Here is a 60,948-nt window from a genome sequence, read left to right as displayed (position 1 = left end):
ATGGAAATGGGATAGCATCTCCATGGACTTTGTAACGAGTTTACCAAACACTCAAAGAGAGCATGATGCCATTTGGGTTGTTGTCGATAGATTGACGAAGTCGGCACATTTTCTTCCGATTAATATCACTTATTCAGTAGCTCAGCTGGCGGAGATTTATATTTATAATATTGTGAAGTTGCATGGTGTCCTGTCGAATATTGTGTCAGATAGGGATCCGAGGTTCACTTCGAGATTTTGGAAGAGCTTGCAAGAAGCTTTGGGCTCTCAGTTGAAGTTGAGTTCGGCTTATCATCCGCAAACAGATGGTCAGTCAGAAAGAATGATTCAATCCTTAGAAGATTTGTTGAGGGTGTGTGTACTTGAGCAAGGTGGAGCTTGGGATAGTCATCTACCGTTGATAGAGTTCACGTACAACAATAGTTACCATTCGAGTATTGGTATGGCACCTTTCGAAGCTTTATATGGTCGAAGGTGTAGAACCCCTTTATGTTGGTTTGAGTCGGGTGAAAGTGTTGTGTTGGGACCTGAAATAGTTCAGCAGACTACGGAGAAGGTCAAGATGATAAGAGAGCACATGAAAGCGTCGCAGAGTCGGCAGAAGAGTTATCATGACAAGCGTAGAAAAGACCTTGAATTTCAAGAGGGTGACCATGTGTTCTTGAGAGTCACTCCTATGACCGGTGTGGGTCGTGCATTGAAGTCCAAGAAGTTGACTCCAAAGTTTATTGGTCCTTAGCAGATATCTGAGAGAATTGGCACGGTGGCTTATAGAGTTGGGTTGCGCCCACATCTTTCGAACTTGCATGATGTGTTTCATGTGTCGCAACTTCGGAAGTATGTAGCGGATCCTTCACATGTTATTCCTAGAGATGATGTGCAAGTTAGAGACAATCTTACGGTGGAGACTTTACCTTTGAGGATTGATGATCGCAAGGTGAAGACGTTGAAAGGCAAATATATACCTCTAGTGAGAGTTGTTTGGGGAGGAGCAACTGGTGAAAGTCTTACTTGGGAGTTGGAGAGTAAGATGCAGGAATCATATCCTGAGTTGTTTGCTTGAGGTAATATTTCGAGGACGAAATTCTATAAGTTGGGGAGAGTTGTAACACCCCATTTTTATTCTGTTATTTTTAATAGATGTGTGAATATTTTTATGTGACTTTATTTGTTATATATATGTGATTTTATGTGAAATATATATATTATATGATTTTTATGTGATATATGGTGAGATGCTATTTTATTATATGATTTATGGAGTTGTGTATTATTTAAATGAATATTGTTATTGTTTGATAGAAATAATATGAGAAATAGAAAATAATATAGAAATAGTATTTATTTTTGGTTAATGGGAATTAAGTAGAAATTAATAGAAATTAAGGGAGTTAAGTCAGAAAAGAAAGGAGTGATATTTTTGGGAGTAAAAGAAGGAAAATCAAAAACAAAAACTGTTTTCACGTAAAAACAAGAGAAACTGAGTTTTTGGAGAAAAAGAGGAGAAGAACCAAGAGAGAGCTAGGAAGGAATCAATTGCTGTAACTTTTCGTTTCGTTTTGCTGAATTAAGGTAAGGGTGGGATTCCTTTCAATAATCATGATATATAATTTTGAAAATTGATGAATTGTTGTTCTTGATTTTAGGGTTAGATGAGTTATGATAAATGATGAATTATGATGAATTATGTTGTTGAATTGCATGATTATATGTTGTTTTGCTTCCCATGTTGTCTACTGAACCTATAAACATGTTTGTGAAACCATTTGGGTGATTAAGGGATAAAAGATGAGATTTTTGGGTGAAACCATGTTGAAATGGCAACAATTTTTCTGAAATCTGAAGCAGGACGCGAAAGCGTCCCATTAGCGTCCAGAAAGCGTCCTCACCATATAGTTGCCCAGAATTTTATGAACAGGACGCGAAAGCGTCCTCATCATGTAGTTTCCCATAATGTTTATGAACAGGACGCGAAAGCGTCCCAAAAGCATCCTATTAGCGTCCCTGGTCCTGTACTGCCATTTTCTGAATTTTGTTTCGTGCACTAGGAGTCTATTCTAAGCAGTTTAATAAGTTTCCTTGATTTATTAAGCCATGTTTATGAAGTGAATATTATTATTGAAGATTGTACTATATGAAATGTATGTGTTAATACTTTTGTATAATAAAAGTTGTTGTTTCATTGTTGATGAGTATTGTGTCGTTGAAAGTTTTGAAGTTGCATGAGTCGGTCTAAATTGCAAGAATTTAAGAAGTTGTCCTTGACTATGGTATTGTATAAGATGTTCCCGTTGTTGTCTAAGTTGTAGGAAGATTGAGTCCATTGCATACTCATTAAAGATAGGGGCTTTAGGCCCGGCAGCTTTATGCTCAAACTACGTTGGGGGCTTTAGGCCCGGCAGCTTTATGCTCACATGTTGAAGAGCCTAATTACGCTCATATATGTTGCTGAAATGGTACCACATGCATTTGCATATCAAGAAGTTTCATGTTGGTTTAAGTTGTTAAGTTGTTAAGAGTTGCATTGTCGCATTGTCGAGTTGTTGTTGTCGTTGTCGCATTGTCGAGTTGTCGGTGTCGTTGATAACGATGTTGTTGTTGTTGCTGTTCCTTGTTGCTGAAGATGATTATATTGTTGCTATATGTATTCTTTTATATACACTATTGATGATGCATGTTGTGATATGTTGTATTTTCATTAATTTGATGAATTATATATTATTATTATTGGATAAGTTTCTCACCCCTTCTGTTGTAATGTTGCCCTTACGTTGGTAACGCACAGGTTCAGAAGGATAGTAGGATTGTCTGGCTCAAGTGTCTAGGGCTCTGATACATATTAGGATGGGAATCGTCACGAATGTTTCTTTCATTCTTTTATGTATCATGTTTTAAAAAGACTTGTTGTTAGCGTTTATTATTGATGAGAATAATGTTTAACTGTTGAGGCCTATGTGCCAAGAATTTCATTGATGTTGAATTTGGATAATGTTGAATTATGTTTTCTAAAAGAATTATTCCGCTGCAGTTTATTGAGATATTCTTAATGTTGGTTTTAAATAAATAGTTATTTTCTATTTATGAATTTTTGAAAAGCAGTGTGACACTCCGTTGTATGATTTACTCTGATTATCCTAATTAATATTACGACTGTTGGGAGAACGGGGTGTTACAAATCAAGCATTGAGGCCTTGGGTAACAGAGGTAGATTTTTGTCGGGCGAGGTTGAACTTTGAAGGATGGTCTGGAGGATTTTGAGTTGTCAGACTTTGATTTTCCAGTAGAACTCAAAATCTGTTGCCAAGCAGAACACTTGCCTTCGATTTTATTGCATTGTAAAATTAACATAATGCTCAATAAAAGGTTAGGCAAATACAGATAACAACTTAAGTTTTTAATTTTTTGTCAAGAAAACTTAATTCTTAATTCATAAACTTTGAAATTCTGCAAACAAGCACTTTGGATGCATCGTCAAAAGATTATGCCACTTCAATATAAAATTTGAATGAAATTGGAAGAAGAACTATCAACTCACAACAGGAGAAAAATATAAGGGATCAAAATCGGTTAAAAAAAGAGTAGGGGAATACATGAACACGGAGAAAACTTACATAACACTTAATATACTAACATTTGTTATTAAAAGAAAAATTTACGGAAGTTTAGTTACACATGATTACGGTAACAAACAACATATTCAAAAGTTAAAAGAAAGATACATGCACAACGATGTAGATCTTCGAACTTGTTTCCAAGCATGCTCTTCTTCGATATGTCTTGTGACTCGGGACAAAATTCTCCTAAATAAAGTCTGGTCTGCAACTCTTCAATGTAATAGTCTCGTATCTCTGTAACCTCTACCAAGCATAGTCTAAACAGATCAACCTGTCGGAAAACACCAATAAGACAATGACAAATATAGAGTTGTCTGGTTAGGGAAATGAAATGACCGACGAAGACTATTTTCAATATAAGACCGACTTTTTTCCAAAACCATGAGTAAATCACTTTAAAATTCTCTAAAATCTTGAAACAAAGTATAAAAAAGACTCAATAAAATACCGAAATACATGATATGATGAGAATTCATTAGATACCTTCAAGGTACAAGTGATTATGGTGTTCTATATCCAAAACATGATGGCCAAAGAGGAAAACTAATCGGTTTTTGTGACTCAGACTCGTGTGGCGATAAAGTGCAGAAAGGAGCACAATGGGATATGTGTTATAAATCTTCAACTCTCCAATTACATGGAGTTAAAGAAAAATTTGTTGTTGCCTTGTCAACCAATGAAGCTGAATACATTTCTGCTTGCAATGTAGCATGCCAGGGCATTTGGTTGCAATGAAGGTACCTTTTATTGGGAAAAAACCCATGTCCTACATCGGATAGATAAGACTCTTGATAAGAGTTTATATAGAGGAGACAATCCTCACCTTATGAACCGATTTTTAAGGATGAATTAGGCCTCCAATTTCTTTATGGTATCAGAGTCTGTCGAATTCAAGGGCCACCTACCGATTCACGCACCAAGCCCAAATAATGCTACTGGACGTGAAGGTGTGACGGTCGATTCACGCACCAAGCCCAAAGAGTACCTGTCGTGACGGGGGTGTATTGGGAAAAACCCATGTCCCGCATGCAATCCTCACCTTATGAACCGGTTTTTAAGTATGAGTTAGGCCTCCAATTTCTTTACCTTTATACATTCAATGATGGCGTCGTCAACATTCTTGGCATTTCTACATTTCTCAAGAATTAGCTTGCAAAAATAATTTGACCAAGCCTATTTGAAGATTTTCTGAGTGTGGATGTTCTATGTTTTGCTATTTCTTTGTTAAACAAGTTTCTCGCTACATTCGTTTTCCATTTTTATATATGGTGACATTCTTCTTTGTTTCTATATGGTGACATTCTTCTTTGTTTCTTTAGCCATTATTTCTATGAGTATGAGTGTTCTATATGGTGGCATTTAATTCTTTGTTTCCATCTTATCATAGATTTTTGTTCAGTTGCTGTATCAAATGCTTTTACTTTTTTGTTGATTTAATTACTATGAATTGACAATATAAAAGAATTTCATGCAGACATGCACTCATATTTAACATATATATAAATTCTTGCATAAGTATTTTAGAAAATAACATTATGACATAACACTCTAAATAACTTTGACACAAATATTATTAGGGAGCTTCTACGGTCCCTGATCAACTTTGAAGAACAAGACAAAAACATAATACACCACATGCACATACCATATATGTATGCACAAAATTATAGAAACTCTTCAATATTTTCCAAGCTTATATTTAGAATGAGCTAGCCATTCCATCTTCTTTGGCGACTACAGTGGCCAATCCAGAAGAATTACCATTCACAGCATTACACTGTGTTCTAATTTCACCTTGAGATCCAGTTAAAACTCCAATATTTCCCATTTTTATCATTGAAGCAACAAAATTTTCAAAGAAGAGAGTTTGATTATTGGCGAAACTATTGACAATAGAAATAGTGTCAGAACCATTTGTGGAAAAAAGTTCTTGGTCACTCTGAAACAAGCCATTTCCAATTTGGAGATTGGAGTAGTAGTTGGAGTCAAATGTGTCTGGTGTGGTTGGGTCCAAATCGGTTAGGTTTGTACCAGGTCCACCATTAGGACATAGTGCTTGCAATGTTTGTAAATAGGTCGTGTTAAGAGTTGGATCGGGATTGCCTGTGTTGCTGAAATTGTATAATCGATCAACGAAAAATCTGCATTGACCTCTTCCGATTGTATGACCACCTAAAAAATGATTGAAACATGTTAATGCAATCATATCATTAGTAAAAAAAAAATTAAACGTGGGGGTTCTTAATATGAGTCATTTTTACACTATATGTACATACATTCATGTTACATATTTTGAGGAAACAAAAAATTTATACCTGAGAGTGCAACTAGATCAGTAGTACTGAGGTTTTGATTATCAAAGTTAGATTTTAGTCGAGTAAGGTTGAAAGTGGGGGCAGGAAGGTTTTGAGCTGCAAGGGAATTATTTGCTGTCAAACTATCCCTTCTTCCTAATTGAACTTGCCAAGTAGGACCATTTGCCTGCAATTTTTGTTGCATTGTAGGATAAATAAAATATATATTATGGTTTATGATGTTAATTAATAAAATTGAAAAACGTACATTGTCACATATCCTTGATAATGATTTGTTTGAACTATTTAAACTAGTCAAATTTTTAGGCAAATAACTAATTCATTTTTATTAAACTATTTTAACTATTTATTTTTACTGTTAGTATTTTTTATTTATTTTTTGGTTGACAGACGAGATGGCAAAGCCATCATAAACTCACACATACAAAGTGGAGGCATCGGGGTTCGAACCCCGATCATAACGTCCAACCTAACAATTTCGGCATTTTTGCCGGTTGAGTTAGGACTTATGAGACACGATTGGTATTTAAATTTATTTTTACGGTTAGTATTTCTTTAACAATGTATTAAAACATCATAAAACAACATGAAAAGGAAAGTACAACTTTAGAGCATAAGATATGATAATTTTGCTGTTCCTACTTCATCATTCGCTTTGAAACACCAAAAAATTACATCTTTACCCCATCGACAATTAACTGTCGCCGAATTTAGTCATAAAAAAAATGCTACTAATTAACTGTTGCGGAACAATGAATTTCGACAGTTAACTACAGCCGGATAAATTTTTTAACAATCTCAAAAGTGGGAACATCAATGTTCATGATATGATCATGTAAAATTAAAGGCTTAGGCTCTGTTTGGTAAAAATAGCGGATAGCTTATAAGCTAGCTGATAGCTTTTAGCTGATAAGCTAGCTGATAGCTTTTAGCTGATAGCTTATAGCTGATAAGCTAATTAAAGTGTTTGATAAAATTAGCGGTTCAACTAGCTGATAGTTGTAAATTGACATAAAAGGACATGTTTTATTCATAATAATGTTTTTAAGAGTTTATAATACAATCTATACCAATTAATATTTAAGATGTTTAGTCATTTAAATTTATTAATATAATCAACATATATTTTTCATTAAGAAATTATTTTAAGTTTATTTCATTCAATTTTTATACTTTATGAATGATTAAAGTATAAAATTTTATCCTATAAACAAAGTTAAAAATAATCATCGATAAGATTAGAAGAAAAAAGTGTTAAAAGAATAACACAAAAAAAAAAAAATTGGTAGTCAGTATATACCCAGGAAAATTAAACTTTTTTTTATTAGTTGGGAAATATAAAAAATTGCATGTGTCATTACATGAAACGAAATGGTGTCATTTGCATTGTAATACACTGAAAGAGTGCTAAATAAAAGCATGCATACTTTGTAGTATAAAAAATACGTCGCACAATAACGTTATATTATTAGTTTTCAAGTATAATAAATTATAAAGGGTAAATATGGATTTTAGTTAAAATAATAAGGGTAAAAATGGAATAAATGATAATAAGCTATAAGCTATAAGCTCAAACGCTACTTGGAATAGCTTCTGAAAAATAGCTTATAAGCTCGTGGAAATTCGTGAAATAAGCTATAAGCTCGTTGTAAAAAAATGTTACCAAACAGAGCTTATTTTGTCAAACGAGCTTATAAGCTATAAGCTATAAGCTATAAGCTCATTTGGTGGGCTTACCAAACAGAGCCTTAATAGCAGTTTTCGCCCCCTGACTTTCACAAAGTTGCGATTTTGGCCTCTAAGAAAAAAAACTACAAAACTGCCCCCTAAGTTTGCAACTGTAGCAGTTTTGGCCCCCCAAGGCCAAAAATAAAAATAAAAAAATTACACGTGGCACCTCACTTAGGGTGCCACGTCAGCGTAGACCAAGTCAAAATTGGCCTTGGGGGCCAAAACTGCCACAGGTGCAAAACTTACGGGGCAGTTTTGTAGTTTTTTTTCTTAAGGGGCCAAAATCACAACTTTAAAAAAGTTGAGGGGCTAAAACTGCTATTAAACCAAAATTAAAACCATCATATCAGCCCAAACCAAAATATACATAACCAGACACAATATAAAAGTCTACACTACTGCTGGACCACACTTTGATAGCCTTCCTTGCCCGAATTGGGGCATACAAGCTTGTGAAATCCCACCAGTTATATAATTGAGAAATGACATTTGATAGCCTTCCTTACCCGAATTGGGGCATACATTAATTTGTAACAATTTTTTAGACAACTTTCTCTTTCATATATTTTATTGTGTTCTTACTCTCTCTCTCTATTGTTTCGATTTTTGTGTCAATACATATATTTATTTGTTTATCCTTGGTTGTATCAGAAGTTGTCCAAAACATAGGTTGTGACAACTCTCTATTTTCATACTCTCATTCTGTTCTTACTTTCTTTTCTATGATTTTCGTACCAATATCTACGTTTGTTTGCTTTTATTTTCTATGAACAAGGAAGTTTTGGAATTAAACAACATACTATCTAGCTAGAAGTTCATTTAAATATATGACTAGGAAACTAGGAAATATATACCAGATCAGATGATATTTCAGCAGAAAGGGCAAGAATATCAGCACAAGAAACTGTGTTAGGACAAGCATTTTCCACCGCTGTTTTGATCTGGTTTATCACATCCAAACCTCTTATGGAGTTGTTATTTGGTGGTGCACTTTGCTCGCTCACTATTGTAGCCGTATCGTTCAGCAAAATCGAGGCATCGCAACCCTACAACAAAGTTCACAACTATTAGCATATACACATTTGAACTCATTATGCGCGCATGTTTGAAATAACAACAAATTTGACGAAATCACATACATAGTAATGAGGTTTAATTGAATCTTCGTATTTAAAGCCTCGAGGTCTAACTCGCTTAAATATTACTACGAGACACTTATAATTTCACAAAATTCACCGTCCTTAAAATTTAAATTTGAAAAAGAAAAATAAATAGTAGGAAACAGTCATGAAAATGTCAAGGTAAGAGATGGAGAACACACATACTTGAACAAAACAGTCATGAAAATGTAGCCTGATGAGACTACCAAGCATTCTGGGATCAGATTGTGAAACATTTGTGAGCACACCACGTACGATTGAATCAAGATTAGAACATGTACTGTTGTAAAATGAAGGATCTAGTTGTGCATTTGAAAAGGGTACTCCTCCAATTAGCACAAACACCAGACAGCAAAAAGCTGTTGCACTTAGACCAAGTGGATTCATTTTTTTTTTTTTTTTACCTCTTTGAGACAATGTTTGATATTGTGAGCAACAACATGATGCTTTTATCTAGTTTGGGTCAAACGACCAATGCAATGTCCTTTCTATTTTTATTATGGTTCGTACATGTTGGTGGTTGGTGGTTGGAATCTTATTTAAAGAACGTGGAATTTTCTTCCCATGCTTTAATAATATTTACTACCTTTATTAAAGCAATATGGAAGAGTAGTTACTAGAGTCTAGAACCAAAAAGGTAAAGGAGTAGTTGCTTAAAAAGGATTCGTTTGTAATTAAAGAAAGACTATACTCCCTCCGTCCCATATTACTTGACCTATTTAGAATATTTGCACTATTCATGTACCATGCTTTGACTCTATTTTTCTACTAATATATAAAAACAAAATATAGCATATAAGATGTTGTTAGATTCGTCTCGATTAATATTTTCAAAATATCCAATTTTCGTAATTTTTTCTACTAGATTATTAAAGAAATTTAAGTTTAAAATCGTGCATTGGCATACGTGACATAGTCAACTAGGTCAAGTAATATGGGACGGAGGGAGTAATGTTTGTGCTTTAACATTTTTTTTTTTATAAAATTAAACATATTTAATTGTATTTGATCATACTTCGGATGTAAATCTCCACCATGTGCTTTTGCACTTTGATTTTGTTTTTGCTTTTGCTTTAAAAAGTTATAGTTCATATACTTTAATATTAATAGGGTAAAATAATATATGGGTCATGTTAACTTGTGTTCTTAGGATACATGTTAAGAATTCTATTAATAGCAAATATTTATTATGAAAAATTAATTTTTAACTTCTTGAGAAATAAATAGCTACAATTTTCAATACATAATTTCTATTTTAAGTATCTTAACATGTGTCCTAAGGACACAAGTTAATATTTCCCATAATATATATATATATATATATATATATATATATATATATATATATATATAGACACACACACTATATGTCGAGGTATGTTTATTAAAGTCTTAATGAAAAATTTATAACATATAGAAAATTAGTGAAAAAAGTTTTTTTTAATAGTGGCGATAGTTAGTTTATTTTCTTAAGCGAAAGATGAGATGCAGAGGGATCTCCTATTGCAGTACCCTAAATATATATTAAACGAAAGAAAAAAAAAATACAAAGAAGAAGGGGGACAAAACCAAAGCCCTTTATAAGAGCAAAAGAGAACCAACACAAATAGAAAGTAAAAAAAGCAAACTAGAGAGGCGAACGACTAAAAGCACCCACCTTGAAACCTTTGCTCGCCTCTTGTTGTTTCTTCTTGTTCTTCTTCTAACTCGGGACCACCAATTGAAATGGCTGAGTTGTGTTTTCATCCAAATCAATAATCTCATCGTTCTGAGCCATGTTAACCCAGGTTTCACTTAGAAAATTCATTGCTTGTTGGGCCTCTATAGGAACAAGCCCTAAAACTTGTATGTCATGAATAATAGATGTGCTTGACAAGTCAGAGTCTGTCACCACAATGGAGCTACCTCCCAGAGGAATTGCATCTGCTATTACATCTTTCTGACGATCCTCTTGACAGAAAACGTTAGCTGAGTTTGAATCATCTTCACAAACCATGTCAATATTACTCTGACCAAAGGGGTTTTTTGTATCTACTAAATCACTCAAATTTTCATTACCTTGATCAACCATGTCTTCTAGATGCATAGTATCAACAACAACCTCCCTAGTGGTTTTCAAATTAGTACTATCCACAAATCTTAAAAGACGATTATTATCAACAACTGCTTTAGTGACATTATTTGTTACACATTTTAGTTACATTTTAAAAAAACTATTAAATGTATATAGGAATTTAATTTAGGTGGATACTTCGCTGGATACTAAAGAATTTTCCTTCAATTTAACTACTACCCCTTTTATTCAAGAATAAAGAACACGATAAAAAGCTAGGGCTGCCTGTAGAAAGAAAAAAAAAAGTTAGACAGTGTTTACTTTTCAATTAAAAACTTAGTCATGCACCTGCTGCACTTGATAACCTCATTAGTCATTACCAACTTCATATCTACATTATTTTCCAATTCAAAATGTCTGTGGTTATATTCAATGATTTAGAATTTTGGGTCTCTTAGATTCTCTTAGATTTGGTGATCACCGTACGTGTATGATTTAAGGCCGGTGCCTAGGCTATATTACGTATACTATTTCGTAGACATGATATAGAAATTCGTTAAACTAATAAGGACTTATTTTGTTCACATTTGTGTCCTTGAATATACCTATTCTATATGTGTATTATTTCAATTTCATGACAAGAAAAAGTATGCCAAGATCTTTCAGTGAGAGTAACAAGTAATTAAAAGAATTGTGATTATTGATTGTATAATTGATATCAAATTATTGTATACGACCGTGTGGGTAATAACAATGCACAATGTGTTTATCTTTTTCAAGTTCATATTAGATGCACTTATATGTGCTAATAACTAGTTGTTTGACAGCTTAGTTTAGCCGGTTGATTTGCTTCTTTGCATATATGTTATTTTAGTTGAGTTTGATCATAGTTGGCCTACTTATTTGTTGTAATAAGGTTCAGGCTTACTACTGCTTTGCAATTTAATTTTTCTAACTTTGATAAAAAAAATGCACTTATAAGAGAAATTATATTTGTACGATAATTTTGAAATAATTTTTTGAACAATTCTATTTCATAGTATCATTGTATTTCCACATTCTCTATTGTTTTTTGTCCACAGAGAAAAAAGTTGTTACAAAAGTTGTTCGAAAATGATTGTGGAAATATCAATTCTCATAACATAAAGATAAAAAAAATAATTATTCCGTATACCAAAGAAATGGACAAGAATGAATTAGTTGTAATGGTAAGAGATTTAAACTAAACCTCCTAAACAAATGACAGGATTTGATATTTCACTTGACGTACTATAGAGAATTATAAATTTTGGATTTTTTCCACAAATTAATCTAATTATTGACATAGATTTCCCCTTATACTCTTTCAATGATTTTTTCTTATGAAGTATATTGGTCTTGCTTATCTGCAGGTTCTTTCTCCTTTTCCTTTTTCTTTGCATACCTTTATAAGAGACGTTAGGATCTAATTATGCGTTGAAATGTTCGATTCATACAGTTCATGTCAACTTTTGAATAACTTTATTTGGAATATAATATTATTATTTTTTTAAGTTCTTTTGGAATATAATAAAGAGTATCTAGAACCTGGTTTTTAAGTTCTTTACCTAAACCTATATACTTCTCCTGCATCACTGGCTCATATTCAATGCTGTATTTTAAGGGGGTGACTATGGTTAATTAAGTCATGGTTCACTGGTTCAGTTCCGTTTTTGTTCAAAAAATTAGTTAAATATTATTTTCTGATTTTTTAAGGAAAACTAAGAATAAATTAGAATACTTCTTTTAAAAAAAAGAATAATTTAGAATACATTTTTTTTTACGAATAAAATTAAAATACATCTAACTACCTTTGTGTGACTTTTTTGCGACTGTTAAAATTTCATTTAAATATTTGTTTTGGATTTTCTTAAAAAAATAATTAACATTGAAAAGATAACCTTAAAATTGAAAAGAGGTATTAACATGTGATTACAAAACAAATTTTAAAAAATAACCTTTTAAGTGTTTTTTTTTTTAACATATATGGGACCATAAAATGACCGTAGACTTTTCTTATTTTTAATAGTTTTAAGGGTTAAACATGTTTTTGGTCCCTATAAATATACCAACTTTTCGTTTTAGTCCCTTTAAAATTTTCCTTCAACTTTTAGTCCTCCAAAAATTTTCCATCTTCTCTTTTGGTCCCTCTTTTAAAGTAAACTCATATGTAGAATTCATATTTTTGAATAAAATTTTTCAGAAAAATTCATAATATTATAAGAATCTCTCCCAAAAAATTTTAGAATTTTTTAACAAAACATAAATTTAATATGAATTTTTATATTTTTGATGGTTAAAAATTCATATTAAATTTATGTTTTGTTAAAAAATTCTAATTTTTTTTTGGGAAATAGTTTTACAATATTCTACACATTTCTGCACAATTTCATTAAAAAATACTAAAATTAACTTTAAAATAGGGACCAAAAGTAGTAATTGAAAATTTTATAGGGACTAAAAGTTGAAGGAAAATTTTAGAGGAACTAAAACGAAAAGTTGGTATATTTATAGGGACCAAAAACATATTTAACCCTAGTTTTAAATAAGTTTTTGCTTATATAAATATATCATATTTCGTGTTTTAGTTCCTCTAAAGTCCTTCTTCAAACAATGACAATTCAAATGTTTTATATCAATATTTTTTTGTCACTGTTTTTAAATAAACTCATTTACCTTTTAAAAATTTTAATCAGTTTTTGCATGCATGTTAAGAATATTATAGCAATATCTTCAAAAAAAATAGTTATGACTTGTCACATACAATGAGTATAGGCAGTATTTACATACTTGTCCCATACAAGAGGATTAAAATAGTTATGACTTGGTCTGATTGGACCAACTTGGTCTGACTAGACCGACCTGCTCTGATACCACTATGTAACACCCTAATTCCCACATTTTATTTTTATAATAAAAACGTATTTAAAATAAAAAAACACGCAAGGGTGTTACACTTCTTCTAAAAAAAATCAAATTAAAAACTTCGCAATGGAATAGTTTTCAAGAACCTTAAAGTACATGTCACATCACAATTTCAACACCAAAACTAAATTCAAAAGAATTATAAAATAGAGTCTAAAATAAAAAGAATCCCCGGTCCCTAGTGTTACTGATCAGAGCTTCGACTCAATAAAACTCCAAAAAAGCGATAGACAAAAAGGAGAAAGCCCCAACGCCATCCTCCGAGACTCACTGCTACTAAGATCTTCCTGTAAATCTACACCACAAGGGTGCAGGCGCCCAACCCGCCACTAGAGGGTGAGAATATATCCAACACAAGATATGCATAATCACATGTATAGATCCAGATAAAAGAACACAACAATTACATTTAGACATGTATGCATCATAGTAAGACAATATTCATATTTAAATATAAAGTTTCATTTAATAAAAATAAAATAGGCATCAACCAACATCTTATAATAACATATAAGCATCGAGAACATTTAAGAATATCAAGTAACCACTTAGCAAAATACAAATCATTCACACATAATCATATATAAGCACATCGTTAAATATCACATCTTAAAATAGTTATACTTTTTCAAATAACACATCTATTAATTCCACATCTTCAAATAGCACATCAATTACACCTCGTCAAATGACACATCATCATATAATTGACAAATTACACTTCTTTAAATATATAATCAAATTCACCACATCTTCAAATATATTTGACAATGAATGCAATGTCCCTAACTCGACTCTATATGCATGTGGTACCGGTTTTGGATATCAGAGTTATGTTACTGATTTATCCCCCATCTTTAAACACATCTTTAAATCGGACTGACAATGAATGCATGAACACCAAATAATGACTCAACAAATGCACATCTTTAAATGACTCGACAAAATACACACATTTAAATAACATCATCGTCAAATATCACATCTTTATATAACACATCTTTAAATCACACATCTTCAAATAGCACATCTTTATATAACATATCTTTAAATCACACATATTCAATAGTTCATCTTTATATAACACCTCATTATATAATTAAGCAATTAAAAAAAATAGGGTGTGCAAGTTTTACTGAAGCAAGATATTAAGGCTTTATCTTTAATAATAAAAAAAACTATAATTAGTATGCCAACATGGTAACGGCATGATCAGCTTCCCTTTTTTTTTGTTTTTGTTTGTAACTTCAGATGTAAAGAATCCTTTTTCTTGTAATTATACTAATAGTATAGTATTTGAAGATTATCACATTCATTAAAATTCAATAAAATAAGTGATTATACTAGTACCATGAACTATATTTTATGGTCAACTATTATAAATGGCAAAGCAATTTCAAAGGCTATCATGGAATAAGGGCCAATCTCGATTGGTCAACCAACAAAATAATTTGGTTATAATAAACATCCAATAAAACTATATTTTTGGGATTACACCAAGTTGAAAAACAAGTAGCGGATTCGAAAATCAGAGGCAGTGAGAATCGTTCAACGACAAAAGGTGTAGAAAACTGGATCGATGGAATTACATAATTTTAATTCATGTGGCCACTCAAATTTACAAAACAGATAATCAAGTAATATAAATCCATCCATGAATAACAGTCATGATATATATAGAGCATCAGTTAATAAATATAAATAAATAAAGCCATCGTTAAAGTAAAAAAAAAATAAACCACAATTGAATCATATATTTACCACATGAACATCATAAATTCAGAAATAATCAAGTAACAAATTAGAACACGAATTCAACATCAATTCATCATAAGATCATAAAAATAAAGAAGAAAAACACAACCCTTCACTACCCAAATGAAGACACAACCCTTATGATGAATAGAGACTCCCCCCATACCTTTAGTTTGCCGAATTGATGATTTTCTAGGGTGAAATCTCTCTCTATGTTCGTCTCGCTATTCCTCTTTGCCTCTTCTCTCCACAACCCAAGTTTCCTTTTGCCTCTGTTTCTCTCTTTCTCGGTAACCCTTATTCTCTAATTCTGTTATCTATTTATGATCTTTCAGCTAAGTTTGTTACTAAAGATTCCTATCTACACCTCTCGAATTTGTTACTATTCTTTCTGTAACTACACCGTCTTGCTATTCACACTCCCCTCTGCTTAAATCATTAAAACACTACTCATCTCACTAACTACACCTCTTTTCTATCCAATTTTACTAATTCACATCTGTTCGCACTCTACTTTCTTATTCTCTAAAACAAAATAAAAACTTTATTTTCTTCCTAGATATTATTTTCTCTCACTCTTTAATCGACTAACAAATCCATCTACTTTCCCCTTACCTATTGTCTCAAAAAATACGAATAATTAAATTAATAATATCAAACAAATCAATACTATTAATAATATTAAAATAAATATCATCTAATAATAATACTGATAAACTAATATTAAAAATTGGGGTGTTACAACTCTCCCCCACTTAAAGAATTTTCGCCCTCGAAAATTGCCTAAAGGAAACAGTTCGGATAAAATTCCTTCGTTCGGCTCTCTAACTCCTAAGTTACGCTCACCTCCTCACGTCTCCCCCACTTTGCTAATTCCCACCATTAACCAAATAGAATGAGTATAGGCAGTATTTACATACTTGTCACATACAAGAGGATTAAAATAGTTATGACTTGGTCTGACTGGACCGACCTGCTCTGATACCACTATGTAACACCCTAATTCCCACATTTTATTTTTATAATAAAAACGTATTTAAAATAAAGAAACACGCAAGGGTGTTACACTTCTTCTAAAAAAATTCAAATTAAAAACTTCGCAATGGAATAGTTTTCAAGAACCTTAAAGTACATGTCACATCACAATTTCAACACCAAAACTAAATTCAAAAGAATTATAAAATAGAGTCTAAAATAAAAAGAATCCCCGGTCCCTAGTGTTACTGATCAGAGCTTCGACTCAATAAAACTCCAAAAAAGCGATAGACAAAAAGGAGAAAGCCCCAACGCCATCCTCCGAGACTCACTGCTACTAAGATCTTCCTGTAAATCTACACCACAAGGGTGCAGGCGCCCAACCCGCCACTAGAGGGTGAGAATATATCCAACACAAGATATGCATAATCACATGTATAGATCCAGATAAAAGAACACAACAATTACATTTAGACATGTATGCATCATAGTAAGACAATATTCATATTTAAATATAAAGTTTCATTTAATAAAAATAAAATAGGCATCAACCAACATCTTATAATAACATATAAGCATCGAGAACATTTAAGAATATCAAGTAACCACTTAGCAAAATACAAATCATTCACACATAATCATATATAAGCACATCGTTAAATATCACATCTTAAAATAGTTATACTTTTTCAAATAACACATCTATTAATTCCACATCTTCAAATAGCACATCAATTACACCTCGTCAAATGACACATCATCATATAATTGACAAATTACACTTCTTTAAATATATAATCAAATTCACCACATCTTCAAATATATTTGACAATGAATGCAATGTCCCTAACTCGACTCTATATGCATGTGGTACCGGTTTTGGATATCAGAGTTATGTTACTGATTTATCCCCCATCTTTAAACACATCTTTAAATCGGACTGACAATGAATGCATGAACACCAAATAATGACTCAACAAATGCACATCTTTAAATGACTCGACAAAATACACACATTTAAATAACATCATCGTCAAATATCACATCTTTATATAACACATCTTTAAATCACACATCTTCAAATAACACATCTTTATATAACATATCTTTAAATCACACATATTCAAATAGTTCATCTTTATATAACACCTCATTATATAATTAAGCAATTAAAAAAAATAGGGTGTGCAAGTTTTACTGAAGCAAGATATTAAGGCTTTATCTTTAATAATAAAAAAAACTATAATTAGTATGCCAACATGGTAACGGCATGATCAGCTTCCCTTTTTTTTTGTTTTTGTTTGTAACTTCAGATGTAAAGAATCCTTTTTCTTGTAATTATACTAATAGTATAGTATTTGAAGATTATCACATTCATTAAAATTCAATAAAATAAGTGATTATACTAGTACCATGAACTATATTTTATGGTCAACTATTATAAATGGCAAAGCAATTTCAAAGGCTATCATGGAATAAGGGCCAATCTCGATTGGTCAACCAACAAAATAATTTGGTTATAATAAACATCCAATAAAACTATATTTTTGGGATTACACCAAGTTGAAAAACAAGTAGCGGATTCGAAAATCAGAGGCAGTGAGAATCGTTCAACGACAAAAGGTGTAGAAAACTGGATCGATGGAATTACATAATTTTAATTCATGTGGCCACTCAAATTTACAAAACAGATAATCAAGTAAAATAAATTCATCTATGAATAACAGTCATGATATATATAGAGCATCGGTTAATAAATAAAAATAAATAAAGCCATCGTTGAAGTAAAAAAAAAATAAACCACAATTGAATCATATATTTACCACATCAACATCATAAATTCAGAAATAATCAAGTAACAAATTAGAACACGAATTCAACATCAATTCATCATAAGATCATAAAAATAAAGAAGAAAAACACAACGCTTCACTACCCACATGAAGACACAACCCTTATGATGAATAGAGACTCCCCCCATACCTTTAGTTTGCCGAATTGATGATTTCCTAGGGTGAAATCTCTCTCTATGTTCGTCTCGCTATTCCTCTTTGCCTCTTCTCTCCACAACCCAAGTTTCCTTTTGCCTCTGTTTCTCTCTTTCTCGGTAACCCTTATTCTCTAATTCTGTTATCTATTTATAAGCTCTAATTGAGTTTGTTACCAATCTTTTTAGATTACTATATGTCCTCTAGATTTGTTACTGATCTTTCAGCTAAGTTTGTTACTAAAGATTCCTATCTACACCTCTCGAATTTGTTACTATTCTTTCTGTAACTACACCGTCTTGCTATTCACACTCCCCTCTGCTTAAATCATTAAAACACTACTCATCTCACTAACTACACCTCTTTTCTATCCAATTTTACTAATTCACATCTGTTCGCACTCTACTTTCTTATTCTCTAAAACAAAATAAAAACTTTATTTTCTTCCTAGATATTATTTTCTCTCACTCTTTAATCGACTAACAAATCCATCTACTTTCCCCTTACCTATTCTCTCAAAAAATACGAATAATTAAATTAATAATATCAAACAAATCAATACTATTAATAATATTAAAATAAATATCATCTAATAATAATACTGATAAACTAATATTAAAAATTGGGGTGTTACAGTTCTCCTTGGTGGCGGATGCTATGTAATATCCGAGGGGGGGTTGGAGAGGGTGTGGGAAATTGGTTTGAAGGTAATGTCCGACGGGTTGTGGGAGATGGTTCTAATACCTTATTTTGGTTTGATCATTGGGTTGGGGAAACGCCGTTGCAATTTAAATTTCCTCGACTTTTTGATTTGGCTGTAAATAAGGAGTGTACGGTGGCGGAGATGGAGAGGGAGGGGTGGGAGGAGGATGGTAGGGCGTGGGAGTGGAGACGCCGTTTGTTAGCGTGGGAGGAGGAGAGTGTGCGGGAGTGCTCAATTTTATTACATAACGTTGTTTTGCAGGTTGATGTTACTGATAGATGGTGTTGGGTACTTGATACTATTCATGGATACACGGTACGGGAGGCCTATCGTGTTGTTACTAATCATGGTGAACAGGTGGATAGAAGCCTCGTTGACAATGTGTGGAATAAGTTTATTCCGTCAAAGGTCTCAATGTTCGTTTGGCGTTTGCTCCGTAATTAACTTCCGACTCGTGACAATCTTTTACGCCGAAATATTATTCATCAGACAGCTGCTTCTTGTGTGGCTGGTTGTGATATGATGGAAACAACAAAACATCTCTTTCTAGAATGTGGTACTTCTCTCACTTTATGGTATTCTGTTTGTTCGTGGTTAGGATTGTATTTGGTGCATCACTTTGAGTTACGCGATCATCACAATCATTTTTGTTATATGGCGGGACTTCCTAGATGCACTCATGCTTTCTTGCAAGGTATTTGGTATTCTTGCGTTTGGGTTATTTGGAAGAATCGGAATAAATGCATTTTTCAAAACGAGCCTTCCGATACTCATGGTTTACTTGACAAAGTTAAGCGCTATTCTTTTTTATGGATGAAAGCAAAGTATACATCTTTTAGTTATAGCTGGTATGATTGGTGGACACATCCGCTTCTTTGTATGGATGTGCCTATTTGAATTATTTTGATTGTTGATAGGGAGGTTTTTGTATTCTGGCACTTTGTACCTGTAAATATTTACCGGTAATTCACTCTTTGTACGTCTTGTGCAGGGTGTATTGCCGGCGCTATTAATATATCTCATTTTAGTTTGTGAAAAAAAAGAAAATCATTAGTAATCTTTCTTTTTTGAATGTAAATCATTAGTAATCTTAAATTCAATAGTAAAATTGCGTGTAGAATTTTATTGAAAAAAATAAAATAAGTGTGAGGTCCAAAATGTCCATATTAAATACAATGATTGAGGGTAGCGATGTGAATCTTTGTCAAGGAATGTGAGCAAGGAGTTCTTGGGTTTGGATGCATGACGAGGGTGAGATAGGGAGAAGAAATATGGATTTTTTTGGGTTTGGATGATTTTCACGTGATTATTCAATTATATTTTTGTTTTTTTAATTAATTATTCATTTTCATTATGACCAATTATAATCGTACCCATGTTAAAACTTTGTGACATAAATGTATTTTGGTTAAAATTTGACCGAGGTTAGTAAATCAGAAATGAAATGTAAATTTGAAGGGTAAAATAACGCAACTCTGGATACTAAAATTGCATTTAAGCCTAAATACTTCTATATCCTATCCTTACCATAATAATTTAAGACACATAATTATCATAATAGAGGAAAACAGATCTTACAAACACTACATCAATGGCCATAGTTTACAAAGTACAAACCTATCGCCATCCACCATAAGAGCACAACATGTATGTGCATCTAGAACACACTCTTTATTTTCTTATGCAACTTGTATTAAATTACTTAGTATGAGCTAACAATACCATCCTCTGACGACTCTCTGGTGACTTTAGTGGCAAGACCAGAATTTCCATTAACAAAGTTACATTGTTTTCTAATTTCACCTTGAGATCCAGTTAACACTTTAATTTTACTCATTTTAATCATTGAGGCCTTAAAAGCTTCAAAGAAAAGAGTTTGGTTGTTGTTGAAACTATTGACAATGGCAATCGTGTCCGCGCCACTTGTGGAAGACAATACTTGGTCACTCTCAAACAAGCCTTTTTGAATCCTTAGGTTTGAATAGTAGGCCGAGTCGAATGTATCTGGAGTGGTTGGATCCAAATCGGTGAGGGTGCTACCAGGTCCACCATTGGGACATATTGTTCTCAATGTTTGTAAATAGGTTGTGTTGAGAGTTGGATCGGGATTTCCAGTGTTGCTGAAATTGTATAATCGATCAACGAAGAATCTGCATTGACCTCTACCAATTGTATGAGCACCTAAAAATTTACCAAAACATATACAATTAGATGCACACATATACGTACATCATGAGGTATATCACCCTTAACGAACGGAGTTCAAATCTCATTTGTAAAATGGTGTATAGTAAGATCAATTTAATTAATAATAATTTCTCTAATTTAGGAAACATTTTTATACCTGAAAGTGCAACTAGATCTGTAGTGTCCAGACCTTGTTTATCAAAGTTAGATTTCAGTTCACTAAGGTTGAAAGCGGGACTAGGAAGATTTTCATTAGCAAGGGTTAGATTTGCTGTTAAACTATCTCTTCTTCCTAATGGCACTTTCCAATCAGGACCATGAGCCTGCAAATTATGTTATTAGAATAAATGAGAATCACAAGTAAAAATGACAGTCCTTAAAAAAAAAAATGAAGAATTACAGTCTTGAGCTAAATAAGAGTAAAAGAAAGGAAAGACAAAATAAAGTTTACATTTCGAAAAAATAATCTAAGATGAATGTTATTTTTAATTCTTATTGTAAATTATTATTATTTTTAATTGTACCATCTAATTATGTATATTGCTTATAAATTATTAGTATTATTTTTCATTTGCATTTATGATATTGGTCATGTTAACGTGTGTCCATGTACCTTAAGATGCATGTTAAGAATTCTCTCCACGAAAAAAATTAATTACCAACCTTTTGAGAAATAAATTTGCACCAATTTCAATTCATAATTTCCACTTTCCACTTTAGCATTTCCCTTACCATAATAGTAAACAAATCAATACTTACTAAGGATATTTTAGTAAAATTGTTATTTATTTTCCATTATATACTCCATTTGTTTCACAATAAGCGTCGTTTAAGAAATTGAATGAAATAATCAATAGACATAACAGTTTTATTAAACTATCCTTACTTTATTAGAGAAAGACAAACTTAAAGTTGCATTTGAAATTGTGAGAGACAAAAAAATTGAAGTATTTATTAAGGACAAAACTGGAAACGAAAAATTTAAGCTGTATTAAAAATGTAAAATGAAATTCATTTTAAAACAATTTATTCATTTTCCTAAAACGTCTCGTTAGTTTATTCTTAGGTGTGTGAAATAAACAAAAAACAAATCTGAGAAACTCATTATGAGATCGAAAGAATAACAATTAAATTCTACAAATAATTTTCCGTGAGGGAAAACACGACAAATAATTTTGTCTTTGTAATATGCCACTTTAATACTTTTTTTCCCCCTTTTCTTATGTCACTTTCATGTTAAAAACAAAGAAGAAGAAAATAGTTCTTCCAACATAATTTTTTATTTATTTATTTATTTTTATGGCAAGGATTCTCAACTCATCTTTGACTGCTTTTTTTATTACAGTGTTGTTGTTTTTGTAAACTAGAACTAGAAATGGAACATAGAAGATATGGAACATACCAGAACAGAGGAAATTTCAGCAGCAAGTGCAAGAATATCAGCACAAGAAACAGTGTCAGGACAAGCATTTTCCACTGCTGTTTTGATTTGATTCACAACATCCAAACCTCTTATTGAGTTGTTATTTCCAAAAGCTGTTTGCTCACTCGTAATCGTCGAAGTGGTATTCAACAAGATTGATGCATCACAACCCTTTCATAAACATAGATATAAAATATATGAGCTACAAATACCAAACATGTTTTTTGGATCAGTCGGTCCTTGATCAGATACCGAGTTTTAAAAAAAAAAATAGTACATATTGGTTTGATTGTGTTAGACAAAATTACTACAGTGTGCTACTATAGTTTTACCAAAAACTACAATTTGGAGTTACCAAAAACTAAACATGATTTAGAAAATACACCTAATTAATTAAAAATGATGAATAATACTTACTTGAACAAAGCAATCATGGAAGTGAACTCTCATCAAACTAGCAAGTATACGAGGATCTGTCTTAGAAACATTCCTTAGTACTTCACGAACAATGGAATGAACATTAGGACAAGTGTCCCTATAGAAGGAATTATCAAGTTGTGCATTTGAAGAGAAGGGTAACCCTCCAAGCACAACCACCACACAGCACAAAGCTGCCAATGTGAGATTGAAAGAAGAGTTCATTATTTTTCTCTTGTTTTGAGCTCTAGACTTAAGTGTGGTTACCACATATGCGATGTATTTATTTATAGAAAGAAATGGCATGTGCATACAACGTTCCTGCATTTCATTTTGTGCTTTAGTAGTTTAAATCAATAATAATATTCAATTATTCAATCATGATGATCTAACTATAGAGGAAAAAAATGTACAAATCGCTGTCATATCGTGAGCAGGTATGTATTAGAACTTATACGTCATTAAAAAATTAAAATATGGCCACTTTTATTTTTTTTTCCACGTCTTGAATGTACAATTTTTTTACATGTTTGAATATTGTCTCATAATTGAGTCTGCGTTCAAAGTAATCATAATTTGATATGATTTTGAACCGGGAAGAAGAAGAAAAAATATCCACGTTTCTTTACTCACACGAGGGCAGTAGCCGAAGAGAAGAGAAATTAATTTTAACCAAATATATGAAAGAAACTCTTCCTTGATCGGCACCTAACAAATGACTAATTTTGAACCGGACAAGACCACAAAATTATCTTATATCCCTTTGTACCCTTAATATTAGCTAAAGCATCAATACACATGTTGTATTCACGATGCAAAGTATTCACAACACAAATGTCGAACCTTCACTTCTCATTCCCGTTTGAAAAATTTGTCTGATCCATTGAACAAGACTTCTTCCATTCACATTGCACTATTGCATTAAATCCCAACCGTTTTAATCACTAGCCAAAAATCTGGTTATTCTCGGGTCCCTGATCCAACTGGTGGGTATTCTGTCAGTGGTGCATATCACATTCTTACTAATAGGATTTCCACTCGTGACTACATTTTCTCGGATCTCTTGTGGCGGCGGGATGTCCCGTTGAAGGTGTCAGTGTTAGCTTGGCGGTTTTTTTTTTGAATAGATTACCAACTAAGGTGAATTTATTCCGAAGAGGAATTATATCACATGAGTCTCAGTTGTGTGTTGGTGGTTGTGGATTGTTGGAAACACAAAATCGTTTATTTTTGGATTGTAGTTTTTTGGTGCAATTTGGCAACTTGTTCGCAATTGGCTAGTTAGGAGGTCATTCAGCGAATCCATCTATTATTGCGGATCATTTTTTACAATTTGGTGGCTCTCCAGGTTACGCAAAATCAATTTGAGTTGGTTTTCTAGTTCTTGGGTGATTTGAAAGGAAAGAAATGACATGATTTCTCATGGTAAACAAAATTCTCCTCTTCGGCTTTTGGAGAATATTAAGCTCCTTTCTTTTGGTAGTTTAAAGCTAAATTTGTTGTTTTTCCATATACGTCGTTGAGAAATTAAAATATGATCACTTTTATGGTAAACAAAATTCTCCTCTTCGGCTTTTGGAGAATATTAAGCTCCTTTCTTTTGGTAGTTTAAAGCTAAATTTGTTGTTTTTCCATATACGTCGTTGAGAAATTAAAATATGATCACTTTTATGTAAAGTAGTAAATTTTAATTTTTTGACATGTTTGAAGATATTTTTATCTTCGAAAAAAATCATAATTTGATATGCTTTTGAACCGGGAAGAAGAATAAACTCACTTCTCCTTAAAAAAAAATCATTTTCAAATTGATAAAATAACTAGTATTATATATATATATATATATATATATATATATATATATATATATATATATATATATATATGCGCACACAAATAATTGGTACAAACAAAGCTCTACAAATTTATAAATAAATAATTTTAAATTTCTAAAAAATATTAATGGTTTTTTTTACTAACACGAGGGGGCGTAGCCCAAGGGAAGAGAAATTATATCTTAACCGACGTGGTAAAGAAAATCTTGATTGGTCGGCAGCTAACAAATGACTAATTTGTATCGGACAAGATTCATAAAACATCATCTCATATCCCATAATACCTAATATTCACTCCGTCCATACTTATAAGCATTTCGATAAAATGTATTGTACCTAAATACAATTCTTTATACAAATTACTAGATGATTTATTATTTTTTCTTAAACATGTCACTAATTAATATCACTAATTAATATTACTAACTTGTCTTTTCTTTAAAAAAATACTACTAAATTATCTTAAAATGTGAAAAAAATCAAATTTAATAAACAGACAAACAAAGAACAATTTAATAATATTTGCACATAAAATAAACATAATAATTACATTAACAATTTTCCTTAATAAACATGAAAACGGCGTAGAAAACTTATATACAAGGAAGAGGAGTATTCGCTAAAAATCTGTTTGGTTGAAGAGAAATAAGGAAGAGAGAAAGAGAGAAGAGAGAAATAGAGAAGAGAGATTAAAAAGTAGTGGGACCCACAACTTTTTGATTTCTCCTCACAATAGAGAAGAAAGGGAGGAGAGAAGCCTCTTAATTTTGGTGTTTCATTTTTGTATTGAAATATTATATTTTCATTTTTTAGAGTTCTTGCAAATATAAAAATGGTTCTCTTGCGCACAGTACTGTACAGATGAAGGATATCTAATAAAATTATCATGGAAAGATGGGGATTGGAGGGGTGCACATGATAAATAATTAGTGTTTTTTTAGGGAACTAGTAATATACCCGTGCATCCGCACGGGTACTGGTTGGTCGGGGATGAATTTTTGTAGTTTGAACTCGTCATTATGTATTTGTAAATAGTTTGAATTTATACCATTTGAAAGTTAATCATTATGAATTTTACAATATATAAAATGTCGATATTATTATTAATTTATATCATTTATTATTTATTTTTTAACTTGTCAATGTTATTCATGGTGTGAACGATTTATATAATTTCAAAAAAAATATTTGCTGGTTTAAACAATAATAATATCAATTTATATAATTCTCCTCCTAAAAAACATATCAACTTATAAAAATTTAAAATATTTTTGTCAACTTGTCATATGTACAATAATCAAATTTTTTTTTTAAGAATGTGTACAATAATCATTTATCAAAGTTAGTTTAGTTAGTGACAACTTATCCCGTCCATTTACGTTACTTTTGGAATTTTAGTCGATGCTCACTTCTCCCATGCATTTCATTTATCTACAAAATTTTAATCAATGTCGACTTATCTCGTGCATTTTAGTTGATAAGTGTTTAATATCATTGTAAAATTTAATTGAAGTGATGATAATATAAATAGTTTAAACGTTTTAGGAGGAAAAACTTATCCAGTGAATTTGAATTATTTATGAAATTTAAGTCAATGCCCATTTATCATGCGCATTTTAGTTTATGAAGGTTCAATATCATTATAGAATCGAAGTGAAGTGATATTATCCCATGCATTTACATTACTTCTAAGATTTTAGTCAATGCACCCTTCTGTCATGCATTTCAGTCATCTACACTAATATGTAGTTTTTGACTTCTACACTTGATTTTACCTTTAAATTATTCTAAAATTTGTAGATAAAACATGGCCCGTGTATTATAATTATTATAAACTTTGTATCAACGATAACATGTCCCGTGTATCATTTTCAAAAAAAAAAAAACATGTCTCGTGTATCAGCATTAGTTTAGTCAGTGACAACTTAACCCGTGCATTTAAGTTAATTCTGAAATAAGATCACTAAAAACTTTTCAATTCATGATAATTTAGCTTAATCAATGTCAACATTTTAGTGCATTTTATTAATGACAGTTTGTCTCATGTATAATAGTTCTATTTAATTGATGCCAACTTCTCTCATTCATTTTAGTAATTTCTGAAACTTTAGTATATACCCACCTTATCCCTTTCTTACATTGTGTAGACTTTTTTATATTGTATAGATTTTTACCAATGAAAATTTTTCAAGTGTATAATAATTATCAATTACATTTGAATTAATTATTTTATAATATGTATTTTTTTCATTAGTAATATGGAATTATTTTTATCTAATTTTTTAGCGACACATATTTTATAAGGGTAATGGTATATATTCTACAAAAAAAGTTTTTTTTATTTATGTTACCGTGAAACGAATGGTTTATTTCCTTGTATTTGCATCGACGTCACACATTGCAATTAATTTTTTTAATTAAAATTAAGGATCAACATTTTTCAATGTTGGATCAGTTCAAAATATATAATTATGTGTTAGATTAGTTAAAAATACATAATTAGTTTTTGAAATACATCTCACCATTTTATTGTGACCAACTGATCTCAACCGTTGATTAAAAGTACACATAATATTTAATTAAGTTTAATGGTAGTTAATTGACGGTTAAAAATAAGCTTACACACAATCAAAACATTTCAAATTGTTTAATAAGTTAAAAACATGAATTGGTGTGACAATTTTGAACGTTTTGATCGATTATACGTGCAAAATTGTTTTGGAGTGTCAACCCACTCAACCCATCACCATTAAATTATATTTAATTTACTATTAATTCTAAATATCCATATCAATTTTTTCTCACTTTCCTACGTCAACCATTTCAGTTTTTAATTTTATTTCTTTCATTTTTTTAAATTCAATTTAATGTAAATGGTTATTGTACAGTAATAGATCTTTCATTCCCTGAAAAATTTCCTTCTTTATATATTTTTTATTAGTGAAATATATTGTCCCTAGTTTTTATAGATTATTAAAAAAAATTAAGTGCACCAATCAAAAAATATATTTCAATTTATGAAATTGAAAAGAGTTTTTACTCAACTCTTTTCTTCAAGAAATATTGCATTATTCATTGATTAATAGAAGAATAAAAATGAAAACAAAAAATGAAGATATTTTTTTTTGAAGGAAAAAAATAAAGATATTTTATTATCCATTCTACACCATAATTTTAAATACTTTCAAAAAAATATGTGAATGGGCTCAAAAGCCAAACCAGAACCCAGCAACCCACAAAAGCCCAAACCAGTAACCCACATATAAAAACCATCAGCAACACACTTCCACTTCCTCTAACCCTAGCCGCCGCCCTCCCTTCTCTCTCTATCCCTGCCGTTTCTTTTTCTTTACCTCACAAACCACCAAAACCTTATTCTCTCTTCATATTTAATAAACTCTGGCCACCATAAATCTAAATGAAACCACCATTTTTATCCGCATATTATCCTCTACAAACAACACTTGTTTATTTTTAGATCAAGGTAAAATGAATTTTGAGTCCAACTTCTCTCCTATTTTGCGGTCACGTCGTCTTTGAGAAAACAAACTGATAATTTGCTTTCTTTGAAGATCCACAACAAAACCCACAAAAAATTACGGTTTTTGGAGACAACTGCAACAACAATAGCATCAGTTTCGTCATCAAACATGCAACAACAACAACAACAATCTAAAGATAAAATTTGGTGTGATTCTTTGAATTTTCAAGAGATGTAAGGATTTTTTTGTAGAACAATCAATCTGTTTTAGCTTTTATCAGATACGATACAAATAACATTCTATTGGATCTTTGTGCATGCAATAAGGTTTTTTTTACCACAAAATTCTACATTTTTACTAAAATTTTAATAAAGACTTTTCTGTTCAGATCTGATACAAATAACATTCTATTGGATCTTTCTGCATGCAAGAAGGTTTTTTTACCACAAAAATTCTACATTTTTACTTGAATTTTAACATTTTTTTAGTTAAATGGAGACTTTGCATAGTAAGAACTAAAAGTTTTTTTTTTTCCTTCACCGGTGAATAAACCACAAAAATTCTCTCAGACTTTTCTTTTTTAAGAACTAAAAGGTTTTTTTTATTGGTGTTTGGAATTTTTCTATCCATAACAATTTTTTTTTCAACATGCATTATTATTTTTTGATTTAATAACAATTTCAAGTCAGATTTTATAATTGTAGTAAAACAATAAAAAACTCAGAATTTATATTTAAAATTCTTTCTCCCTAAATTTTTTTTTAAAACATATTAAACACCACTGATAATACATTTGTTGTTAATACTCTAGTAAGTAAGAACACCAAGAGCTCATCGCTCTCTCTTTTTCATCTTGGTTTTTATTTTTAGCTTTGATTTGAACAGAACCTTCAATGGTCACACTTACTCTTTCCACTTATATCTCATCTCTTCAATTCTGCTATTCAAAGGAAAAACATTAGATCGAAGGACAAGACAGAAAATAGACAAAGAATACGCAAATGATATATTTTCTTATGAAGTTGTTTCTTAACCGTGCATAAGATTTTTTAGAATTTATTTTGTTGAGGATTGATGTATTAAACCAATTAGTGATTTAGTAATTCTCATCGTTCATCGTTTACTTGTCTCTTTTCTTTGTTTGTAGTTTGATAAAGAGAAATGAACTCCATTCAACTTTCTTGCAACAACATTTCTAGATCAAAAAATTGTAGTTAAATGTAAATACAAATAATGAAAAGGTACATGTTAGATAAAGAAAAAGGTAAATTTTAGACACTTTAAACATCAAATGAACTTGTAGATCTGAAAAATTGTTCATATTTTTTTTTTACAGCACTTCAATTTTCTGCAAAATCAATTAAAGAGAAGATAGAGATTAGAAAGTTTGAAAAGAAAAGGACATCAAGAAGAAGAAGAAGAAGAAGAAGAAGAATATCACATCACTAATAGTTTGGATTTGAATGATTGATATATTGTGCAGTAGAATTTGTGATGTACATGTACCTGGAAAAAAAAAAAAGTAAACTCAAGTGAAGATTATGTCATGAAGGACATGAAAAAAAAAAATTTGCAAACAAAAAATAAAGATGCTATTGTTGCCTTACCCATCTTCTTTCTTTATTGTGTTCTTCATCTATAAAGAAAACATATATTTTTCGTAAGAAAATAAAATGATGATTACAAAGATGAATGAGATGAAGAAAGACATGTGAGAAAAAGTGAGAGAAAGAGAAAACCAGATAGATGGGTATTGTGTTGAATCTCATATAAAAGAGTTTTGAAATTTAAATTTGAGAGTTTGCCCCCCAAAAATGTTGGGAATATGAATACAAACAGTGAAAATAATGATATGTTTAATTGATGTTTCAGTTAAGTGATGTCATCATATTAGAAATTTAAGGAAAAAGACCAGATTGACCACAAAATATGAGATGTTTGCATTAAAAAGGTATAAGGGCATTAATAGGTTTTCCACAACATGTAAGGAAAAAGACCAAATTTACCCCAAAATTTGAGACCTTTACATTAAAAAGGATAAGGGCATTAATAGATTTTCCACAACATATGATTTTCTTATATTAAGGGGGATTAGTGTATGTATTAGTTGAAATGGTTAACAAATATTTGCAATTGTATACAAATAGTTAACAACTGATAATAAATTAGTAAACAAATATAGAGTATGTATTATAAAAAAAAAAATGTAGAGTGTGTCGCTAATTTACAATTGTATGTTGTACGCTCATGTTAAAATAGTTTAAAAAATATTTTCGAAATACTACACTTTTTTCACGGGAAAATGCTACACCTTTTACCGGTAAAAAATACTTAATTTTATATAAAAAAAAAAGATATATGTTTCATTTAAAATAAGTAGTTAAATTAATTAACTGAATTTAAACAAAAGAATGAAATTAATTTGAATGGAAATGTTATTTTAATATAGGGGTATTATAGTACTTTTAAAAATAAACAACACTTCTCTCTTCTCTATTTCTTCTCTCTTTTTCTTATACCAAACAACCCCTCAAATCTACTCTATTTCCTCAAATACTTCTCTCTTCTCACTCTCTTTCTCTCACCTATTTCTCACTTCACAACTTCTCTTCTAAACTAAACACACCCTAAAGGATCAACACACATGTCCTCAAGACATAAATGTTGAACCTTCACCTTTCACTCCGGCCGGTAAGAGTTGTCAAATCCTTTGAACAAGACTCATTCCAATCACATTGCACTACTGCCCCTTCATCTATAACTATTAATAAAGGCAATACTTAGTTTTGGTGTAGCCTATTTTTACTTCCTAAAATACCCTTGACAGTTTGAGTTTGAATTTAAGTGACATCCTTTCACGGTTACTAATATTCATAATAACTCCTTAAAACCAACTACACCACTAACATACTTCCCTTTTTTTCCCTACTTTTTATTGAAGAACTTGGACTTTCATGATTGATGGTAGTTTATATTTGCCAATTACTAATAGCAATACAAAGCAACAAAAGTCATCTAATGGAAACAAAGGTTGATTGAAAAAGACAAAATCACTTGCAAAGAGGAAAGGAAGACATTGTCAAGTATGTATGAAAAGTTTAATACCGTTTAAAATTTGTGAATAATGTTTATTGCACTGAATTTACTTTTAATGAATGGCGTGTAACATATCGGATGTATGTTGATGTCTAACACCTACACATTTGATTATGTTCAATAAATTTATTTATGTATCATTATTGTGTCTGGTATCGGTGTATGTGTATGTGCTTCATAAGTGTAGACTAAGTTTTCTATTGGGGAACCTAAAAGCGCTACAATATGACAACCCTTCACCATGATCATTCTTTTCCACGCGGAACGATTAGTACTCCATTTCTTTCGTTTTATTCTGATCCCATTTTTGTTATCTTGGTATTTATTTATGTTTGCCATCTTGCATTTTTACTTATTAGTCTCTGAGTTTTTTAGAGAATTGTTAACATATTTTTCGATGGACATTTATGGTTCCCTTCACCGTAAGTGTGTTTTACAGGAATTAATTTTTCATATTTAGTCATCTATAATCTATATCTTTTTCTATAATCTAAAACATCTATATAGAGGACAGGGACCTTTAATCTGGATTTTTATCATTCCAATTCTATTCTTAGCAAGTGATCGTTATTACACTTGGTCTTGAAGAGGCAAAGAAAATATAAAGAAATAGGAAACAAGTAGGGTATCAATGCCATGTTTTTCAACTGCCAGTTTTGCGATAGGGAAATGGGGACATTTTGGTGGCAGTGAAGAAATCACAAAGCAGTCGGTGCGCGGGGGCTAAATTTTTAATTAGGAGATGGCGGTGGTCATGCTATGTTGATGGCGCGGTACGGCGATGTGGTTACTAAGAAAACTTTCATGTTCTTTCCTCTCTTCAGAAAAGGTAGATACTGCTCTTCTCTCAATAAGATGTAAGTCTTTTTGTTCGGGTTACATTTTTTTATCTACTCTTATTTGGCTATTATGTCCATGGTACCAGACACACCATTCTTGATGAGGTCAAGATATTGGAATCACATGGAGCAGTAAATATTTTATTGGGTCATCCTTCATATCAATTGTAGTCATGTCGAGGAAGTTTGTGAAGTAGTAGAAGACATAAATATTAAATCAGTGATGTTCTACCATGATCGAAGAAAAACATAGTGCATAAAGGTTTTACAATTATAATGCACAAAATCTATTTCTCTACATAACTAATTTCTCTTAATAATGAAGAAAGTGCACAAAAGCATTTTCTATTTCCTACTACGATCTAAGATAATCTTCAACACCGTTGACTTTTTTTTTTTTACGTGCACTGATGTAGGAACTTGAGAACAAGCATAGAATAGAGAAAAGGAAACACAAGGATTAGGAGAAAGTTTTTTTTTTTTTTTAAGGGGATTAGGAGAAAGTTTAAGAGGTAAGTATACATGTTTTGAAATAATCTTTGGTGAAGTATATATGTAACAAACTTCATTTAAGGGTTCCTAAACGAAAAGCGCTAAAGAGATTAATTGTGCATTTGGAATCACAATGAAATTTTAGATAAAGGTATGAAACTATAATATCCTTATGTCTTATTTATATATCAATTTTATTGTGAGCGTGTTTGATAGGTTAAGTGAAAGACATGTCAATATTTTATGTCTAATTATTGTGAGCGTCTTGGATTGTATGAAGTGTGTTAAGTGAGAGATATGTCAATTATTTTATGTTTAAAAAGTTTGTATTAATAAATTAATATCTATTTATATCATTTCATTCATGGAACAACTACTACTCTAAAGTAAAATTTTCTTTTACAACCTATCACTTTTGTATAGAAATGTGTGTTTGCGCAGTAGAAAAAGCGGACAGACGGGCACGGGAGTGCCCGTCTGGACGCTAGTAATAGTAATAATAGTATTCACCACAACTATGAATCCATGTATAATTTGCTACATTAAAACCCAACCACTTTGCATACCAAAGCAAAGACCTTCTACTACTCCCTCAGAGTCAGAAGTGGAGGATTGTACTTCTATGACATAATGTCATATGATATTGATAAATTTAAATGTGACATATCACAATATAATTTTTCTAAACATAAAAATATGTAAAAGAGAGAAAGACAATAGTTGAATTGATTTATGTGTCACAATTGAATTATTCAATATTATATAACATTCCCTCCTTAATGGTACACAAGCGGAATCTCTCACAACTCCGCTACAAAAGTACTACACTTCTCCACAAGTCCAGAGAGTCCCTTAATCACTCATCTTCTGATCCCTAATAAGATCACTACACCCAGCAGTACAATCATACTTATTGGCACCGCCACCAAACCCCTCGGCTGAACAACAATAATATCAGAAACTATTATGTTTAGAACAATAATACCTAATAAGATTTTATTGCCACCTAATAAAATCTTTCTTTTTTTTTTTTGGTACAATGTTTATGAATGAATTCTACCCCTAAAAAAAGTTATGAATGTATTCTGTAAAAAAAAAAAAGTGTATGAATGAATTAATGATTAACCCGTGATTATCAAGAGTCAAACAAATAACACGTGAGCGATGGGGACCAATATTTATGTCTTCGATAACGATGACAAAATTATTTTGGGAGGTCCATATAAAATTTATTTCTCCATTTGTACCATATTTATTTTATTTCTTCACCAATGTACTAGCTCAGGAAATTGCCCAGAACCTATCAAAAGGAAAAAGGGAAATCGCATAAAATAAAAAGCATTCAAGAGGATAGTATGTACCCAAGTATTTTATTGGATGTCAACTTGTGATGTCATTTCATTAGATGCCACCATATTTGTTGGCTTCAGATGCATCCATATTTAGCATTTGGAGTTTATTAACAAATGTGAAAAATGTTGCGAGGGGCGATTACCCTAGGCTTCACCGAGGGCAACCGCGCAGACGTCGGTGAGGTTCTTTGGGGGATCGGGGTCCAATCAAGGTGTCATAAATTGGGGGGATCGAGGGAAAAGAGGATAGGTGAGTCGGAAACTTCAGACAGTGTTTGGATAGGGTCATATTTGCCATGACAAATAGCGGGCAGCATCACGGCAAGGAGGTCTTGATGTGCATCAGTTTGAACAGGTTAGGGCTAGGGTTTTTCATGCTCGAAATATTACATTGTACTCAATGTATAAAGTATCAAAAAGATTTACATATAACCTTGAAAAAAAGAATAAAATTTGCTTATTCAAAAAAAAAACCTTGAAAAAAAGAAGATTTACATATAGGCTCTATAATTGTCCTTACACTTTGCCATCTTATGAAATCTTTGAATAATCAGCTCATCATCAATGTCCTTCATGATATGCCTTTCAATGTAAGTCACTAGACAATCATTCATCCATTCATCCCCCATTCGATCACATAATCTATAACTATTAATAAAGGCAATACTTAGTTTTGGTGTAGCCTATTTTTACTTCCTAAAATACCCTTGACAGTTTGAGTTTGAATTTAAGTGACATCCTTTCACGGTTACTAATATTCATAATAACTCCTTAAAACCAACTACACCACTAACATACTTCCCTTTTTTTCCCTACTTTTTATTGAAGAACTTGGACTTTCATGATTGATGGTAGTTTATATTTGCCAATTACTAATAGCAATACAAAGCAACAAAAGTCATCTAATGGAAACAAAGGTTGATTGAAAAAGACAAAATCACTTGCAAAGAGGAAAGGAAGACATTGTCAAGTATGTATGAAAAGTTTAATACCGTTTAAAATTTGTGAATAATGTTTATTGCACTGAATTTACTTTTAATGAATGGCGTGTAACATATCGGATGTATGTTGATGTCTAACACCTACACATTTGATTATGTTCAATAAATTTATTTATGTATCATTATTGTGTCTGGTATCGGTGTATGTGTATGTGCTTCATAAGTGTAGACTAAGTTTTCTATTGGGGAACCTAAAAGCGCTACAATATGACAACCCTTCACCATGATCATTCTTTTCCACGCGGAACGATTAGTACTCCATTTCTTTCGTTTTATTCTGATCCCATTTTTGTTATCTTGGTATTTATTTATGTTTGCCATCTTGCATTTTTACTTATTAGTCTCTGAGTTTTTTAGAGAATTGTTAACATATTTTTCGATGGACATTTATGGTTCCCTTCACCGTAAGTGTGTTTTACAGGAATTAATTTTTCATATTTAGTCATCTATAATCTATATCTTTTTCTATAATCTAAAACATCTATATAGAGGACAGGGACCTTTAATCTGGATTTTTATCATTCCAATTCTATTCTTAGCAAGTGATCGTTATTACACTTGGTCTTGAAGAGGCAAAGAAAATATAAAGAAATAGGAAACAAGTAGGGTATCAATGCCATGTTTTTCAACTGCCAGTTTTGCGATAGGGAAATGGGGACATTTTGGTGGCAGTGAAGAAATCACAAAGCAGTCGGTGCGCGGGGGCTAAATTTTTAATTAGGAGATGGCGGTGGTCATGCTATGTTGATGGCGCGGTACGGCGATGTGGTTACTAAGAAAACTTTCATGTTCTTTCCTCTCTTCAGAAAAGGTAGATACTGCTCTTCTCTCAATAAGATGTAAGTCTTTTTGTTCGGGTTACATTTTTTTATCTACTCTTATTTGGCTATTATGTCCATGGTACCAGACACACCATTCTTGATGAGGTCAAGATATTGGAATCACATGGAGCAGTAAATATTTTATTGGGTCATCCTTCATATCAATTGTAGTCATGTCGAGGAAGTTTGTGAAGTAGTAGAAGACATAAATATTAAATCAGTGATGTTCTACCATGATCGAAGAAAAACATAGTGCATAAAGGTTTTACCATTATAATGCACAAAATCTATTTCTCTACATAACTAATTTCTCTTAATAATGAAGAAAGTGCACAAAAGCATTTTCTATTTCCTACTACGATCTAAGATAATCTTCAACACCGTTGACTTTTTTTTTTTTACGTGCACTGATGTAGGAACTTGAGAACAAGCATAGAATAGAGAAAAGGAAACACAAGGATTAGGAGAAAGTTTTTTTTTTTTTTTAAGGGGATTAGGAGAAAGTTTAAGAGGTAAGTATACATGTTTTGAAATAATCTTTGGTGAAGTATATATGTAACAAACTTCATTTAAGGGTTCCTAAACGAAAAGCGCTAAAGAGATTAATTGTGCATTTGGAATCACAATGAAATTTTAGATAAAGGTATGAAACTATAATATCCTTATGTCTTATTTATATATCAATTTTATTGTGAGCGTGTTTGATAGGTTAAGTGAAAGACATGTCAATATTTTATGTCTAATTATTGTGAGCGTCTTGGATTGTATGAAGTGTGTTAAGTGAGAGATATGTCAATTATTTTATGTTTAAAAAGTTTGTATTAATAAATTAATATCTATTTATATCATTTCATTCATGGAACAACTACTACTCTAAAGTAAAATTTTCTTTTACAACCTATCACTTTTGTATAGAAATGTGTGTTTGCGCAGTAGAAAAAGCGGACAGACGGGCACGGGAGTGCCCGTCTGGACGCTAGTAATAGTAATAATAGTATTCACCACAACTATGAATCCATGTATAATTTGCTACATTAAAACCCAACCACTTTGCATACCAAAGCAAAGACCTTCTACTACTCCCTCAGAGTCAGAAGTGGAGGATTGTACTTCTATGACATAATGTCATATGATATTGATAAATTTAAATGTGACATATCACAATATAATTTTTCTAAACATAAAAATATGTAAAAGAGAGAAAGACAATAGTTGAATTGATTTATGTGTCACAATTGAATTATTCAATATTATATAACATTCCCTCCTTAATGGTACACAAGCGGAATCTCTCACAACTCCGCTACAAAAGTACTACACTTCTCCACAAGTCCAGAGAGTCCCTTAATCACTCATCTTCTGATCCCTAATAAGATCACTACACCCAGCAGTACAATCATACTTATTGGCACCGCCACCAAACCCCTCGGCTGAACAACAATAATATCAGAAACTATTATGTTTAGAACAATAATACCTAATAAGATTTTATTGCCACCTAATAAAATCTTTCTTTTTTTTTTTTGGTACAATGTTTATGAATGAATTCTACCCCTAAAAAAAGTTATGAATGTATTCTGTAAAAAAAAAAAAGTGTATGAATGAATTAATGATTAACCCGTGATTATCAAGAGTCAAACAAATAACACGTGAGCGATGGGGACCAATATTTATGTCTTCGATAACGATGACAAAATTATTTTGGGAGGTCCATATAAAATTTATTTCTCCATTTGTACCATATTTATTTTATTTCTTCACCAATGTACTAGCTCAGGAAATTGCCCAGAACCTATCAAAAGGAAAAAGGGAAATCGCATAAAATAAAAAGCATTCAAGAGGATAGTATGTACCCAAGTATTTTATTGGATGTCAACTTGTGATGTCATTTCATTAGATGCCACCATATTTGTTGGCTTCAGATGCATCCATATTTAGCATTTGGAGTTTATTAACAAATGTGAAAAATGTTGCGAGGGGCGATTACCCTAGGCTTCACCGAGGGCAACCGCGCAGACGTCGGTGAGGTTCTTTGGGGGATCGGGGTCCAATCAAGGTGTCATAAATTGGGGGGATCGAGGGAAAAGAGGATAGGTGAGTCGGAAACTTCAGACAGTGTTTGGATAGGGTCATATTTGCCATGACAAATAGCGGGCAGCATCACGGCAAGGAGGTCTTGATGTGCATCAGTTTGAACAGGTTAGGGCTAGGGTTTTTCATGCTCGAAATATTACATTGTACTCAATGTATAAAGTATCAAAAAGATTTACATATAACCTTGAAAAAAAGAATAAAATTTGCTTATTCAAAAAAAAAACCTTGAAAAAAAGAAGATTTACATATAGGCTCTATAATTGTCCTTACACTTTGCCATCTTATGAAATCTTTGAATAATCAGCTCATCATCAATGTCCTTCATGATATGCCTTTCAATGTAAGTCACTAGACAATCATTCATCCATTCATCCCCCATTCGATCACATAATCTACTTTTCACAATCTTCATAGCCGAAAAGGATCGCTTGACAGTTGCGGTGGCAACATGCAAAATCATCGCTAACTTCAAAAGCCGATAAACTAGTGGATAAACAATATGCTTTCTAGTTTCAACCAACTTTTCTGAAAGATCACTAATTCCTTTCAAAGATGCAAGTTTAATATTGTTGTGCATATCAATGATATAAGCCTCAAGTTTATTATCAAGCCACAACAAACTAGTGCGGCAAAATTCTTGTGGATAAAACTTTGCAAATTCAATCAATATATTTTAACTTGTCAAAAGAAGAGAACAAGTTTCTTGGACTCAAATAAGCCATACAAATGAGGAACTGAGTATTCGTCTCATTAAAACGATTGTTAAGCTCCTGAAGTTGCATGTCCAAAACAATATGAAATAATTCAATGCGATAATTGTTCGCTATTGTGAAATATCAACGTTACTTCTACGTTTTGATTTTCCCGGAAAGTATATGTCACTCATGTTTAGAATGTGAATGTCATGCATATTGCAAAATAATTTTACCTCATCTAATAAAGATTCTCTTCCATCATCTCTAAGAGTTTGTAATCGCTGCTTTATGATGCGAACTATTGCATAACATTAATAATATCTTGATCTTTGCTTTGTAATGTTTGCGACAATTCATTTGAAATGCCTAAGACTTTTTTCATCAAATGTAATGTTAGTGCAAAATCAAAAGTATTCATCAAAAGTATAAGACCATTTGCTTCAACTTTTTGTTCTCTTAGCAATGTAGAATCCACTTTCAAAATTCAAGAAGATCAATTACAGAATTACACATCAATATATCAAATTAGACAAAGTAGCTAAGTCAGAACTCCAACATGTATCAACATGTTTGAGATTAAGTTCCTGATTCAAACCTTGCCCACTAGCAATTTCTCCTGATGCTAAGGTTCCCCTAACATTGCCCACTAGCAGAGATCGTTTCAGGTGTACGGGTGGGGTGGTTATGTTATGAAGGAAAAGTTGAAGAGGATTAAATTGGTCCTAAAGATGCGGCATCAGAATCATACTCAAAATTTGTCGGGTAAAATCTCTCATTTGAAGGAGCATATTTCTTTATTGGATTACAAATTGGAGCCATCATTTTTATTAGACGGGGAGGTGGAAGAGTTACATGGGCTTGTTGCTGAATTACATTCTTTATCCATAATTCACACTAGTATTTGTTGGCAGTAGTTTCGAAATTACATTGACTTAGAGAAGGTGATGCTAACTATAAATATTTTAATGGTATTATGTCTAATCGGCGTCGTGGCAATGCTATTTCCTCTATTCAAGTGGGGGGTGCTCAGGTGGAGGGTGTTAGTCAAGTTCGTGATGCTGTTTTTTCTCACTTTGTGTCCCATTTTAAAGATCATCATGTTCAATGTCTTGGTGTGAAAGACCTCCATTTTCGCACCTTGTCTTATAGGTGTTGAAACAAAAATCTTTTTGATGAATGTTTTAATGATAACAAACCTTATGGAATAAACACTAAGTTTTATGAATGATGATCTACTGATGTTTGCACTTGAGTCTTTTCACAGAAGTTGACAAGAAAGCAGTCTCGTACAAGTGCATGCATATACTCATTGAAAGAATACTAAAACGGTAGTATCACAAGCTCAAAGAAGATATAAAAAGAATATTGTTTGAATCAAATGAGTGTTAAGTGAAGATTCAACATCTTAGTAATTGATTCATCATTCTCACCACATGGTTTTCAACAATGCCTTAAAGATTCAAGGAAGAAAAAGCATGCCTAAACTAAAACATCTCAAAGATACTCAATGGACAAGAAACATTGTGTGCAATCACCAAGAGAAATTATGAGATAAATCGCATCAACAACATAATAATTCAAGGTGAATTAACCGAGAATATATTGTCATAGAAGAGAACATTATCAACTTCGATGAAAGAATGTTCTCATGATGAGGATGCATATTACACTCGAAATCAGTCTCATCATTTCATCAAAATGATTAAAATCAACTTTGAAGAGAAACCAATTCATGAATGAATTATTTATTAATTCACTCATTAATGATATTGGTTGGAGAAATATCAAAGAAGAAAAATTCATGATCATATGTTTGGAGATTCTATCATAAAAGACTTATGATGGTCCAAGAATCTTCCATCACTATTCAAGATATGATTTGGAGAATAGAAATCAATCAAAGGAATTGTGACTTTGAGAAAGGTTTCTCATGTTCCTACAAATATCATTATGGTCATACAAAGTGAAGAAAACATCTTCATTTGATGTTTTAAAAAGATAACAAAAATATCACAATTATTATTTTGTTATTCACTAATGTGTTTTGTGAGAATGTTTCAGTGAGAACGAACTGAGAACGTTCTGGCATATACGAAGAAATTGGAACAGTACCTCAAAAGTGAACAAGTCTGCACAACAAGAAAGTATGGCAGATTATTATGTGCAAGATGTCTTTTGGGCCTTAAGAATATACTTTAAACCCATTTGGATGCAAAAGGCCCATAAAGAATAAATATCTTACTCATGGATAAGATCACATGGCTTATTAAAGCATGACATCACTAAAGCAAAGGACAATGACATAATCAGCATTGGGCAACAAGTAAACAGCTCATTACAGCTGGTTCTCTCCCTTGCAAGCAAGCTACAGCGCAAGCAAAGCTAGGTAAATCAGACAGAACATTCTGAGAACGTTCTGGCTATTTTTAAGAAGAAAAGAGAAATCAATTGAGACTTTGGACAGCTATCAAAAACGTGTCCAACATCTCTATTTTCTCCCTTGATCACCAAGACACTCCTCACCTATAGATACATGTGGTTTTGAAGGTTATAAGAAAGAGTTTTGAAAGCAAACATTCTCTCAAGTGAAAATCATCACTACATACAAAACTCTTCACAAACAAAACAAACTCCAACTCTCTCACTATATCTTTGATCAACATCAAGAGTTTGTTCATCGAAATCTCAAACAAGAGTTGAGAAGCCTTTGAGGCTAAGAGATTGATTTTAACTATAATCCACTTTTTACAGTGCAAATGTCATAATCTCTTCATCTATAACACACTCCAGCTCATAACAGATTTGTGGATCACATATTGTGAGTGTGTTCTTATCATCATACCCTCAAACAAGAGTTGATCGTAAATTCGATCCCAAACCAATCTCTCATACAAAGTGTATTGTAATTCTTAAGTCTATCCGTAACGATAGTTTGAGAAAGAATTATAACAACCTTTCTTGTGTGAAATCAAAGAATTGTAGAAGCCTGCTGAGGTTGTAACGGACTGATCTGGTGTGATCAAGACCTTATAGTGCTAGTCAGAAGTTTCTGTTAGCAAGACAACTATAGTGGATAATCTCACACGAGGTGTGGGGACTAGAAGTAGCCGGGTTTGATGAACCAGGATAATTCTCCTGTGTTATTCTTCTTCCCTTTCTCTTTTATTTAAAGCTACACAATATACACACACTATCACACTCATATTTATATTTATTAATCTCCAGAATATTCTGGTCCTAATTAATCATAACCAAATTAATCTAGAGTTTTCTGGTCCAAAATTAATCATTAATATTGTTGTATTATTTTATTCAATATTAACTGCCTCCAGAACATTCTGGTCCAAGATAAAACAACTACATAAATATTTAACTAAAGTTTAAATCCAGCTTATAATATTGTTTTATCATTCTGTCTTATATCAATTATTCTCCAGAACATTTTGGTCCGTGTTAAAATAACTTTATATTTTAACTTAATATTGTTTTATCAGTCTGCTTTTATATTAATCATTCTCCAGAACATTTTGGTCCTTGATAAAATAGTTTTCACATTTTATCTTAATATCATTTTTCTCATTCGACTTATATAATCATTCTCCAGAACATTCTGGTCCTTGACAAAACTATTTAATCATTTAAGGTTTATTTAATCCAGAACATTCCGGTCGTGTATAAATCAATTGTTATATATCTAATACTCTAATCTTGTTAGACTAACATTTACCAAGAACCTTCTTGAGTATACATACTTATTTAAGTTGCAGGACTAAATTTTAAAAGAGTCACAATTCAAACCCCCCTTTCTTGTGACTATTTCTTCCACTTCAATAGGGATATGCATTTGATCGAAGTTGATCTAACAATTTGAATTGAATAAACATCTGAACAAAAAAAAAACAAACAATGCTGAACAAAGACGACGAACAAAACAATATCGTACTAAGATGACGAAATCTCAAAAGAAAAATTAAATAGATATGAAAATCACTTATTTAAATAAAAAACATTTTAAAATGATGATTTTTAGTAAAAATTGATCATAAACCACCATTTTTGAGCAAATTAGGTCATTTCCCACATCAGTTCTCAATTCTCACACAAAAATTCAAAATAGAGGCAAAGAGAAAACAATTTACAAAATATCATTTCTTATTCCAGATAAGGTTGCGTTAGAAAAGTAAACATGTCCCCACAACAAGTTGTGGATCCTTTTCAATAAATAAATGTTGCACGTTATGACATGGAACATCAATGTCAGAAAAACAAAAACAAGAAACCCGGTACATTGTTTATGGAGTATCTCACACGTATTCATTTTGGTCATTGACTTGCTTTTGGTCGTTCTCTAATCACTTTTTTTTTTCAACTTTGCATCCTTTTTAAGACTAAAAACAAAGATTTTGGTGTTTAGCTTAACCCTAACGGGATATATATAAATTGTTAAAGTCTCACATCACCATATGCTTTGTGAAAAGCATTTTCCCCACATATTGACATATATAATTCATGTTTCGTTTTCGGTGACGTTTAGCCTGGGAACAAACTCTTTTTTCCCACCATGGGAAAGTGGGACCATTAATGACAGGTGGCGGTTTCAACCTGCTAGTTAAAAATAAATAAAAAATCTTATTACTTATTTTATTCAGTTTTATGTTTTTTACTATTTCATCTCCTTGCTGGAATAAAAAACTGATTCACATGCTTGTCTCTTTACTCCTGTACCCTTTCCCCATCAACACAAAGAATACTACTATTTTCTATCATCCATCATGAATGCTTCAGGCAAACGACCCATTTCATCATTCTTCTCATAACTCAAGTTTAACTCAATCTTTTTGTATAACAATGATGTATTATTATCATGACAGCCCACATTCATCTTTTTGCTCTAAAACTAACACTCATCTATTTTTGTTTCATTTGACTATCACTGATTGATAGGATCCGAAAAAGCAATAACAATATCGAAGAATTCATGAAAAAAGAAAACTATCTTTGCATCTATGAACAAATTTTCGGAAGATCAAGAAGTTGCTGCAATTAATTAATTGATTAACAACGTTGCAACACTCCCTAATCTCACCTTCAGAACCTGTCAACAACCCATATGCATCTTGGCTTTGGCAAACTTTACTTTCCAGATTGCAGCATGTCTGAAATTTTTTAACACCATTCTCCATCTTCCTCTTTGAAAAAATATAATAAATTAAATTGTAAACAATTTTTTGGGTATCTTTTTTTATGCCTTTAAGACCAAAAAGTTGCTTTTAGGTAGCCGGTATTAGATCTCAGCCATTTAATTTAAATACTAATATATCTATGGTGAAGAACCCAACTTTCCCATGGTGGGAAAAAAGAGTTCGTTCCCATGCTAAACGCCACCTTCGTTTTCCTTCTTTTGTTTTACCCAATGACAGATTTGAATATTATTTAGGTTTTGTAAATCCCACAAACTATGAGGAATTCAACATCTTTGTTATTTGTGTTTTTAAATTTAATTCTGTCACAATTATTAGTAGTACATCAAATTTGAATTTTGCAGTATTTTAATTGGACTATGACCGATTTCTGTTATTGGGACAACTTGCATTGTTCCACACTTGCTTGCACTCAAGGTTATAGTTTTCAAATAATTTTAATATATTAAACTGACTTATAAAAAACAGAAATAATACAGCATTACAGAGAAAAAAATCATATGTGAAAGATTGCGTAGATCGATGTAAACAATTGCCACATGTTATCATAGAAAACTCACAGCAATTTTCTTAAAATATTGTTTTTACTAAGCTAATAAACAAATTTAAACTACAGGTTCATATACAGCTGAATTATCGGGTGCATTACTTGGTAAATACTATAGAGCTATATAACTCCTTCTATTGTTGTCACATGTATGATACTAATCGGGTGCATTACTTGGTAAATACTATAGAGCTATATAACTCCTTCTATTGTTGTCACATGTATGATACTAAAAAGTTAAGAATAATCATTTTAATCTCTAAGTGAATGATGAGTTGTGGCTACAATATTTGAATACTAAAACTTACAAACAAAAAATACATTTGAGTACTAAATAGTTAACTAACTTTTGGTAGTGACTAAATAGTTAACTAATTAAAGACACATCTAAATATCAAAGTGACTAATAAAAGATACCTTTAAGTTTGTTTTTGTAAAAAACAAAGAGTGCATATTTTTGTAATTTTGATATATTTAAAAAAAATAAAATCGAAACATAGTGGAGGCATATGTCTTTGTTTTTGTCATATAATTTTCTTTTTTAGTGTATTAAATACTAAAATAACGATTTTTAAAATTAGGAAAATGCTAACAAGTGCCTTTGGGGCATTTGTTAATAAACTAAAACTAGAAACTTTATCTTGCAAATTGTGTATTTGACTTATTGACATACCAAAAAGTAACTTTTTCTAAATACTCATTTTTTGAACAATTGTTTCCTTTTTAAATCCTTAACTAGTGTCCTAAGGGCACTTGTTAACACAACCCTTAAAACTAAGTGGAGGCCATAACCCACACTATCCACACTACCCACAAGGTGGGTTTGTCCCTAGTTCAATTGGTTTATGACAGATGTTTCAAGCTTGTGGAGGTTTGTATTGACTCTGAGGTTGTTATTGAGTATGATCAATAAAGGGTTTGTCAACGAAATGCATCCTTAGTTAGGAGAGAAATCGGTAGGACATTCCTAAAATTGGTAGTGGACATTTGTTTACTCCTAAATATAATTAAGTTGTTAGTTGAGAACAAAAATAGTTGAATTAAGGGTCATATGAATCCCCAATATAGTCGAATGAAAGATAACCGAATCTAATAAAGATGAATACGAGATTGAAGAATCTTTCTTAAGTTCAATAGGGTTCACACAAGTCATGGGAGTGTTAGAAGCAATAAAAGGCATGTGGAACTTGGCGATTCAATGTTTTACACGTGCCCCATGTTTATAGTGTCACTAACCGAATGAACTATGTTCACAAATGCACGTTTTGAAGCAATGTAGCATGCATTGATAAGGAAAAATAGAAAATGACGCAAGATTGGGAAAACATGCGCTAGACCTAGAGTGCCACATACATACAACAACATGAAGATTTACATATTATCTGAATAAATAGCCAAACCATGCTAGATTTTGTAGGCTAGAATGTACTGGCCAACATGACTAGTTTTTTTTCGATAAATATCATACTTGTACGTTTGATTTGATAGACAATCATTCAAATCAAGCTATTTTATGCAAATTCGTCCTTTATTTTTCTACTTTACTTTTTACTTATGCAATTCTTAGTATAATAGCTCACAAAATACTCAACTTCTTACTTAACACATGGAGTTGTTAAGAAATCGAAGTGTAAATGTTTGATGAGCAAATAAAAGTACAATCGAAAATTATTAGCTGATCACTTGACTAACTTTTAAATTCTAACTCAAAGAATCCTTGATCAAAGAAAATTAAAATACCAAAGTATACTTCTCATAAGAAAGAGAAGGTTAAAATAAAAAAAAAAAAAATATGCGTTATGGAAGTATATTTATTTTTGTTGTAAAAATCTTCAATAAAGCACAATACTATAAATACCCCTGGGCATGACTTATATACCTAGTATACCTAAAAGGAAGCAAGAATCTTTTGCTCGAGATCTTCGAGATGAAATTAAACCTACTTTTGTCGGTCTTGTTTGTATCCCCCGAGTTAGCTTGTGGATGAAATTTTGCATGAAGACAGACAGGGCAGCTAATCGACCTATTAAAAAATTATTTATGCATGCATATGCCTAAACTTGGACAGCTAAACTTCTTTTGTTAATAATATCCATATATGTGTTAACCACGTGCATGACATAATAATTTGTTACATTATTCAAACTTTAAGTTAGCTGGATCAAATCTAAACCTTTGGACTTTTTAGTGCTTTAGTGCATTATTGATGATATAGGGTCTCTTTGATAAACACCAAAAAAGAGCTTTTAGCTCTTAGCTTCTAGTTTATAAGCTCATTTGACAAAAATAGCTTTGTTTGGTAACACTTTTTGACCATGAGCTTATAGCTTATTTCACGAGCTTATAAACTATTTTTCAGAAGCTATTCCAAGTAGCGTTTGAGCTTATAGCTTATAGCTTCTCATATTTTCTTCCACTTTTACCCCTATTGTTTTATCTAAAATCCATTTTTACCCTTTTATTATAATTTAATTCAAACCTACAATTCCCTAATATACATCCCTCGTTTTTTTCTCTAATAAATATACATCCCTCGTTATTTTTTTTTTTGACAAATACATCCCTCGTTATTATTTATCTCACTTGCCTTATGTTGCTGACAATATATATACCTCCATTTATCTTTTGCCTTATGTTGCTGACAATATATACCTCCATCTATCTTCTTTTTTTTTTTTTTTACAAAATACCTCCATTTATCTCTTTTGCCTTATGTTGTTGACAAAAAATATATATACATCCGTTGACAAAAAAGTATATATATACCTCGTTATACTTAAATAAATTTTTTAGTGAATAAAATTTAATTTACAATATAAAAGATATATTAAATTTATAAATTTCAATTACTTTTTAAAAAACAAAATTGAATTAAGAATTCCTGAATATTTAAATATCAAGTTATATAAACTTTATATTTTGAATTAATAATACCCTTTTATGTCATTTTACATTTATCAGCTAGTTAAACCGCTAATTTTACCAAACACTTCAACTAGCTTATCAGTCATCAGTCATCAGCTAGCTTATCAGCTAAAAGCTATCAGCTAGCTTATCAGCTATCCGCTATTTTTACCAAACAGAGCCATAATCCACAATTCATTAGTCTAAAACTAATCTGCTGCCCTGTCCTAAGCTTTGAATTTAACGAAAAAGAAACTTTGATATTTTTTAACAAGCTATGCTTTGTTAGTTTGACTTTATTATTAAGTTTGGAAACTAATCTGCTCGAGATCCCGAATCTAATTTTCAGTGACTCTTCACCTCCCTCCAGTTAATTGTTTCCATACTTGCTTAGGTAAATTGAATCGTGTAAAAGCATTCAAATCTGATCGTTATAATGATGCTTATAAATTTTTGACTATGAACCAAATAATGTGCTTAAGTGTAGGTGACTCATAAAATTATGGCAAAGCATGTCACAAACAAGAAAGCGTGACATTGATCATATAACACGACTCATAATACAAGTCTCATTATAGTATAATACCAAGAAGAACACGTCCTCTCATATACAAGGCATAGGATTTCAAGTGACATGAAATGTGCCTAGTTATAACTTATTTATTAGTGGCATCTAGTCACAAGATTTCAATAAGTGCATTTACGCTAATTTATTTATATTACACTAGCAATACCATCCTCTAATGATTCTACTATGGATGCTATGGTGGCTAAATCTAGTTCTGCAGAATTTGAGTTCACAAAGTTGCATTGTTTTCTAATCTCTCCTTTTGTCCCTGTTAGCACACCAATATTGCCCATTTTAATCATTGCAGCCTTAAAGCTCTCAAAGAAAGCGTTTTGATCGGTGCTGAATTTGTTGACAATACTAATGGTATCTGCACCTGATGTTGAGAATAATTCTTGATCACTTTGAAGCAACCCCTTTTTCACTTGAAGATTGGAGTAATAGTTCTTGTCAAATTTATCGGGAGTTGTTGGATCGAAATTGGTAAGGTTTGTGCCAGGTCCACCATTGGGACATATTGTGCGCAGTTGTTGTAAGTAAGTTGTGTTAAGAGTTGGATCGGGACTTCCAGTACTGCTGAAGTTGTACAATCGACTAACAAATTGTGCGCAATGAGCTCTTCCAAATGTATGAGCACCTGAAATTGAGAAAAATATATAAATCAATAATCATATATATAACTTTTATGTTTATGTAACGTCAACATCATCGCTAAAATGAGCACGAACCCGAGAGTGCAACTAGATCAGTAGTATTGAGGCCTTGAGCAGTAAATGCAGCTTTAAGTTGATCCAAGGAATTGAATGGAGCCGGAAGATTTTGATTTGCAAGTGTTCGGTTTGCGGTTAAACCATCCCTTCTTCCTAAAGGAACCGTCCAACTAGGACCTTGTGCCTGTATTATTTCAGCATAGGTAAAACGAGTGTTACTCTCAAATTGATTTTTTAATTTAATCATAATAAAAATAAGGAAATTGCTTGATCTCCCGAGAGAATATCACGCGAAATATTCCTGAACGTATATATATTTTTATTTGATTGCAACCATATCAAATGCACATATTATGATATTATATACTCAGAACAGAAATATAATCATTTAAACATTGCATTTGAAATTTAATGATGAACAAGGCATTAAATTACAGAAATATATTTAGAATTAGGGCATATATATGTACCAGAACAGAGGATGCTTGAGCAGCAAGTGCAAGAATATCAGCACAAGAAACTGTGTTAGGACAAGCACTTTCTACAGCAGTTTTGATCTGATTCACAACATCCAAACCTCTTAGAGAGTTGTTATTTGGAAAAGCTTGTTGTTCGCTTACGATTGTAGCAGTATTGTTCAGCAAAACTGAGGCATCACATCCCTGTGAAAATTATAGATCACATTATTTTTTGACGCATAAATTATAGAACATATGGTAAATAATATTGTTATATAAAAAACCTATTAAAAAGTTACTGCTAACATAAAAACTTAAAAAATTTGAGACTTCCACTGTTAAGTTTAAAAAAGGTCCTATAGAATACAAGGGTACTCTAACCCGTTATACTTTGAATATATTTCGAAAAGACAATTTACACAGGTCATAAAATAAAAGATGAGATAAGTCGTTTTTTGTTAAACCTAACTTTACTAGTTCAGTAAAAAAAAACTTTACTAATAAGAAAGTTGATTCATATACACTTGGCCTTCAATTTTTAGACAATACTAGTTAATACATAATTTTATAAAATAAAACAAAAAGAAGTGCAAGATAATTAATACAACCCTATTTTTTTCGAAAAATTATATTTTTGTACTTCTCTTACTTTTCTTAGGCACATTTTACATGTTATTTTCTCTTTATCTCTCTTCCTTTTATATCAACAACATATCACATATATCATTTAATTCAATTTATTCCTTCTCTCTTTAGTGGTAGAATGGTTTTAGGTGTAAGAATTATTTTTCTATTTTTTCCTTTGTTCCTTCTATTTTTAGTAAATGGGACATTTTAATAAAAGTTCGATCAAAAGACAAGTAATGTCAAAAGGACGATTGAAGATAGATCTAATTTGACGTCTTTTTTAGGAAACGTATGTTGATTAGTTGTAGTAGAAGATTATTTACCATTTTTAGTTGTGTAATATATAGGAGTTGCGCATGGATCGAACTAACTATATTATTTGACCATATTATATTATAATATTTTAAACTAATAGTTATAAACTAAAGATAATATTAGAAATATAAAGTAGTCAACTAAAGACGTGTGGATACATAAATTACCAGAACAAAACAGTCATGAAAGTGAAGCCTGACGAGACTAGCAAGCATGCGAGGATCTGTCTTAGAAACATTTGTTAAAACGTTGCTAACAATGGAACTAACAGTTGGACAAGTTTTGCTGTAAAAAGTGGGACTAAGTTGTGCATCTGAGGAAAAGGGTAGTCCTCCAAGCACAACTAAAAACACAACACACCACACCGAAGTTGCTAAGGAGTTCATTGTTTTGAAGAGTGAGAATGTGCATATAATTTATTGTGAGCATTTATTTATAGACAGACAAATAGCCATGACTAGTAATAAAGTCTTGTTGTGCAATGAACGGTGAGAACATTACCTAGCAATTATTAAGGGTTTAAGGTGTAAATATTGACCTAAAAATTAACGTGTAAATTGTAGTACTAGCTATAGTGTCACGTCTCTCATGTCATGTGGACCACAAAGATGGCAAATCACCATCGAAGTTTCTTATTTTCATTGTTGAAATTGTTTGTTGTATTTTACCTAAAATCAAATGGCTCTGTCTATACGGGAACGTGGTCGTCACGAATTTGTTCAAAATTCAAAATATCTCAATCTCAATCGCAATTTGCTGGCATTCAAACTTTAGCATATACGTTTGTCTCCATAGGAAATTAAGGCTGGTAAACCCCAAAAAAAGAGCTTTTATCTTTATAAGTTCATTTGACAAAAAAAACTCTGTTTGGTAACACTTTAGCTCTGTTTGGTACAACGAACTTATAGTTTATTTCAGGAGCTTATAAGCTATTTTTCAGAAGCTACTTCAAGTAGCATTTGAGCTTATAGCTTTTAGCTTCTCATTTTTTTCTTTCCATATTTACCCTTATTATTCAAAGCAAAAACTATCAGCTAATTTTACCAAACACTTCAACTAGTTTATCAGCTAAAAACTATCAGCTAGTTTATCAGCTAAAAGCTATCAGCTAACTTATCAGCTAAAAGCTATCAGCTACCTTATCAGCTATCAGCTAATTTTACCAAACAGAGACGAAAGAGAGGTTGGAGATAAAAGAGGAGTATTCCATTTTCCTTTGTTTGGTTACCAAATAAAGAGGGAAAAAAGAAAGTTTTGGTGGGACCAATAAAAGAGTGTTTCCCCCCAAAATGGAAAGAAAATAGTAAAGGGAAAAGTGACATTTTAATGAAACGGACAAAAACGCTACCACGTATATCCAATAATTATGTGTATTGTCAACAATGTATAGTTGATGAGTATATCCTTAAAAAAAGGGTTGATGAATACTAGCTGCTGATATCTTGACTAAATCTATAACTCGTCAACAATATAACAATAAAAGACACATTATTTTACAATCAAATTTTTTTTTTTTTTTGAGGAAACAATCAAATTGTTTTGTTTAGTGAAATAACATTATCCTTCAATTAATATATCTTCCTGCGGTTTTAAATATAATGGTTGTATTTAAATCGTTGTTAAACAATTACTTCAAAGTTCTTTAAAAAATACAATTACTTTCAAAGTGAAATATATAAGATTAATGTGAGAGTAATATAACATTTAAATCATTATTTTCAAAAGGAAATATAATGATTTAAAAGTTTTTTTTTTTACAAAGCATAACAAAGTGAAATATAATGATCATTTAGATTAATGTGAGAGCAAACTTAGAATAAATTTATTGGAGTTGCATTGAAAAAGCATAACAGCGATTATTTTAATACAAAACTTTTTTAAACAACACTTATTCTGAAATGAAGAGTGTTACTTTGAGAGTTGTCTTAAATAACTTAGAACTCATGTTTTAACGGTCCAATTTAACTAACGGTTGAACAGCAACAAGTTATAGCCGACCTCTCAAAAAAAAGTTATAGCCGCCCCGATTCTTTTTATTAATTTTTTCAAGCCCTATCTTGCACATTTATAGATCCGCCCTAGCTGGAAGTATTGCACTAATGCTCACACCAACTTGTTGATGGTCTTCATAGAGCTTTCTTTTTCAACATTCGACACCTTCATTATGACATTTCTTTGTGGACTTTTCTTCGCTATTAGGAGGAACACCTCTGCCATTATTATCAGTTCACCTATTTTGCTTTATCTTATGGTACAATGATTATTGCCACCTGTATATGTTAGGTAAAGGCATTTATAAACAAAGTAGATTTTGTTTATCAATCATCATTAACACAATGAAGTTCATCCTTTTTTAGTGTTTTAAGAAGCAAATGAAAATTTGGAAATAATTGGTATTTATTGAGAAAAATTAATGTTTAAGTTTTTGAAAAATAAATTGGACAATTTTTATTTATGCTATACTAACATATGCTATAAAGATACACGTTGGTATTTCGCATGAAAATTTATTAAAATAAAATACTCACAAAGCAAAAAATATACCATTAGGCTTTGTTTGGGAGTTTGGAGAGGAGGGGAAAGAAGAGCTTTGAGGATGGAAAATATAGAGGGAAATGGAGAAATTTTTCTCATTTTTTTGAAAGAGTGTTTTTTTTTTTTTATAAAATGATAAACTAATGTTTATGCTTCTGAAATTTTGGGTTTCTTTATGGCTATGGAGCACGCTTTGCTGCAGAGTTGGGGAAACATTTGGTTGGAGAGCGATTCAACCAGTGTGTTGTTGGCTTTTAAGAACGTATCTCTGGTGCCGGTCCGTTTGAGAAACAAGTGGCATAATTGTTTTTAGGGTAGGATTTCAGGTGATCTCTTCGCATATATTCCGAGAAGGGAATGGATGTGCGGACTTGCTAGCTAATCATGGTCACTGTATTCAGGGAGTTTGGTGGTCCATCGCTCTTCCAGATTTTATTCAGGTTCCGTTCTTTTCTGACCGTTTTGGTTGGCCTAAGTATCGTTTTCCCTAGTTTTGCTTATGTTTTTCTTTGGTTTTTGTTTTGTTTTGAGAGTCAGGTCTAGCCCCCGCTCTTTTGTACATATTTTCCTCTTAATAATATTATTTTATGGGTTCGGCGACATAGGATGAGACTCATGTGGAGGTGCCAACTTAGTTAGGATGTCGACGTGTTTCGTTGATGCCTGCCTCCCTTGATTCAGCTAGAAAAAATATATATTTTTAATATTAAGAATATTATAACAACATAAAATAAATTTAAAGAATTCTTATAAACCCTCCAAAACCCCTCAAAATTCTTCTTCAATACAACTTTTTAGTTCCCCAAATGAGGAGGTTTTGTAATATGAAGAAAAATTAGCCCCCCAAAACCCTCCCCTTTCAATGTACTCTATTTCTTCACTTGCTTCTTTTTTTTTTTTCTTTCCAAAATCCTCTCCTCCCTTCCCCTTCAAACTCACAAACAAAACCTTACGGTGCAAAGATTACAAGCCAATATAGTAAAGGTTTGATTAGTGAGAACCATTATAACCCACTTTCATATTTGAGCATTTAAGTGTTTTCAAAAGTAAACCTAATTTATTTATAATATTCAATGCTAGGATTAAATAAACATTCAATCTCTTTAGAGCAACATTAATTTGTTTGGACACAACACACAATCACAAACACAAATAGTGTAATTTGGACACACACATAAACATGTATATCTTTTTATACTTATGCATGTGTTCCCAAATCAAAATGATTTGGGTTTGTCACTTATCAAGTCTTACTCATCTCTCCCATTCAACATCTTTCAAATAAAATTTATTAAATGAGTTTTCAATCAATAACTATATATCACCATATTTAAAAATTAAAATAATATTTAATTAAAACTTATGAACCTTATGAAAATAGGAGTTGCACTTGAGTGTCACTGACCTCTGGTGTTATTGGTGTCTTTGTTCCTATTTTTCTCTTAACCACTTATTCTCTCATCTAATTAATTTATTTTAATCATTCATCCATCATTCTTTCACATCTAAAATGAACTAAAAGCACCAATAATACCAAACATCAATGACACCTAAATATTTTCTCAAAAAGAGAGTGTGCTTAATAAAGTACATTTACTCTATAAACACTAAACGTTTTTTCAACCAAGTATCCTCTTCGATGAGGGATCGAGCCTTAAATCAAATTATTAAAGGATTTATCTGTATACCACCCGTGTCACCATAATTGAAAAGAAACACTTGAATTTTTTAGTCAAAAGTTTGTGGAAGAGTGTGTTTGTTATATTACTCCTTCATATTATTAGATGAGAGTAAATTAATTAGTTGCACATATATATGGGATCGTGTGTTAAAATTATATGGAATGGAGAATCTATAACTTAATTCAAAAGAGGTAATAACAGCAGTATTTGTATGACCGAGCCTAAGCAGGAACAAATCACTGATTTTTAAAGTCGTAAATTTGATAAATTGTTCAATATCAGCCGGTGATAAATGAAATTACCCAATTTTTTTTTTACTAAGTTTGTTAAGTTATAGAAAATATACAATACTATATGCATGGATACTAATTAGCATGTAAATTAATGGGAAATATCATACAAAGTGGATAAAATATAATAAAATTAATGCTAAAGCAAGTCTGAAATAAGAAACATAAAATTGATCATTATGAATACACAGCCCAAAGAAACACTTCAAATGAAATACAAAAGATTTTTGCTCACAAAGCATCTAATAACTATCTCACACATACCATGAATGTGCATAGTTATAACTTCTTAATTTATTAGTTGCTTCCAATCACTACATTTACATTGAGCTAACCATACCCTCCTCAGATGAATCTGCTGAGGCAACATTGATAAGACCAAGTTCTGCTGATTTTGAATTAACAAAGTTGCATTGTTTTCTAATCTCTCCTTGGTTCCCGGTTAACACACCAATATTTCCCATTTTGATCATAGCAGCCCTAAAGCTCTCAAAAAAAGCTTTTTGATCGGTTGCGAATTTGTTGACAATGCTAATGGTATCTGAACCAGATGTTGAGAACAACTCTTGATCACTTTGAAGCAAACCTTTTTTCACTTGAAGATTAGAGTAATAGTTCTTGTCAAATTTATCAGGAGTCGTTGGATCGAAATTGGTAAGGTTCGTGCCAGGTCCACCATTGGGACATATTGTGCGCAATTGTTGTAAGTAAGTTGTGTTAAGAGTTGGATCGGGACTTCCCGTACCGCTGAAGTTGTACAATCGGCTAACAAATAAAGAGCAATGAGCTCTTCCAAATGTATGAGCACCTGAAATCGAGAAACATATATATACATAATCATATATATTATTATTGTAACATTCGCGTCATCATTGTAACGACCAATTAGAATTTTTTATACAAAAACTTAAAAAATGTTACATACCGGAGAGGGCAACCAGATCAGTAGTGTCGAGACCTTGAGCAGCAAATGCAGTTTTAAGTTCATCAGTAGTATTGAAAGGAGCTGGAAGATTTTTATTAGCAAGTAATTGGTTTGCTGTTAAACCATCTCTTCTTCCTAAAGGAACCTTCCAGTCAGGACCATCTGCCTATTTTATTTCATCACAAAACAAATAAGCAGAGTTAATAAGAAATTGAATTTGAAAATTCATTGGTAAATGAGAAAAATATATAGTATAGTTTGAGGAATATATATACCAGTGTAGATGATAATTCAGCTGAAAGGGCAAGAATATCAGCACAAGAAACTGTGTTAGGACAAGCCTTTTCCACAGCTGTTTTGATTTGATTCACAACATCCAAACCTCTTAATGAGTTTCTGTTTGGAAAAGCATCTTGTTCACTCACAACGGTATCAGTTTTGTTTAGTAAAACTGATGCATCACAACCCTGTTACAATCATGGATCACATAATTTAAATTATGATTATAACATAAGCTTAATAATATTATGCATGTTATTGTAGCCGGATAACTTTACATGACTGACTTTAAAACCTTTAGGCCATCGATAACTTTATTTTTCAAAAAAGAAAGATTGGATTGAAATATTTAAAAGAAAAAAAAAATAGTACTTTATGCAATCTCTTTGTATTACTAATTTTGCAATAATTTGGAGTCTTTTTTTATTGTGTATTAGAATAAGAAAGAACATTGAAAACAGAGTGTTGAATGATTAGTTCTGAGGTGCGAAATATCTACTTAAGAATGTTATAATGTATATTTTTTTTCGGTTGAGAAAATTAATAATGCATTTTTTTATTACTGACATGTTACATTCAATGGATATAACTAACCTTGTTCGACCCACCGTCATATACGGATATACTAATTAACAAAACAGAAAGGCAAAGATATCTAATAGTAAAGTCACTATTCGAACTCAAGTTTGCTAGGTATATTACTTGATATATTTTTTAGTTGTATACTCCCTCCGTCCCGGAGTATCTGACCCATTTTCTAAAAAAAAGTGTCCCAAAATAACTGAGCCATTTCAATTTTCAATACAACTTTCATCATTCCCAATACAATATAACACTAAATAATACTACTTTTATCATTCCCAATACAATATATTCCACTTTCCCCTTTATTTATACATTTTTCTTAATCTGTGTGAAATGAACCAAGGGGTCAGATAAATTGGGACGGAAGGAGTAACATATGTTATACTATTAGTTGTATAACATAGATAGGAGCAGCACAAGGATATGCCAAATATATTACTTATTTGCTATATTTGACTTTATTCTAATTTATATTATATCTTACTATGTACTAATTCTACTTAAATGGGAAGATCATACTACTATAAGATTATAGGTATACCAAGAAGTCAAGAATTTATAGCATGTCATACACAATAAGTAAATGAATGAATGAATATGCAAAAACTAGAAAGTACACATACTTGAACAAAACAGTCATGAAAGTGAAGCCTGACAAGACTAGCAAGCATACGAGGATCTTTCTTAGAAACACTCCTTATGACTTCACGAACAATGGAACTAACATTTGGACAAGTGTTCCTGTAAAAGGATGGATCAAGTTGTGCATTTGAAGAGAAGGGTAACCCTCCAAGCACAACCACAATACAGCACAAAGCTATTGCTACAGCACGAAGGGAGTTCATTGTTTGTTGTCAAAGTGAAAGTGAAAGTGAGAGTGAGTATGTGCATAAAATAAGCACTTATTTATAGAAAGAGAAATGACAATGAGTCATGAATGGCTCCTAGAAAAGGCTTGTGGTTGATGTGTGAGAACATTATTACCATTGAGGTGTGAATATTGACCGAATAAAACAAGGTCCAAATAGTACTGCTACATATCGTGCTACTCGTATAAGTGGACCCCATAAAAGCCAACCCCACGAATCGATGTTGCTCATTGTCACTCAATGAAATCCATTGCACCTCAACAAAATCAACGAGTACGTTGATCCATGAATTTATAACAAATAGTTACTCTCTCCGTTCCTTAATATAGATGATCTAGTTGAGAATATACATTATTGACTTGATATACTTTGACCATATTTTTTTACTAATTCACAAAGATAAATAATATCATGTAAGATGTTGTTGGATTCGTCTCGATGAATATTTTTAAAATATTAAATTTTCATAATTTTTTTTAGTTGAGAATTGAAGATATCGAAGATAAAACATATGCATTGGTATGTGTGTCGAAGTCAACTAGATCATCTATTGAGGGACGGAGGGAGTATAATAATAGCTCAATATATCAACATTTCAAACTAGCTTCCAATTGTGCACTTGTTAGTTAAAATAGTCTCCTATGTTAAAATAATATATCAATATTCACAATAGCTCTTTTCATATAACACCATGTACAATGGGAAAAAAATTTCAATACCCTTCAACACCAACTTTTTCAATTTCCAACACTCCACATCATTTTCTCTCTCTTAATTCAACACTCATTCAATTTTTACCACTCCAATGGTAAACATTCAACACCCTACCCCACCACTTTTTATTTCTTATTCTTATTTAATTTTTGTTTTTATAATTACATAAAATTATAATTATCGATTTAAATTAAATTAAAATAATACAATTAATTTTTTTTAAAAACAATATTTATTTAAATAATTTTTTTCTTAACTTAAAATGCAATACATAAAATTATAATTATTGATAATTGTTGGGATTTTGGTAGCTAAATGGGTAATCAGAAGAATTTTGGGTGTTGAATTGATTGTTATTGGGATCCATTTCACTAATCAAAGACTAAAACTTTAAAAGAAAGACTAATAATGAGATTAAGAGAGTGAAAAACTTGATTTTTTTTTCTGTGTCCAAATGAAATGATCCAAGTCTCTATTTATAGAGAAAAAAATGACGAATTTTGGTAAAAAAAAAATATTTGAAATGAAATAATTGAGTCCAAATTATTAAGAAGATAAAAATCCAAGCAGCCAATCGTAGCAAGCCACGTGGCAATGTTTTTATCACTTCCCCTTTCTCTTTCCGCGTTTCCTGTTCCTCACAGCCTTTGTCGGCGCGTGACGTGCACGCGCCATTTTCGGCCAATCTCGCGAAGCCACGTGGCAGGTTGGACAGCATTTCAACTTGTTGAATTAATTCACCATCTCTTTCCTCCAAGTCATGTTCAATAAGGGCACTACAATGGTTAAACATGTTGAATGTGGGATTCAACAACCCCATTGCACATGGTCTAAGGATTGAATGATAATAAGTATTTATAAAGATTGAAATGACAATATTAATGAAACATTTTAATATCAGCGACTATTTTGACTAACGAAGTGTACAATCACATATTTTTGAAATTTTGATCATTGATGAAATATTGTGGCTACTCGTTGCACATTTAGGTACTAAAACGACTATTACCCCCCAAAATCAATTGGTTCTGTTGAACCATGGCACGTGGGCGGCACGAATTCGTTCGAAAAGAGTATTATAAAAGAACTGTTGTTATTTTTAATAGATAAATAAAATTACAATTGTCATTGAAAATTTGTAAAGTCGATTTTTGAATTTCAATCATGATGTCTGGTCTAATAATTTCAACATTTTCGTTGGCTGACTTAAGATTATAGACAAGTAATATGTTATTTGATCAATCATTTTATGACAACATAATGTATTATATCCTTCATCTAAGATATTTTAGCTTCTTTAATAATTTTTTGTTTGTTTTGATTTTCATATCAATATTTATATTGAATTGCGTATCTTTGGTTATCTCAAAAGTTTTCAAAAAATTGTTAATCAAATAACATATCTACAGTAAATTACATCCATCATCTTTCAAAGATCTTTAAAATACATTAGTATACACTCATCTTCACTTCAATGTAAAATGTAAAAAAAAAAAAAAATACACTTATTTTTTAGGAGAGGTTTGCAATATATTATTCTCTTCCCTTATGTTAATTCTATATTTTGCTTCATTAATAAACTTGTAGGTTTTAAACTTATACTTTTTTAATAATATCATCAAACTTTTGTAAAAACAAAAAAAAAAAATTAATCTTGTTAAGCATATTTTTCTTCGTTGTTTGATTTGATCATTAACCTATAATAAGCATGCTTCCTCATTCTCATCCTTCTCATCCCTCCTTGGTCCTGCAAGACTTAAATAATATTTTTTTGCAGAACTTATCTCTTTTCAGTGCAAATTGGCATCTGCTATGACACCAAGTTGCACTAAAACTATGACACCAAGTTGTTTTGGTCTTCTTTTGTTTGAATGGTAAAGAATTTCATATAAAAACTCAAATAAAACCCAAAGAATGAGGCACACTTTGATATGCAAATACAAAGTTCGCCAATTTTATGTCAAACACAACCCATCAAAACCGATATACAAACATGTATGTTGGAAGCGTTTGCGGTACATTCGTAAAGTGTATCAGTATAATTGTTTTCTAAATTAATAAATTAATAGTGATGAAGCCAGAGAACAACGAGAAATATTTTATTATTATCTTATGATGTACAATTAGGTTACATGTAAACTCTATTTACCAAAAAATATAATGAGTTGAGGAATAAACAATATAGTATACATGCTCTAATATTATGCCTTATTAATTTAGTTGTTAAACGGACATCCACTTATAATATTCATAACGTTACGAATAAAGTCATCTATATATTAGATAAAGTCTTTGAGATAGGGACATTAGTCACTTTAGTCCCTGAATAGAAAATGAGTCGTCATTTTAGTCCTTCAATGTAGATAAATTGTAAAATAGTCCCTGAATGTATACTCCGTTGGTCACTTTAGTCCCTAAAATGAACTAAAAGAGTCTACATTCAGAAACTGTTTTGCAATTTCTTTGCTTTCAGGGACTAAAGTGACTACTTCTTTCCCATTCAGGGACTAAAGTGACAGATTCCCCTTTGAGATATATTAGGTAAAGCTGTTAGGTAATGATTATCGCCGCATGTAAACATTAAGTAAAGTCATCCATAAACCAAGTAGATTTTGCATATCATATGTAATTCTACGTAGTATTCAGCTTTTTTTATTAAAAAAAAAATAAAGAAAAGGAAAGCTTTATAACGATCAAATTAAGGGTGCGTTTGTTTCAGCTTTAAAAAAAAAATAGATTTTGAGGTAAAAGAATCTAGAGATTTTTTTTGT

The 60,948-nt window shown here is 31.5% G+C and overlaps 4 protein-coding genes and 2 long non-coding RNA genes across 6 annotated transcripts; 2 read left to right on the top strand and 4 right to left on the bottom strand.

The window, feature by feature from the left end:
• Positions 1 to 5,078: 5,078 nt before the first annotated feature.
• Positions 5,079 to 9,242, bottom strand: LOC146944997 (peroxidase 15-like). The gene is made up of 4 exons (XM_085743380.1): positions 8,986 to 9,242; positions 8,515 to 8,706; positions 5,930 to 6,095; positions 5,079 to 5,786 (listed from the first exon to the last, which is right to left on the bottom strand). Exons 1-4 carry the CDS (start codon positions 9,205 to 9,207, stop codon positions 5,314 to 5,316), a joined length of 1,053 nt encoding a protein of 350 aa, XP_085599506.1. The 5' UTR covers positions 9,208 to 9,242; the 3' UTR covers positions 5,079 to 5,313.
• An 11,527-nt stretch (positions 9,243 to 20,769) lies between these two features.
• Positions 20,770 to 23,525, bottom strand: LOC146944996 (peroxidase 15-like). The gene is made up of 4 exons (XM_085743378.1): positions 23,265 to 23,525; positions 22,827 to 23,018; positions 21,582 to 21,747; positions 20,770 to 21,418 (listed from the first exon to the last, which is right to left on the bottom strand). The coding sequence occupies exons 1-4, from the start codon at positions 23,487 to 23,489 to the stop codon at positions 20,940 to 20,942; spliced, it is 1,062 nt and encodes a 353-aa protein (XP_085599504.1). The 5' UTR covers positions 23,490 to 23,525; the 3' UTR covers positions 20,770 to 20,939.
• A 4,888-nt stretch (positions 23,526 to 28,413) lies between these two features.
• LOC146944995 (uncharacterized) lies at positions 28,414 to 30,160 on the top strand. The gene is made up of 3 exons (XR_015026204.1): positions 28,414 to 28,811; positions 29,726 to 29,819; positions 29,915 to 30,160. It is a non-coding gene; the product is annotated as an uncharacterized LOC146944995 (long non-coding RNA).
• A 17,975-nt stretch (positions 30,161 to 48,135) lies between these two features.
• On the bottom strand, positions 48,136 to 50,705 carry LOC146944994 (peroxidase 15-like). The gene is made up of 4 exons (XM_085743376.1): positions 50,466 to 50,705; positions 49,369 to 49,560; positions 48,917 to 49,082; positions 48,136 to 48,825 (listed from the first exon to the last, which is right to left on the bottom strand). Exons 1-4 carry the CDS (start codon positions 50,682 to 50,684, stop codon positions 48,335 to 48,337), a joined length of 1,068 nt encoding a protein of 355 aa, XP_085599502.1. The 5' UTR covers positions 50,685 to 50,705; the 3' UTR covers positions 48,136 to 48,334.
• Positions 50,706 to 54,954: 4,249 nt separating this feature from the next.
• On the bottom strand, positions 54,955 to 57,473 carry LOC146944992 (peroxidase 15-like). The gene is made up of 4 exons (XM_085743375.1): positions 57,218 to 57,473; positions 56,006 to 56,197; positions 55,731 to 55,896; positions 54,955 to 55,613 (listed from the first exon to the last, which is right to left on the bottom strand). The coding sequence occupies exons 1-4, from the start codon at positions 57,437 to 57,439 to the stop codon at positions 55,126 to 55,128; spliced, it is 1,068 nt and encodes a 355-aa protein (XP_085599501.1). The 5' UTR covers positions 57,440 to 57,473; the 3' UTR covers positions 54,955 to 55,125.
• On the top strand, positions 56,197 to 57,467 carry LOC146944993 (uncharacterized). Its single transcript, XR_015026203.1, has 2 exons — positions 56,197 to 56,729; positions 56,962 to 57,467. It is a non-coding gene; the product is annotated as an uncharacterized LOC146944993 (long non-coding RNA).
• Positions 57,474 to 60,948: the final 3,475 nt, after the last annotated feature.

This window comes from Medicago sativa, chromosome 2 (assembly GCF_051527215.1).
Source record: "Medicago sativa cultivar Bolivia chromosome 2, Bolivia_mono, whole genome shotgun sequence".
NCBI lineage: Eukaryota > Viridiplantae > Streptophyta > Magnoliopsida > Fabales > Fabaceae > Medicago > Medicago sativa.
The sequence above is the reverse complement of the archived record's forward strand: the minus strand, read 5'-3'. Positions and strand labels throughout refer to the sequence as shown.

Coding starts and splice junctions, on each gene's coding strand:
- LOC146944994 (XM_085743376.1), bottom strand. CDS start 50,684: ATGAACTCCTTAGCAACTTCGGTGTGGTGTGTTGTGTTTTTAGTTGTG. Junction 49,561..50,465: donor TTCATGACTGTTTTGTTCTG/GTAATTTATGTA, acceptor TAATTTTCACAG/GGATGTGATGCCTCAGTTTT. Junction 48,826..48,916: donor TGATCTAGTTGCACTCTCGG/GTTCGTGCTCAT, acceptor TCTCAATTTCAG/GTGCTCATACATTTGGAAGA.
- LOC146944996 (XM_085743378.1), bottom strand. CDS start 23,489: ATGAACTCTTCTTTCAATCTCACATTGGCAGCTTTGTGCTGTGTGGTG. Junction 23,019..23,264: donor TCCATGATTGCTTTGTTCAA/GTAAGTATTATT, acceptor TGTTTATGAAAG/GGTTGTGATGCATCAATCTT. Junction 21,419..21,581: donor AGATCTAGTTGCACTTTCAG/GTATAAAAATGT, acceptor GTAAATTTTTAG/GTGCTCATACAATTGGTAGA.
- LOC146944992 (XM_085743375.1), bottom strand. CDS start 57,439: ATGAACTCCCTTCGTGCTGTAGCAATAGCTTTGTGCTGTATTGTGGTT. Junction 55,897..56,005: donor CTGAATTATCATCTACACTG/GTATATATATTC, acceptor GAAATAAAATAG/GCAGATGGTCCTGACTGGAA. Junction 55,614..55,730: donor TGATCTGGTTGCCCTCTCCG/GTATGTAACATT, acceptor TCTCGATTTCAG/GTGCTCATACATTTGGAAGA.
- LOC146944997 (XM_085743380.1), bottom strand. CDS start 9,207: ATGAATCCACTTGGTCTAAGTGCAACAGCTTTTTGCTGTCTGGTGTTT. Junction 8,707..8,985: donor TTCATGACTGTTTTGTTCAA/GTATGTGTGTTC, acceptor ACTTTGTTGTAG/GGTTGCGATGCCTCGATTTT. Junction 5,787..5,929: donor TGATCTAGTTGCACTCTCAG/GTATAAATTTTT, acceptor ATCATTTTTTAG/GTGGTCATACAATCGGAAGA.